Source organism: Rissa tridactyla, chromosome 1 (genome assembly GCF_028500815.1).
Source record: "Rissa tridactyla isolate bRisTri1 chromosome 1, bRisTri1.patW.cur.20221130, whole genome shotgun sequence".
Taxonomy (NCBI): Eukaryota; Metazoa; Chordata; class Aves; order Charadriiformes; family Laridae; genus Rissa; species Rissa tridactyla.
The window spans coordinates 160,302,961-160,358,310 of NC_071466.1; the positions used below are offsets into that span (position 1 = coordinate 160,302,961).

Sequence of the window (55,350 nt, forward strand, 5' to 3'; positions counted from 1 at the left end):
CAGTGTCAATAACACGGCCAAAGAAAACCAGAAGGCACTATAGAAAAGTCATGTTCAGCGAGTAAGGCAATCAGGGCCAATTTATCTCACTGGAATAAATGAACAGGGAACATCCACACACACACACACAAAAAAAAAGGAATCTTTGAAAACATTTGTCACCAGCATACTTGGCAAGGAGGCAAAACAAGATCCAAAACATTTTGAAGAGAGACTCTCGAGTGATACCAACAGGAAAGCCCTGCTGGAGTTAGCTGAGGTCAGTCACTACAGCTGAGCAAGGTCGTGGTAAGTGTCTCCAAAATAGTCTAAGCAAATATAACTTCAGTGGGTGCTCATCACTGGTAACCCTCAGCATATAGATAAATGGCTACAGGGTAAGAGGTAAATTTGTTCTAGACAAATGGGGAGCAGACAAATAGTAAGACTGCAGCTATATCTAGCTCTTATGCAAGGCTGTCTAGATGTAGATCTGGAAGCCCTATAAACACAAGATGAGCAACACTCTCCATCAACCTGAAGGTGTGCTTGTAGGTAAAAATCTGCTACAAATGCTCACTCATGTATTTCCTGCATGATTTTTACACATTTTTTTTCTACCTCGCTGTGAATATGTCCACTGACAGAGCAATGGAAAAGCTCTCCAAGTTGCCCTTGCTGGGAGAACAAACTAGAGGAGCGAAGGTAGATGTCTCTCTCCATAGATCAGTGGATTCCGTACAGTCAACGGTGAATCAGATACAGAGAGAGGTCAATCTAGGATGCTGATGAAATAAGCACAGACTGCCAAAAATATTTGTTTGTAATTTACAGCATCCTGACAAGGTGGCACCGCTCAGAAGATGTCCCAGAGCTGTCTGAAAATGTTATGACTCGGCTACCCTGATCCAAGACCCTGGAAACTCAACAGGAGCCAGCATGGTCATTTAGTCTGCTGTGCTAGAAACTGGTAGTGCTTTTCAGGAGTGAAAGGGCCACCTTTTTTTTTGTCATCAGAGTGTCCTTTCCCCTACCCACTCACATCCGCATTGCGAGATTATTCCTCTGACCCTGAGATCTGATCAGCATAGCAGGCACAGCTAGCTGGTGGGTCAGAGACCCAGCACCCACTGTGCTTGGGTGGCAGTGGGGTTCTGGAGAGGCAGATGATGGCAGGGTGGGAGAAGGGCCGTTGGTTCACTCTGGAAAGGAGATAGGGGGTGAGATGGGGGCTACCACTCTCGAAGAGTGGGATTCAAGAGGTCCAAGTAGCCTTGACCTCTTATATCACTAAAAAAAATTCTCGTTTAAGAAGCCAAGTCAAAAAGCAGGCCTGGGAAAAGGCAGGGAAGCTTACCACAGGGGCTTCAAAGGAGCAAACTTCTGTCACTGAAGTCAAATGAGCTTTTCTCACTGGATTAAGTGACTGTGTCACTTAAGACTCTGACTGTGTGAAAGTCACCTGGTGTCACACCTGTGCTTGGTTATCACCCTGGTTAGAACTTGTCCCTCCATGGTCTGAGCGTGCAGCATGCACGCAGGGTACAACCAGCACCTCTTGAGTATATGAAGGGTGTGGATAGTTGCCTCTACCAGGCCTGGCCTGAGGATGAGAATGAAGATTCAGAGCTCTAGCCTGGCACTGAGGTACAGCCCCAGAAGAAAATACCTTTGCCCAGTTGCAAACTGAGTTGAAAATTGAAGTGAACAAGAACTAAAACCCAACTCAGGAATGGATAGTATGGGTATCTGCAGAAGCTGGGTTTATTGGATACACTTCAGAGGAAAAGCACAAGAAAAGGTTGGTTTAATTGGTTTCCCTTTATTTGTCATGGCTTACACAAGAACCATTCCTCCCTAAGAAACACAGTATAGTTGAGTGCATACAAGCTGGAAAAGCCGGGATGCCCACAACCTGGCACTGGAGCAGAGCTCTGCCACTGTGCTTTTCCTGGGGAGACCAGAAACTACATACAGCCTCACACCTTGCAAATCCATGACAACCCAGACTGCTAAAAACCCATTAGCAGTTTTTTGTCTGCTTTCCAATGGAAACAAAGCTTAGACTGTGCTCTATATGTGAGACGTCCCATCTCCAAAAGCTTCTGAACCTTCGACTGATTTTCAGCCAACCCCCATGGGAAGAGAGTCTCAAAATGCAAATCAAATTTCTCAATTTTTAATTTTTTTTTTTTTTTTTTTTCAAAATAGGTGTTGGGCAGAGGGGGTGAGTCCATCTTAGGGCTTGTGGGTGATGAGCTGTGGTGCTTCATGCTGGGTCAGATTCCTGTGCTATTCAACTGCTGGAGTGCACAACCCCTGGGGGAAACACAGAAAACAGGCAGTACAGCTGCTCTGTAGCTACCTCCAGTCATAACTTGGTGTATTCATGTAAACTGAGGGGATTTGTCAAGGTCAAAACACCCATCTGTAGAGCTGGGTGGCTGAAGGCTTTGATTCATGACCACCACTGTCTTTAGTTATGACTGAAGGGGCAAATACCCCCAAAACTGTGGGTTACGGGGTGGGGAGCAGCCAGCAAGCCTGTATTTCACTCTGAGTTCCTTCACTCTTTTTCAAAAGCTTTGAACCCAGGCTTGTGGGACTCACTGTTGTTTGGGAATGATCCTGCATTTGCTGAAGCACCAAGAGTCAAGTCTATGTTACTGTAGACCTCAGGTTTTATCCATCATGTTTTTGCAGGTGCAGAAAATAAAAAGATATATTGGTATGGATGATGTTTTTTAGCCAGGCTAAAAGAAGCTTAGGAGCCCATACATCTCTCTGCCAGTTTCCCCCTTGAAGATTTTGGAGACCCCTTGGCTCACTTCAGATATGACTGGAGATAGAGGTCTCAAAGACATGAAATTCCTACACAGTCCATGAACACTGGTGGCATCAGAGTAGAAAGGCATGCCAAATTAGCCCTTACCAAAGGGAAAGCTAACACTGAATTTTCCTTTCAGTTTAATCCGCTTGATGGTCAGCCAGCCCATGGGCGCCAGCCAGCCATCAGCAGGGACACGTGCTTTGCGCTAGTATAACATGCTGCCACTAGCCCGTTCTACTGGGGCCTGGGGATGAAAATATGAGTATTTTGAGGGAGTTTTGGATTTGGGAGGGAGAAGCTGAATAAATGGACCGTGAGAGGCTAAAGGGTTGAAAATGTGGGGAAGGTAGCAGAGAATGAAGCCTGGGAGCGTATAACACAAACACAAGCCAAGCTGCGTTTGCTGTGCTGCTCAAAAACCACCTTGCTTGTCCCCATGATTTTATTTTGATGCAGTGTGGTTCTGGGCATATATAGCAGATTTTTGTGTTCCAGGGCTGTCAGCCACTGGCACTGAATCCTAACCAATCTCTTCCATCTGCACTGAGATCACAAAGAGAACAAGTAGTTACAAATAAATGGAATTTTCACGTCTTTTTATGTATTTGCTCTACTGCCAGCATTATGCTATATTAGGCTGCTCTCTAGATGTAGTTTTTTTAAATTTAAGAAGCACCGAAGAAGTCCCAGGCTCAGCTGCAGAAGGTTTATCCCAGGGGAACACTCACGTGGAGGTGATATGTGCATCCCCACACCCAGAGGCTTTAAAGCTCACTGGAATGAATAAAACTGATAATGAACTGTGTAAGGTATAAATTAAATAAGCCAGATGTACAAACACAGGAGTGTGTGTTGTGGTGTTTGTGCATGGGAAAAGAAGGAAGGATGGCAGAGAGGAGGGACAAAAGAAAGTGGGTTTGAAGCGTGGCACACTGCTTGATATCAAATCAGCTGCATGGCTGAAACAAGGGAAATATAGGAACAAATTAGATATGGCATCTTTGGGGAGGATTAATTCCTGAAAAAAAAAAAAAGACTTAAAGATAACATATTTTCAGTCAAACCCTATGGAGGTATAAAAAGGCTGTGAGATTTTGCATAGCAGAAATGCTAATGAGAGCAAGGAAAGCAGTGCCTCTCATGGACCAGGACTCGGAGCCATAGGTAGGGCTGGAGAGAGGCATGACTCCCTCCCTGGCCCCACCATCAGCCAATGTGGGTTTTCCACTGTTTAAAGTGCTTTCCTCCTTCTCCTGGCATACTACTTTTCCACGGGGAGGGAGGAGTGCTCCTGCCCCCTCACCCAAGGGCTGGCTTTGCATTTTTAGCCCAGCAGTGCCGTGAGCTTAAGGAGGACTCAGCTTTGCCTCTTGAGGCTTTGCTTACTTCAGGCATCCTTCACAAGCTTGGCCATGACCAGCTGCAATTGCTGTCTCTGTCACGAGGCAGAAATGAGAGGTGGGGCAGGCTGGGGCCGAACTACGGGATGGGCCTTAATCCTGAAGGAGCAAAACGGAATAGTGGGGACAGTAAGAGAAACCCAGCACCATGGCGAGAGCTGGGATGAGGAGTCTGGAGCACGGACAAAAGCCAAGCACAGGAGGTGTCTCTCTGAAATGAGTAGTTGCACCACTGGCACCAGTACTTTTTCCCTGCGACAGGTGAAAAGTCTGTAGCGTGAATGTCCAACCCAACACAGTAACACGTCTGTTAGAAAGAGGAATCAGAGCTGTAGGCTTGGTTGTGACAGAAAGCTTCACCAAGCTAAGGACTGTTCCCTGCTGCTAGTGTTTTTCAGAGGGTGGATATAGGTTTACATCATAGCGACAATGCCCACTTTCATTATATTTTGCCATTCTCCATTGATCCCTGTCATTTTCCTCTCCTCCCTCTTGTCTGCCCCTGTAGCTCTGGCTATTGCTATAGGTGCAAGGGTATAGGGGCATGTCCTGGCTGTGTATTTTCATAGAATCATAGAATAGTTTGAGTTGGAAGGGACCTTAAAGATCATCTAGCTACAGCCTCCCTGCCATGGGCAGGGACACCTCCCACTAGACAAGGTCCTTAAGGACAGTGGGACAGAAAAACAAGAAACAGGCTTAGCAAACAGATTTCTTAACAAAACTCTTAAAATACATAAGTTGTGTCCTTCTTGTACAGCAGCCTGATTTTCAGCATCCCTTCTTGCTGATCACACTATATGCAGCCCTGGAAGAAGATGGATGTGCCTTGCAGCAGCTGGGTGGGCAGGGCGCTGCTTAATAAGCAAAATTTAAATAAAAAAAAAAAAGCCCAACCCCTGTCAGAAAAGAAGCAGCAACATGATTTTACCATCAGCCATTGCGCAAAAATGGCTGAGACCACAGCATTTGCATGACAGCGAATCTGTCTGCCGGCACCTCAGACACACCACATTTATCTGCCTACCATCGCTTCTCGTTCATCTTCTCTCAATCATCGTTGTAAATTACCTCCAAGCATATTTCTTATCAAAGTGCTCAGCAGTTGTGAGCAGGCTGCACTCTAGTTGGGGAGCAGAGGGGATGATTACAGTGCTCAGCCCACCTGCTCTCAGGAGCAGAGCGATAAACCCAGATTACTTCGGCCTCAGGTTTTCCCTCCATTTCAACAGCAGCGTGGCCCTCCTCTTGCCTCGGTGCTGGGAACATCAGGAGATCCTGCCCCGTCTCACTGGAAAGTATCACTGGGCTGCCCCTGTACCACTTTACCAGGAGCTGGCTGCAGCCATGGCACTGCTGTGAGCTCACTGGGCTGCTCGTCCCCTGTGTGAGTGGAAGCGCCAAAGTCCCCTGTGCTCATGGAGAAATCTGCCTTTGCACATTACCCAGCTCTGGTATTGCATATGCACCTGCATATCTTATTCCATTCCATTCCATTCCATTCCCATAAATTACAGATATAGCGAGGGTGGCGGGGACAAAGAAATCTCTCTGCCAGTCTCTCATGCCAGTGATGCCACTGGCATCCTCCTTGCCATCAGCACCCTACTGCTGACTGATGCAAACCATTGCTGAAGCCAGGCAAAAAGCCATGGAAAGCCCTGCCCGGTTCCACTATCACCTCCCTCAGCGCCCCAGCCCCAGCAACACGCTCCCAACATGGCTGGGTAATGCTGCATCCCTGTTTTGGAGAGGCGATGCCCCATGCAAGGGGTGGTGGTGCGTCCCGAGGGGCTTGTTAGGACAGATCAAAGCTGAGCGCCTACAACATATCTGTGTGGCACGCTGTACAAATGCGAGGCATTCACCTCTGTTTATGTGCAGCGTGCTCCATAGTTTTGCATTTTGCCGCGCTATGAAAGCTTCAAAAGTCCCATTTACATTAACAAGCCCATAAAGCATAAGGTTATTAAATGTTGTTTATAGTACCCTGTCTGAGAAGCGCTTTCAGTTACCAGCTGGTTCGATTTTTACTAAAAGCGAGTTTCACAAGGGCGCTAAGTTGCAGCTGCGTGTGTTGGAGGAGCTTGTGTTGAAAGGACATGAAAAACAGCAGCAATGCCATCGCCACACAATGCCTGAATTACTCTGCAGTAGGGGTGGTCAGTATTTTCCTAGATGAATTAAATATGTTGGCTTTGTGATTAAAAAATATGTTGTGTTTAAACGTTTTAAAATTTATTTTCCATAAACCGTTTTTTGGCATTGGTTATTTTCTACAAGCTTTACTGTAATTTTACTGAGGTCATTGTCTTAAAGAGCACATTTCACATTTGCATCTTTGGTGAAAAAGTCACAGTTTAGGTCATTTCATCACCTAGTAATCACCAAAAAACCTAATAAAGTTATTGCATATGTGGAGTGATGGGTATTAGAAGCTGTGGCTGGGCAGGACATGGTCACGCAGAGTGAGGATGAGGTGAGAGCAACACAGCCAGTGTGGCATCATGTGGAGCAGGCGTTTATGGAGAGCAGCTGGGCAGGAATGGTTGGAAAAAAAAGAGTTTAGATTGAGTTAAAGACGATGCCTGTTGATGTGCTGGGAAAAGTTTCATCCATGTCGGCCTACTGGGAAAGTGTCACTAAAAGCACATTCACAGTCTCAGGGGCTTTTTTCCCAAGAAGTTTTAAGTGGGGTCTCTGCGCAGACCTTCCGTGGCTGAAGCACAGGGTAAGAAGAGCACCTATAAGAAAGTCACTGGTGAATTTTCTTCACTGTTCTTAATTGCAAGAGATAAAGTAAGAGTTTAGTAATCAAGTCTGGCATGCGTGCATGGGGCAAATGCCAGAGAGCACCTACTGCAGCAGGTGCCAGGGTTTGGGGAGCGTGGGGCAGGGCAGAGGGGCATCATGTTTCAGTGTCTGCTATAACGTGTCACTCAGGTGTGACAATGGCAGCAGCAACCTGTGTCCAGGAATCATCAGGATAATGTATTTTATTTTATACCTGAAATAAGTTTTACAGATAACAAAATGTTTATTCTGTAAATCATTCTGAAGGCCATTTTCAGTTCAAAAGTATACAGCTGAAAATACTGTAAAAACGTATTTGCATTGAACCATGCCAGCAAAACTGAGGCAGCTTTCATTTTATTTTTTTTCCTGAAAGCATTCCCCTCTTTTCAGCTAGTCCTAGCTTTTAATACTGAGGATAAAGTCCACAAGCTTATGCTCAAATATTGACAGTGACTTGATTGCAACGATTAGGGAAGTGACTTGGCAGATAGGAAGGTTTAAGGCATTCACACCATGAAAAGCGTGAATAGAAATCCATTGGACTTAGAATTTACTTGGAGACGTTTAAGGAAAGTCAGTTTGTAGGGCAGAGTAAAAAAGCTCAAAAGCTTTGGAGAGTTAGTGAGATCCCTGGAAGATCAGATGCTATTTTTTTCTGAGACTCCTTGGGATGAAACTCTTCGGAGAATAGGTTTTATAGAGAAATTTCGCGTACCTCTTTGTTTCAGCCAGGTTATATATATAGAAATATTACAACACAGATTTTCCAAAGGGAAAGCATGTATAAGCCAGGCTATCGGACAGCACTGGGAGTATATTCTACCTGGCACGTTATGGATGTGCACATAGGAAACAACACTTACATGGTTAAATCATATCCCTCCTTTCTTATTTTTTTAATCTGAGATTCAGTGGGACAAACTCACCCCCTCATGAAAGATCTGGCAGCTCCCTCCGAGTCCTGAACCCTATCCAAGTGATAATTATACCTGTTTGAAATCCGGGAGCTGAAAAGTAGCCTCCAGCCACTCAACAAAGGCTGCTCCAGTGCTCCTCCGAGGAAGCGGTGCCGACACTTCCCTTCTCCTTGTCTGCCTCCTGCTGAAACGCATTCGCACAGTTTCCTGAAGCCTCTAAGGCTTTTCCAGAGATCTGGTGGAACCAGACCTGGTATCTCATGAAGTATCATCGCATGCAAAGACAAAGAAACACCCCCACGGGCATAGTTAATGCAGACAAACCTTAATGGCGCTCCCCCTCCCCCCCCTCGAGTTGCAAATGTATAATTAATCTCAGTTCAAATTTACATGTTTGATCTGCTTCTTTTAGGCTTCAGGTGTCTTTGAAGGAAGGGGGAGACCCTGTGATTTGATCTGGTGTGCCCAGGCTACGCTCCGTGTTTTATGTGGACAGACCCCCCTGGTGTCCAGCGCTGGTCAGACATGGAGGCCTCCTGGCTCCATGGTGTGGGGCAGGAGGGCAGGGGCCGGGGTGAATCCCAAACCTGGCCACATGAGCCCCTTCACCCCAAGCCACCATTTTCTCCAAGGCTCCCATGAGTGGCATGGGGACCTTTGGGCCAGTGGTGGAAACCTTCTGCAGACAAGAGGAGCTAATCCTCCCACAAACAGACCCTGCGAGCCCTCACTCCGGTGCTGTAAAAGAAAATAAAGGCGGAGAGATGAAAAACGTATCCACTTCAAACAGGGAAATTTCCATTTGAAGTGCCGTCTTCGAGTCAAATCCTCCCCAGCAGCAGCACTTTTTTCCCCCCTCAGTAGTGTGTATCAATTTCTTCTGACAACAGTTTCATGGCTTGGGGATAAACAAGCCCCAGCTCCATTGGTATTATATTTTACAACTACAGACAGACCACGGAGATTAAAATTCTTTGGATGAGTCACCAAAGACGGGGAGGGAGGAGGCAGGTCTGCCGGGCCCTGTGAACGCAAAACAAACTGAATCCAGCCTTTCATCCCGGGGGGAGCCATGGAGGCCGGGCCTTCCCCGGCTGGACGCAGGCGAGGAGGGCAGAGCTGAGGGGACACCGGCGCCAGGGGCCCTGTGTGCTGTGGAGATGGCGGAGGTGGCTTCTCGCCCTCACATCGGGGCTGGCTCGGGGCTGGGGAGGCCTTGGGGCTCTTCCCACTCCTTACGGTGCAATATTTATTGCCCATTTCCCTGGCAAACACGAGTCGCCGAAGGAGAAAATCGCATCTGTTTTTTACACAAGGCTTTTGTTTTTGTTTTACTTTCCCACTGGAACCAAAAGCCTCCCTTAAATGTTTTCTTCCTCAAAGTGCAGCATTTTGGTTTGGTCTCCGGAGTTTTTTTAAGTCCTTCGTGAACTAAAGCAACACGGAACTCCGCGTGCTGACACACGTTGCTTCAAATGTTTCCTGCTGAAAACGTCAGTCAAATTGTCCCTTTCCCTGGTCCACCCTCCTTTCCCACCTTCCCGACTGAAATCCCTGATGAATTTGTTGCGAAGCCTAGATGATTCAAATATGCTTTATCAGAAAAAAAAAAAAAAAAATAATGTGCTGGAGGAAAATCACCCTGTGGCATCCCAGCTTGCCTGGGAAACTGCCTTCACTGAGATGGTAGCCGGAGGGAGCTGTTTTAGGCCACTGGTGGCAATCTTTCTGCTTAAGGCTGCCTTCTGTACAGCTTTAATCCCTTTGTGCAGAGGGAGCTGGAGCCAGGAGCTGCCACCAGAGTATTTTCTCTTGCAGTGCATATTTTTTTATTACATCAGATTATGGTTTTACACCTCAGCATCCAACCCAGCCACCAATCCTCCACGCTAGACGTTACCCTTGCAGGCCAGCGAGATGGGGGTAGTTCTGGCCTAACACTGGGACATTCAGAAGTCCCCCAAGAGCCTTTGCTAGCTGTCTGCACAACTGAAGATGTCCGAAAACTTTGTTAACTTGCTTCACACCCAGGACATGTCCAGACTCTAGATAAAGGAGGACTCAAATCCTACAGAAGTGCCCCAGCCCCTTTTCCTGGATCTCCTGCTCCAAGCGGCACTGGTCTCTGCTGAGACAGGCTTGTAGAAGTACAGTGGGAAGATCCCTAGAAGACTTCCCTGCCTCTGCAGTTGGCATTAACTCAATTACCAGCTCCCATTTCTCCCTCACTGATCCACTTGCCTCATGGCTGTTTTTTTTGGGCAGAAGCACAGCCTGGAAGCTCAGCACGGCACTTCCTTGAGTGGCCATGACTTTCCTCAGCAGCTTGCTCAGCTCCCGGGCATTGCATGGGGTGCGCTGCAGGTGGCAGAGGGCAATTCTGGTGTCCCAGGCTGCCCTCCCAGCACTTCTTGTCCATGTCTCACCCTTCTGCTAGCTTCAGCCTGCTCTCATGCTGTCCTCTCCCCTTGCAAAGAGAAATCAAGGCTGCACATAGATAGAGCCACTCAGTGGAGTTTTGCATGCCAGGAACAAGTGGTTGTGTCTTCATCCTCCTTCTGATGGAGACAGTGGGACTCAAACGTCCCCTTGAACAACCTGACACACTCTCAGCTTCTGTCCCTTAGCACATGAACACGTGCAGATGGCAAAAGTGAGGTGGCGTGTTTAGCACTTCACACCAGTCTAGGTCCTGTGTCCTCAGAGCACAGAGGAATTTAGGCACTTCACTGGCATTGAACTCAAGGTGCGGATCTGGCCCAGAGGCTCTGCTTTGTAGCCAGAGGACTACAAAAAACTTTTGAAAGTTTTGCACTGACTACTTGAAACTTTGAACAGCTTACAAGCTCTTCTGTTTTCGGTTTAGATTGTGACAGGAATGAACCCATCCCTCCAGCAGTGCCAGAAGCTGTAGGAGAAGACGGGCACGCAGGGCTGCTGCACGCCGGCAGGGCTGGTGCTGAGCTCGGGACAGCTGGGGCCGGGCTCTGCAGAGAGGTACCACCATGCCCAGCGGCGCTCATAGGTGCAGAAGGAATTGGTCCCTTAACCAGGGCTTGGTATTTAAACAGGAAAGACCAATAAAAAGTGAGAATAAAGGAAGTGATTTTTGTCCCCATTCCCAGACAGGGCACCAAGACATAGGAAGATGAAATGAATTGGTACAGGCTGGACAAGTCCATGGTGGATCAGAGCGCTGACAGCTGCTCTCTGGAGATGTACCCAAATGCCTCAACCTTACATTGAACTTTTCTCTCCAGAAACTGGTCTGTGAAGGAGGATTCACTTTCTGCCAGAGGAGCAGGGAGGAAAGGAGACAGCAATGGTGCTCTTGGCTGCTATTGATAATCATCAAATAGTTTGAATTCCTGCCTGAGAGACAAGGAAACGAATATTTGTCTCACAAACAAGGCTTCATGTTTCTCAATCAAGATAAAATTTCTGCCTCATGCACTGACCATTAATGGAAGAGCTCACGGGGTCTGGCAGGAAGAGCAGCCAGATGCCTGCATGTCTCCTGAAATAACGGGATTTTTGGAAGCTTTGTCCAGGTCATCTGCAGCCCTGGGACTGAGGTGGGGAGGGATGAGAGGAACAGGAGGGACAAACCTTCTCCAGAGTCGCACACAGCTCCCAGCACGCCACATGCCTGTGAGCAAGGGTCTCTCTCCCTCCATGCTCGGCCCTCTGTGGCCTGGCTGGCTGCCCTACAGGTGCTGCAGCCCTTTTCCCCGAGACACCCCCTTCCCTGGGGGATTTTTTGTGTTATGGAGGTGCCCACCGGTGTTGCGGGCTCGCAGCACACACAGAGCTGCCTGCACAGCCCTGCCTCCACCCAAAGGTCCCCACGTCTCGGGCTGGGCAATGAGGTTTCCACAGGTGGAGAGGTTTCCCCTCCACGCCAGGGCTCAGTCCCCCCACGACGGAGGGGCTTTGGCCCTGCAGACACACACAGGCTTATGTTGGGAAGGAGGCGGACTAAGTCCTTTCTGGGCTAGACTCACAGTACACAGATAGTCAAAATACTCAAAATGGAGAAGAAAATACGCAAAATACTCAAAAAAATCAAAATGGAGAAGAAAGTGCTTGTCACAGTCCTTTCTGTATCTGCCTGATAAAAAAACCTCCTATGAGAAGTGAATGGAGAAAAATCCCTTTAGCAGCAGCTACAATAGAAATACCCTCCAGGGAAAAAAAATAATTTACAGTGATACTTTTTTCTTCCTCATCCAAGGAGTGGTTAAGGATTTGGCAGGGAAACACTGGAGAAACTGATCAGCCTACCTATGATTTTAAAGCCTGATAACTTCTCTGTGAATATCATAAATTTATAGCCCAACAATAATAAGTGTTAGTCAAAAATAAACCAACCAGATTGCTTTTTTTTTTTTTTTTTAAGATTAAAAGCGCAAACAGGTTACAATTCTTAAAAGCTAAGAGCTGGGTAACCAGGTGATTTACCAGCAAGGCATACCCCAGCTGGGAAACCCACGTTTTCATTCTGCCTGGAATTGCAAAAGGGGTAACAAAAAGTTATGGAATTTTATTATTTTTTTGGCAGTGCATCCTGGAGCCTGCTGTCTGAGGAATGAAATAGAGATGAAGCGCAGCATTGGTACCCCAAGACGCAACTGCTGTAACCCGGAGGGCTCCTGGTTGCTTGCCACAGGGGGATGTTGCTGCCCACAGGGCCCAGGGAGGTTTTGGTGGCTGTTCTATGTCTTGCCTCTACCCTGGGAGGTGAAGAGGGACCATCTGGGGCAGAAGCGTTCTTGGTGCTTGTGCTGACATAGAAAAGCTTTACGCAGTCCCTCGTTTGCTGCAGGCTAGGCAGGGTTCAGAGATCCAGATCCTCCTCCGTTATTCCAACTACTGCATTTGGTTGCTTTTCGTCTCCCTCCTTTCCCCCTTAAATTTTGTCATAAAACCCTAACATCTTGTCCTCGAGTGTGTATATTCACAGCGCTGGCAGGCTGCTGTTCTCCCTGGGCGGCTCTTCCCTAGGAGGGTGCTCAGGTTTGATAATCTCCTGCCGCTTAATTGACTCAGGTAATAAGCTGCTGTTCTAACGCATCAGGGCTGGGACCTTATCGCACACACACCCGTCCCCACATCTTCCCCTGTGGGAGCTGCAGCCCTCCCTCCCCTTGGGCACCTGCAGGGGCCCCCTCCCCATCTATTTCTTCTTCCCCTCCTGACAGACAATAGGAGAACAGGTTCCTCGGGTTTGCAATTCACCGGGAAGATCAGAAAGCCTGATCTACCCAACTTCCCACCCCATGCTGGCTTGCTGGGGCTGAGAAGGGAGAGAGGAAGAGCCCGGGCTCCCACCTCACCTCTGTGACATGAGGCACAGCTTGCGCAGGGGGAGAAAAAGGGGTCGGTGCCTCAGTTTCCTCAGGCACCGAGGGAAGAGAGAACAAAGGAAAATGCTTCTCCCCTTCCAACTGCCTGCTGGGCAAAGCTGAGCCCGAGCGGAAAGCGGGTGCTGGCTGTAGCTCCAGCTGGGGTGGGGGAATGGGGGGAAGAGCAGTCCAGGCTGCCCCGGCACCTCCATTTAGGAACAGGCTCCATCACAAGGCTGACTCAAACACCTCTGTCTGAGGGAGGGCAGCCCAGCCCCTGCGTGTCTTCTGCTAAACTAGTAAATGTTAGATTAAGTGCTGGCAGATGACTCCATTTCCCTTTCCTGGTCCTAATCTCTGCAATTAAGGATGGTGATTATTTTGGTTTCTGAACTTTATACACAACATGAACCAAAGCAGTCTCCTGGGCTTTGGGAATGAGGGTGCAGTAAGATGGGGATGTGGTCAGTGACATGAAAGCCAGCAGCACTCCCCGCTGCTGCAGGGAATGACTCCCACCCTTCTGTTACGTATTGAAATTAAAAAATAATAAAAAAACCCCACCAGAAACCGCATAATTACTGGTGCTTTGTGGGTGCCAGGAGGTTGCCATCCTCCTCTCCCTCACACCGTGCCAAGCACCTGCCCCCGGTGTCACCCTGGCTGGAGAGCTGCAGAGCTCCCGCTTTTCTGCCGTACGCCTCCCGCTGCCATCTCTCCAGGCAGAAACCCAGAGGCGCTGGTGATCAAAAGCCCTGGCGCTAGGACAGGGCTCAAGAGAGCAAAGCAAATGCCAGGTACAGGCAGGGCCCGCTGCTTAATTGAAGCCTTCCTTCTGCGCGCAGGGGAGCGTGCTGGCACATGCTGCGGGAGGGATATTGCTTTGTCTGATCGCTTTGAAGACTGGGGGGCGGAGGGAGAGGAGAAGAGGCCAGTTAAGTGTGTTTATGTTTGAGAGGAACAAAGGAGAGCGGAGGAGAGGCCGGGGGTGCCTGCGCCAGAGATGTGTCAGAGATCACTTGTTCCTCCTGGGCCAGAACACCAGCCTGGGACCACCAGCGGAGGAGGAAGCGGTACGCAGGGAGCTGTGTTTAAAGCAGGGAGAGGAGAGACAGAGGCAGAGAAAAAAGACTCCCAAGAGGCTTAGGATGGTGATAAATGTGACACAGGTTAGACACCGGGCTCCCAACCAGCAGGGTGCACAAATACACCCCAGCAGATAGCGCTGCAGGCATGTACCTTGGCTGGGTCCTGGTTTTGCTTGGGGGAGGCTGAGTTAGGGAGCCCCAGAGTACACAAAGTTGAATCAAGTCAAAGAGAAGGAGGCCGCCAGCAGCACCCCAGCTCTGCCACCCGTTATGGCAAATGAAGCACGTGTCCCCCCATCTGCAACACTGTTGGGAGGAACTGCCTTCCTGGGGGGGGGTCCCACACAGCCCAGAGGCCGAGCACTGCGCCCTGGCAAGTGGCACCCGCCAGCACGGGGGATGCATTTAGGGGGATCTCTTTCAGTGTCATCCACCACCACCAAAAACCCGAAGTGCTTTTCTGTTTGTTATTCAATGCCATGCTAACGGTGATGGGAACAGCACCTGCACAAGCCCCTGAGCACACAGCGAACAGTCGGTTCCTGGCAAGAGAGGAAACGCTCGCTCGTGCTCCCTGTGGCTGCACAGCACCGGTCCCTGCAGCAAGCCCTGTGAGCAGAGAGAGGAGGAAGGTGCCATTGAAGCCACCACCAGAGACAATACCTTCTTGTTCCCAGAGGCGGTAGCTCTGTTTCAGCAGGTCCAATCAGTAAGTTAAAATGTCTTGTTGTCGAGCAGAGAGTAAGATAAATGCAGTGAACTGTGTGTTCTCACTAAAAAGAAGCCCGCATCCAAGGACTGGTTTTATCGCACTGGCTGAAGGCAGACTTAATGCAGACACCCGGTGCAAGCCCTGAGGACAGCAAACCTCCTGCTGCTGGTCACCATACAGATGACTGCAGAATCGGCTGCAGCTATGCAAGCAACAGCTGAGTGCCTGCAGTTGGACAGAGGTGTGAAACAGCTCCAGGGGTGTGGGGTAGATGCAGATCTCCTACCTGCGGTTTCCTACCAAAAAAGAAAAAGAAGAAAAAAGACCCTAGCAATCATTCACCAAAGCTTTTTCAGTTTTTTAGGGAAGGGAGGGAAGCACATCGTACATTAGCAGATATTTCTGAGTTCTCGGTAACCTTCTATGAAAGCAGAGATGGTCCAATAACCACACCATCTCTTTCGTGTTGCCAAAATGCTTCTGCAGATCCACCTGTACTCCAGCACAGGAATTTTAATACTGCGTGCCTACCCTACCTACCAATTTTTAAAACATAGTTTTTCAAATGCAGGTTTAAAAAAGCTAGTTGACAGCCCTATTTGGAGAAAAAAAGACAAGCTTGAATTAGAAAAACATCCAGGTTTAAAGAAAGAACTGGGAGACATCTTACATTTTTACTCTTACTTTTTTAGGTGGTTAGGAAACCATCTCCTCCATACAGCACAACATATGACCAAAAGTAGGACTAGCTTTGCAACAGGAAACCAAAACTGACAGCACTTCTTGCATTCTTGAATGCTAATGCATGAACGCTGATGATCAGAAGACTGAAAGCACACATATGAGAGCACCCCCATGGTACAGGATTTCTGCTTGTTGTAAAAAAAATTAAATTTGTCTTTTAGCGGCAACTGTGTTTGAGAAATGTTTCTTTATTTTTAAACATGAATGTTGTAAGGGTTCCCTTGCATTCCACATCAGAGAGTCTGAAATATTTATAGACAGAAAATTCTGCATGGAACATGCACTTCTGCAGAAGATTTGAGACCAACAATTTGTCTTTCAGTCACTTGAGGCTAATTCACATTGCTCAGTGAAATGATTTTTGTTTGAAATTCAGCAAGTGTGTCTCAGACCTCAAAGATGGAAATCTGGAACAATTCCACTGGAGAAAACAGGGGAAAACAAGAAACTGTCTTTAAAGTCAGACTCCCAAGGACTCACAGCAGTGACTATTACTGCATGCGCTGCCTCTGTGCCTGCAGCAAATACAGTATTTGAACTTAAGAAACCGATAAGCACAAAGTGATTAAGACAGTAAAATGCCATTGTGCGTCCTGAGATCAACAGGTTTCGGCTGAGAACCTAAACTTAAAGGGATGTTTCATCAAAAGGCACTCGAGTCCATCAATCACTATCTGCTCCTTCTACACGAGTCCCTGGCAGGGGGCCACTCTTGCTTTGAGGTTTTATTTTCCTCCGGCCGCCCTCTTGTGTCTGCACACGGGCTTACAGGCAAGCTCCATCCCCTACCCAGTAAGGTGGACCCAGCAGGCCCCGAGAAGACACACTCTTGTCGTAACCAAGTTGAGAAAACAGCACTGCGTTGCCCTTCTCTTGTATCCTGCAAGAAATGCCCTCTGCACATTTTTTTTTGCAAGATCCATCAGCTGAAGTCACAAAAGGTGGCGGGTTTCAAGCTCATATATGTTCTTAAAAGTAAACAACAGACATTTTAGCCACAGAATAAACATGACACAGACACACTGCAGTGTTCATCTTCCCATTTTATTTGTAGTCCCCCAAATGATCCTGCAGGGATGGTCAGCTTCCCCTCCAGTCTCGGTTAACGAATGGAAAAGAAACATCAGGAGTCGCATCTTACTGGGCCTGACCCTGCAATTGCACTCACTCAAATCAGAGCTGCAGGATACAGGGAGCAGTATTACCCAATCCAACTTTTACACGCTTAGGACTTTGCAACATGTTGGATTAGCAAATCTATAAGTTGTTAAGTCACAACTTTTACTGGGCAAACAAAACCTTTCAAAGCAACATTCTCAGCCCTACTAGCATTTCCACAAGACTGTGGAACACCTACTTGTACTGAGCCAAGTACACCAGGTGCTGTGTTAAATGGGAGAGGGTGGGGGAAAAGAGGAGGACTGTGCCTCAAGCCTAGCTAGACCCTCTCAACCCAAGCCGGAGACCACTCCCAACTCCATATTTCTTACCCAATTGCCACAAAACATGCAACAATATAGACTATGCATAAAGGTATCTCCAAACAGAGCAACCTCTCCCTGCCCAGAAGCACTATACCCTGCCTATCAGAGTACTTCTATATGCAGAAAGAGCTCCAGGCACTCAGGTGTGGAGACAGCAGGTCTGGTTCATACGCCGTCTTCGCTGATGGAGGTGGTCTTGCAGCACAGCAATTAGTGACAACTCGGGCAAGTCCGAAGTCCTGCCTGTAGAATCATCAGGCAAAGGGGGGGAGGGACTGCATATAAAACCCAAGACTTACTTATTTCTTTGCCCTTTCCTCACAAGAAAAGAACACCATATAACAAGGAGGAGGGAGGGGGCATTAATTATACTGAGGAGTGGTTAAAAATATGAGTATTCGCAACTGTTGTTTTTCCAGAACAGGGATGTGATATCTGAGCATCCTACAGAGTCCAAGAGGTGCGGGAAGATGGTGGTTCTAGTCAGTTTTGTGTAAGGCCTGGAGATGTCGCTGTGCTTCTGTTGCTTTGCCAGTTCCTAGCCTTTTATAACAGCAATAGGTCTCAGTTTAATGGCTTTCTTGCTGATGCCAGCTGCGTGGCAGGTGTTAACCACATCTGTCACGTTCTTATAAGACTCTGGTGCCTGGAGGGGGAAGACAGAAAAAAAAAGACAAAACTATAAACAACCTGAAGTCACAGGAAGTTAGATGTAGGCTTTTGATACCCCCTCTTCTCTTTGCAAAATAGAATCATATGAATTGAGGGTGTAGAAGTAGGTGAACATACTGAGAATGTGGCCACTGTACATATCTAAGAAATCTATGAGACACTTAGATTTCCAACTAAGCTTTCACAATATTTCAGCTAAAATACTAGCTATTGTGGTTCAGTTTTCCTTCTATTTCCAGATAATCCAGACCACCAGCATGTGAAAATGTCAAGCCTCAATATCTGGGAAGAAGTGACTCCAACTTCTTCCCTACAGATAGCCTTTAAGATTTATCTTCACTGCCCCTTAGTGACAGGAATCAGGGTTGAACTCTAGAGCTTCCCCTTCCTTCTGACAAAGAAGCTGCTCTTAAATAGAGATTTTAATGTGATCAACATGTTTGTACAACACCAACGCCTGTAACAGCATAGTTCCAAATGATTAACACACTTCTACAAGTGAGGTGGCGAACAGAAAAAGACATTCTATCATGTTAATGCAGAGGAACTGAAAGTCATAATATTCTAAGTTTTCTAGACATACAGAGTTTTCTTCTTGAGCAAATACAGGAATTCATCATAGAGAGGCAGACCTCTCATACACTGCTAATAATCTACATGACAGCTGCAGTGTAAAGTAAGTTTAGAGCGGAGAGAACATAATTTAAGAAGAGAATCCATAAAGCATAACTACTTTTGTGATGCTCACACAAAGACTTCTCAGGGTCGATAGTAATTATCCCTATTGCCAGGCAGAAGAGGAAAAAACACACCCCCCAAAACGTGTCAAACAGGCATCTCCCCTTTCAGCAGCATTTTAGACAGAGGGAAGACTTCACATTATTTCCCAAAAATTTGATAGCTGTATCAAAAATTGCATAAGCTGTATATTTAGAGTACTAGTCATCACTCAGCACTGCAAAAAGTCAAGTCAGGGAGGGTCATTCAGCCAAGGACCAAGACTCCCTTTTCCCTCTCAGATATTGAAGTATTAAACTCACTTCTTCCATGACCAGTTTGGGCGAAGCAACACGGATAGCAATGCCCATGTCAGCCAGCTTGTCCAATACATCCTGGAAGTCCAAGTTACGTCGAGATTTGGCTCGAGACAGTGCACGACCCTAGAGAGCAGTTTTGTTAGTTACACTTTTTGTAGCCACTTGGAAAAACAGAACTCTTTCTTATTAAAGAAAAACACTATTACATTATAAGTAAACACAGAATGGCTGAGAGCGCAGATCACAGTAAGCCACAAAATGGGAAATGAATTTAGACTCTAAGTGATGGGCTCCTGCAAAATCACCTATCTGGTATGATGGCTAGGAAAGTTCCGTGTGTATAACATACTAGTCTGCAAGCGTCTTTTTACCCAAACCACTTGTCAGGCAGTGTTCAGGAGTCAGTTTTACTGGGAGCTATTTATCTTCCTCAATCATCCTGTCACACACTGTAAATAACAGGGGAGGAAATACTTTCTAACTACTGAAGAGTTTTATACGGAGAGCCCCAGCACAGTTAATTCCTCTCGTTAGCTCAGAGATACCAGAATTTGGTAAAAGGAGCTTTTTCTCCACATCTTCAACCTAACATTTGCCTTGCATAAAGCAGCACCCCCCAAATTTTCAGCAGTAGCAGTCGAAAGCACTCAGTAAGGGACAAAGAGGACTTTGAGCCTGCAGTCCTCCTGGGCTGGGATTACTGTGGCAACGCAACTCTCTACTTCTATGACCAAGAGATGAATCACACACTGGACGACCCTTGAACAATATTGTTCTTTGGATGACAGTCCCGTTCCAAACCCTTCCTGAAGTGACTTTTTGACTTACAGCTCCATGGCAGGTAGTTCCAAAGGTCTCAGTCATGCCTTGCTCCGTGCCAGTAAGAACATAGCTACAGGTGCCCATGGTCCCTCCAATCAAAACAGGTTGTCCAGTCAGCTGTGGATGCAAAGTATTAGTTCACAAGAAAAAGACTAAAAACCTCATTCTTAATAAAAAGTCTGAGATGAACCATAACTCCAGGAAAGGAGGTCAGGTTCACATTCCCTCAGAGCATCCCTGCTCAGCTCAGGTGCCCGGTATCAAGGATTCTGTAGAACTAACTTCACTGAAAGGTGCAAACCAGCAGATCAAAAAATTCGTGTCCAACAGACAGACAAGGCAAATCACTGAAGCCTGCCCTAGGTACGAAACACTTCTTTCCCTTCATGATCTTCCAACCATTGTGGGTGTGGAGCGGTAGAGGGAGCTCAGCGTCCCAAGGATCTAACACACAGACAAACAGAATATTGCCATCCCACAACAGTTCCAGTGCTGTTAGGTCAAAAATGGAACTCACAACATTTGGATCTCTGTTAAGGACCCTAAAATTGCCGGATTCATCTGTAATTCTCTTCTGACTTCCTTCTCCCACAGCTAAACTTACTTGATAATCAACAGCAATAAGAGGATGGTGAGGAGGGAAGGCCCTGGTTGATCCCTTTCTGTGCACCAGCAGAGTCCGCTCCTTTCCATCCACTACATGTTGCTCCACTTTGGCAATGTTGTGAGACACATCATAGATAACATGCATATCAAGGTCATCTGGGGTTGTGTTGAAGACTTTGGCAAAGGCCTAAGAAGAGAGCAAATCAGGATGTGAAGTACAAGAAGATAACTGCTGCGTAATGTGGAAGATTTACAATCTTTTTAGGAATTAAAAGGAACAAATTTGCTTGAAAGTGTTTCTTACTGGTAAGTCAGTGACCTAAACACTTGGCATGGCAGGTAAGAAACTTCAAATTCAGTCACAGTGGAATTGAATACAACGGTGCTGGGTGTGACAGAATTGGACTGTCTAGATTGTTTATCTGCCCATTGTCAGCTTTAATGCTGGAATCCAGTCAGGTATCAACTAGACTAATTCTTGCAACTAGACTAATTCTTGCAAGTCTTGAAAGACGGCTTCAGCACTGTAAAAACAATTTTCTTGTATCCCCTTTTTCCAATTCAAGGCATTTTGAAAAACATTGCTTGAGTGGCTTCTGCAAGTACAATCCAGTGATGTTGAGAGGTTTCGGATGGATTGCCATGACTGCAGCTTTGTGCAAGTCTCTCCAGAAAACAGTTTAAGAAGCACAAAATGAAAAGGATGTTAAATACTGCAGCTACTCTGTGTTCCGTATGTCTGGGATAAAGCAGATGTGTACCAAAATATTTACATCAGAGACAACTCTGCTCCTACCTGTCTTGTTAGAAAAGTCATAGAAGAGCGGTTGACCCATGCATAGTTTCCAGCAGCTGCCATTCCCTTCAAGTAATCCTGTCCCTCTGTGGAAGCAATCCTGGCACACGCCAGCTGGCGATCATTCACTATGATTTTGTCCCGTTTCATAGCCTTTTCCATAGCCACCAATGCATCTGGGAAATAAACACAGGAAGTCTAAGTCACTTCTTAATTCTGTTTCAATCTGTGAGATTAACATGGGTGTCTACAATTTATATTCTAAAACTGAACTAATCTGTCCCATGGTCAAACCTACCGCTTCTTCTCAAACACAAAAGCAAACCTGCGGCAGAGCATTATCAACTGTTTGCAAACAGACAACCCCCTGTCAAGGCAACTCAGAATAGACTCAGCAGTTACACTGTAAGAAATGCTCTTTGGTGCTTGAATTTACTGTTAATGACAACACCATGCTGAAGAGTTTGCTTCACTTCAGGTATCTACGCCAGTCAGATCGTACCTGTGGCAACCTGGTGGCCCAGGCCTCTGCTGCCACTGTGGATCATCACGCACACCTGCCCTTTGTGGTCGATGCCCATCTTCCTGGCAGCATATTCGTTGTAAATGTCATCCACGACCTGGATCTCGGCGTAATGATTTCCGGCTCCCAGGGTTCCCAGCTGCCAATCACAACACACGGATCAGACAGTGCTCGTCAACCAGCCTCTGGGAGCACAGGGGAAAGCTACGGAAATATGCGCAATAGGGAAAATTGCTACAGCAAGGTTTTGGTTTTAGAAAAGCTTTTCCAGGGGGAAAAAAAAAACCCCAACCATATAAACTGAAAGGAAGTAGAACACAGTAGCATCATCACTGTCCTCTTTGTTCAGATTTATAACTATTTTTACTGTTGGAAAAACAGTACAATTGAAAAAAAGGATTAGGATCCACAGACCATGCTGCCACTTTTTTCCAACTTACTTAGGCCTAGTTGAAAGATGGGAAGAGTACAGAGTACTTAGAATTCACCTTCAATTTGTATAGGCAACGCAGACATATAGTTATGGTTGTAACTCCACAAGGAAGTTACAACATCCTGTTAATTAGGTACTTACAACCTTTCAGTAGATTAAAGCACAATATTTTATTTCCAAGCCCAAATTTTTTCAACTCTGTAACAGATGATCACTTATTTGCAAGGTGAATGTGAAAATTGAGGACCTAAGATTATTTTGAGGTTAAACTGCTATAATCTTGCAGCACCACAATTCGTAAAACTCAAGAAGTCATATAAAAGAAAGCCTTACACAGGGTAGCATTAGTATAGCCATCTCAAAGGTGTTCCACCCGCAGCGCAATGAGATACTACGCATAGAAATGAAATCCAACTCTTGAAGTGCAATTCAAAGTTATGAGCTAGTTCTATTTATTATGATATCCTTCCTTGCCTTGCTATTAATTTGCTGAGCAAACAAGGAGAAAAGTTGCAGAGTAACTTGTTCCCCTTGTTTGTTTTTAAAACAAAACTGTGTCTGGATGGGGAAATGCCACCAAACATGAATTCCAGTACCAGTTGTTAACTGATGAAAAACTGATGGCCCCAGGGACCTTGAGCATGCCCCATATTGTTTCCCCCTTTTACAGTTCTGTCAAGAATTAATCAGAAACGGCCCCACCATCTCACTTTTCCCCCTGCCCACAAATGCCAGTCAGTTTCAAGAAAAGACACAAAATTAGAGAACTACCCGCTAACTTTTACATTTGAACCCTGGGAGCACTCACAGCCCTCCTGAAACATGTCATTACCTGAGGCAGGCCCCTCTTCTTTGCTCTTGAGGAGACCTTGTTGGGGTCAGCCTGCAGCATTCTTCCATATTCCTCACAGTGCTCCTTGTCCTCTGCCCAGGCATAGCCTTCCCGGAGAGACCAGTCCACACCCATCTCTAGTGCCTCTTCCAAATCCCTGCAATTATCAAACACCTACATAAGGTAGTTATCCTTGGATATACTCAAAATTCCACTGGATATGGCCCTGAGCAACCTGATGTAACTTTGTTAGACCTACCTTCAGTGTTAGTCCCCTTTCGTACAAGTCGTTGGATAAGATGACCTCAAGGTATCCCATCAAACCTAAATTATTCTGTGATTTTATGATCAGCCCCCAATTCCCCTAACAAGAAGTCCAACTTGTTAATACTTCATTAAAATCTAACTCTAGAAATATATTAACTTTAGACAGGTCATTACTTTTTCCTCTTTGTTGTGTGGGGAATATCCTATTTTCTCTCTCATCCCTTTCAAAAAAGTACCTTTACGTTCATGGAGGTTTTATGTCAGAAGAAAGGAGAACCTTTCAAGAACTTTTAGTTATTTCAGGGTTTTAAATGGGGGAAGAAACAGATGACTCCGTGCATTGATGATTATGCCAGTTCTCCTGGGGAAGCACATATGCAGAAAGAATGGAAAGAGTTTTAGAATTACTTTTTCTTTCTTAAAGTCTCCCACTGACAAATCTTTCATCAAAATAAACACCAGAGATGTCCCCCCTAGTGATGTGTGCACAAAGTCATTCTCTCACTTGGCATTCATGGGGATGACACCTTTGGAGCCGACACCAACAGGAATGTGGTCAAACATAGCCTGGGCAAGCTGTTCCTTCACAGGCTGCACATCATTTTCATCCAAATTTGTACGCAGTAAGCGGACACCACAGTTGATGTCAAATCCGACACCACCTAAAAGTGTAGAAAAAGCCATGGAGTTAATGAAAAAAGTGTGCTGATGGCGAGCACTTCCTGAATATTCATCTTAAGTCACTGTCTCTGCTGACAGGGAGTATGTACTGAACGCTGTGATCTTACGCCTTCTTTCTGACACAATACTGGGAAAAGAGCAGAACTGCATTAAGCTTCATTGTAATAGATTTACATGAAGTCTCAGATTTCAGGACAGACAAAAATGTAGCCTTGCAGAGAAAAACTTGAAAACTCTTTAAGAAAACCCAGTTTTTCAGTCTCAAGCATATGCTCTACAGACACAGCTGTACAATTGCCTACACAGCTCTGTGTTAACAAAGTTGCTCCAGCAAGCAGACACCGAGAAGTAGACACAACTATAAAATATACTGTCCACAGAAAGTAGAGAAGATGCTCCTGTTCTTCTGCCTAGGGTCAGCAGAAAAGTGACAGATCTTAGCATGGCTCCCTGACACAAGATGTTCTCAAAAGCAAGTCCCTGAAACAAAGTCCTTTTCGAATCCACACTGGAATAAATAACAACTAGTTATAACAAGTGATAACTACTTACAAATAATATTAAACTTCACACTTAGTGTTTTGCTTAACTCTAAGTATTTAATAAAAATAAATACTGCAGGGCAAGGCCTAGCACGAAACACCAATCATGCCACCTTTACTAGTGAAGGTTCTGGTATTAACTAGTGTCAGAGAGGGGATACCAGACCAAAAGATCTTGGGTTTGAGTCAATCAGGAACACTGGAACTGCCTACAGTGAACTTGAAACACGAGTAACAGGTACAACCACAAAAGCTTCTCCACACCACCAGTAAGTACAGACCCAGGTGTTTATTAAAGAGACAGAAATGTTTTAAGGTCACATTTTTAATAAAGTGTAGAAATAGTCTCAAATGTTCAAAGAAGAGAGTCAATTCTTTATCACCTCAGTGAAACCCAAGTTCAAACTCTTGCGCTCTCCCATCAAAACTGAGGGATATCACAAGCCCAAGCCAAAAACACAAGGGCTATTCTCTCTGTACTGTTTAGATATTTTCAGTGTAACCACCTGCTCCATAGAGAATAAAGAATCTCAGCGCAAGAATTAAGCGCCTTTTAACTCCCTAAAATTCACACCTTTTTTGCTTTGGTTCTGCATATGAAGTACTATAAAGACCTGCCATATGAAAAAGTGTTTTTATGCTACCCCAGACATTTCTCAGTCATAAAGTATCCTTACCTGGTGACACCACTGCTTCAGGATCATTCATATCAAAGGCAGCCATGTTGCCAATGGCAAACCCATAACCAGAATGGACATCTGGAAGGCCTATTGATCTCTGAAAGAGAATGAAGGACACTTTAAAGTTTTATGAAACTCTGTGCTGCACAGCGTCACCTTGGTTATGCTTTGCCTTGGCAAAGTGGCAGTGGTTGTCGCATTTACAAACAAATATACCAAAAAAAGAATGGATGTTCCGATGAAGATGTAGTACGCCCATCAATTCAGGTCAGGTATCTGACGTCCTACAGTTACTGGAGTGACAGTCAAAGAAAGCAGAGAAGCAGTGGATCTCACTCTGAAGGAAACATCCAGTGGCTAGTCAGCCAAGTAGCCCCCTTGTCTCAACTGATCAGACCTCAGGAAAACTTAAAAGAAGCTGAAACACCTAAATGTAGGAATTGTGATCTCAAACAGAATTCTAACCTAGCTATTTCTTGCACTCAAGAGTCATTGCATTCAAAACTTATGCAGGCAACAGCCTATGAATAGTGTAAAGCTCAGACATAAGAGTGAAAATGAGTTCGTCTTGGTACCAAGTTCCATTTAGGGACATTTGCAATATTTAAACACTCTAAATTTAACAAGGGAAGATCTTAATGCTACGGAAAGGAATCATAACAGTCAGCATTTTCACTTCTTAGCTGTGTCATCGAACACTGACCAAAGACTGCACGCTGTAGGCAGGAAAAAGTCATCCTTTTAGGATGATATCATGATAGGATAGCAGCTGTGTCACTTTAATTCCTAAAAGAACACCTTTTATTGAACATTTTTATATTGCTACTAATTAAAGAAAGTAAGCACGTGCTTCTACACAACTCCACAAGCTCAATGTATATTTAGCCTAGCAGGTTTAGATTAGGACATCACAATTAGAACTCCAGAATGTATTTAAACAACCGAAAAAACAAGCCCCAAACACCCAGAAAACTGTCAGGAATTGGAACTTTTCAGTGTGCGTAAAACTGTTATCATGCATTAAGAAGAACAGTATTTTTCAGTGGGATTGTGTGCTGCTTCTGCCTCCCCTTGCCATCACCAAGAAATCTCTTGGTTTTGGTTTGGAAAAAAAAGTAGTGAAGATTTTAATAGATAGGTGATCATAACATCTCTCCTATGAACTACTAGCCAAAATTCCCATTTTGACAGGTTGCTACTATTCTGCCTTACTCCCTTTTTGGTTGATCACTAACGCATTTTAACAGCATGATGGGCTACCTTTTACTGTAGCCAGAAATTCATCACTCTTGCCAAGTCACCAAGACAAACAATTAAAAAAAGACAATTCTGTTATTTGTTACTTATTAAGATATGCAATATTAAACATGAAAAAAGATCATTTCCACATTGTACTTTAAACTTCTTGAAAAGTGACCCAGTCTAGTATTTCCCTCCTGCATCATCATATCTGATGCCTCGCTTCCAGAAATGCATAGGGCAAGAGAAAGGAGTTTTAAGTGCATGGGAAGGCTCACTAGCAACAGTAGAGCAATAACAATAATACAGACAACCGTATCACCTCCTGCTCTCTCCTCACTTCTCTGTACGTTCCAGGTCAGCAGAGGCAACTCAAAAACCAACAAACAGACAATATGAGTAGTTGGGGAAAGGTGGCTCATGCAAACCAAAACAGCACAAAGCAATGCTAAAAAAAGCCTCATGTCAAAAGGCAAACAAATGAAGTAAGTGGATGCTTCCCTTTCTGACAACTTTGTTTTACAGCCTGTAACTTTGGTCCATATCCCTTCTCACAACGGAGTTCCCATTTGGATGTTCCCATTTGGATGGCAATAATCACTGGCAAACAGGAAGTGAGAAAGAGCAATTCCTTATAGGAGTTACTCACATGAACAATGCCAGGTAACGCAGCCACATTTCCAATCTGTTTCATAGCAGGCAAAAAGCCACCTGCACCTGAAAAAGAGAAAAAAAAAATATAAAATTAATCTGGTAATTTACCATGGTAATCACAATGAAGCCCTTTCTAAAGAGGTTGCTCAAAACACTGGCAAATCAGAACGCAGCCAACAACAAGTATTCCAAACTGGGATAAAGCGCCTAGCGTTATGCATGATCTGCAGTTTCATTAAATTAAATATTATACTGAAGTCCTTCTTCTGTGTTAGTACCAATGCAGACCGATCTGTGCTATCAGAAGTGTGTTACCACCAGCCCAGCTGTCAGATCTGGATCCAGCCCTGCATTCCAGCCCCACACGGAACAGACCGGCCTAAGATACAGCCCGCACCAAAGCAAACCCTGAGGGCAGGCATTCAGGGAATGGCACAGAGGGCAGCCGGGTAAGGCTGTGCCCACAGGACATGCTACAGCTGCAGGTGGCAGCCCCAGGCTCCTCACCGGGCCTCAGTAGCTGGAAGGCCAGAAAACTCATTCCTGTTTGCTGCCTCTTCAAACCCACCAGCTGGGACACGCACCAGGCCTGCCCCGCTATACCCTGGTCTCTTCGGGGCCCACGAACAGTATGGCACGAACACAGGCGCTCAGCGAGGGCTCCGAGGCCAGGGAAAGGAGCGTGTGAAGATACCCTCGCCCGCGGTCGGAGGGCCGAGCGCCGCTTCCTCCCACCCCCTCCCCCCGCCGGACGTACCTCCGCCGCGGCAGGCATTGCGCAGCTCCTCGAACATCAGCTTCTCCAGGGGGTCGTTCACGTAGAAAACGCCTTCCACCTGCGGGGAGGGCTGTCAGGGCGGCCGGGGCTGCGGCCGCCACCGGGCCGGGCCGGGCCACCCCCTCAGGTGGGCCCCCCCCCCACACCCAAGGGCACCCGATTGACCCCAGCCCCCCCTGCCGCCCCCACGCACATGCATGTTGGGCACGAAGCCCTTCTTGATCCGCCAGCAGTTCTTGTCGATCTTGTCCAGGTACTGCAGCTCATCGTTGTAGCTGCGGCTCATGGCGGCGGCAGCGCTCCGGATCGGCAGCTCCGCCTCAGCGCGGCCGCCAGCACCCGGCAGAACGGCAGGAACCGACGGCGGCCGCTGAGGGTCAGATCACGCCGCCTCAGACGTGGCGGAAAGCGGCCAGGAGCCGCCGAGGGTCAAAATTCCTGCGGGAGGGAGGGTGGAGCTGCCGGCTGCTAGCGCCCCGCCGCGGCGGGGAGGCCTGTAGCCGGCAGAGGCGATGCCGCAGGCGGACGCGTCCTGGATGGGGCGTCGGAGGGGAGGCCGCTCTCTTCCTTCACCTCCGAGGCCGGTCGGAGGCCTCCCTTCTGTTCCCACCCGGCTTGCTCACACCCTGCCGCTCGCTCACCCCAGCCGCAGGCCGGGCAGGATGCGCCCCCATGAGGCCTGGAGGAGCTCCAGCCCGGGTCGAGTCCTCCGGCTGGTCCCCCCGTGCCACAGCCACCTCCCACGGCGGTGGAGCGGCTGGGGCAGCCCAGGGGAGACATCCGGTGCCCGTGGGGCGAGGGCATGAAGGGGAGCGCAGGCTGCGATGGGGTGAAGGGAACTCGGGTTCGTGCTTGGCGACCTCCTCCTTCACACCGCGCACCACTTTTGGGCTGACTCTGCGGAAGGAGCAAGTGTTTTTTCAGGTGCCTGCGGATAACTCAAGCTCCCTGCCTGCCCGCCATCCCCCTGGGGCAGGGCAGTTTTGGCCTGCAGGGTATTTAGGTACCACTCAACTGCCGTTGGGATGGCTAGGGTTTAGGCAGCAGGCCAGGCGGATGGTACTTTGTTGCAGGGAGGGTCTGGGGCTCACAAAAGCAGCAGAACAGAGCAGGCTGTGATGTCCCGGCCATTGTTTCTCCTCTATTGGTGCTAGTTTAGGAGGCCTGAGCTGGATTCCCATCCAGATTTGGCCAAAGCATGAGCACCGAAGCACTGCAGGGCAGGCATAGCCCTCTGCAGAACTGTGTTCAGAGCTGCGTGATAATATAGTATTGAAAAAGAAGGGGGAGAAAGAAAGAAGGCAAGACAACACAGAAAGAGTGGTCAACCACTGGAATAGGCTGCCCAGGGAGGTGGTTGAGTCACCAACCCTGAATGTGTTTAAGAGTCATTCAGCAGCGGTGTTGGGGGATATGGTGTAGGGGAGAACTTAGTAGAGTGGGGTTGATGGTTGGACTCGATGATCCCAAGGGTCTTTTCCAACCTGAATGATTCTATACCAAAATGAAGTAAGAAGTAAAGTAACTATTTCAATCCAGAGAAACAATGACAAAAATGTTGGAGGATGTCTAAGACATCTTGGATGTCTCCAACTTAAGATTGCAAGACTTACACAGAAACATTCAAGGAGTTAAACGTATCTAACCTGGCTAAGCAATGCTAATCAGGAGACATGACAGACACAAGGATTTGAAGAGTCACAGGGGGAGAGGGACTATCAAAGACGGGAGTAGTGCCACTGGCTCTCTTCCTGAACTGCTCCTGCATCTTTGTTAAGATTTACGTCAATGGTTTAGTTAGGACACTGCAAAGATTTTAGTTCCTACTGTAACTAGGACAGTTCCCAGGCTGATGTGGTTCTGCAGGGGGCTCACTTCATTCTTAGTACGTCATGTTCAAAATGAAGTTAAGATCATTACAGTAGAAAGAGATTAGCAGGCATACCTGCCCAAGTGGCATTTTGACAATGTACTTTTCCATCTTTTGAGAGACTACAGCACCTTTCTGGAAGTGTATAGACAAGACTGTATTTCAAGAGAGGCATTAATCTTAAAAACATTTTTGCATCAGTTAAACTCCAGAATAAATAAAAGTCAAGGATGTGTCATATGTTCTCCTCCATTGTACAGCCTAACTGTTCCACCAGCTTTCTTTTTTCAGGATGACATCGCCCTTGTCAGAGCTCAAGTTACACATTTCAGCAGAACTGGACAGTGTTTAGCCTTCAGAGTCACATTATTGATTTGAAGTTCATGGTTAACAAATGGTCTCTCTTCTCCCTCAGTGTTTGTAGTGGACATCAGTAGAAATCAACATGTATCCCTGTGGGGAGAAGAACAGTCATTGAAATACTATGAATTACAAAATGATTGTAATTTTGTTTGTTCGAACAAAATTTTGTTTGTTCGGTTTTGTTGTGGGTTTTTTTTTGGTTTGTGGGTTGGGTTTTTTTGTATTTTTTTTTTAATTTCAAGTTGATCCTGGTGTTGAAGGTCAGAAAAATCTACTGAAAACAGCTGAGCCTTGGAAATAACAAGTTTCACTAAACTCTGTCCTTTGAACTTTGCAAAAGAGCCCCATCTTTCTCTGGGTGCTATCCCTTTGCACCATCTAAAGATCATACAGCCTACACAGGAAGGTTCATCTGAGCCGTGAGGCCACTAGGCAATCATCACAAGGTGGGATTATTTTTTACTTAATTTGAGCCACTTAAGAATTAGCCATCTAATCTAAATTTAGCCTTAGGTTTCTCCCATTGTCAGTGCATACAGAGCAAGGAACCTGCAGAGAGCAGCCCATCGCAGTCTAATATGGTTCTTTAAAAAAACTGGGAAGAATTGTCTGTCTTACTATTGACCATAGCCAAGAAACTGGGACTGGAAGTGGAGACTATAAAAATAGGTTTTAAATAGGAATCCCATCCACCTTGATAGGGTATAGCAATTCTCCTGTGTTCCCTTTAATTCCTATTTACTGATGAGGAGACTGATTAGAGAAAGTGAGGTGGGGGAAATGCGCCCATCATTCATAATTAACCTATAAGGTCGTTGGCAGCTAGTGCTACCGAACACAGTCTCCAAGCAATTATATTTTGTAGGGACTGCATAGCTGGCTGCTGCCAGGTATGTGGAATGCAAAGATAGATTAAAAAAACACAAAAAACACACCTTTGTGTTTCTTTCCCGAGTTGTGTTTTGTGCTTAACCACAAACAAGGATTCGATACTCTCTCTGCAGGGCTGAAAATCACTGAGAAGTTGGTAAACAAGTGGAGAAATGTAACTGGCTTACCCATTTTCTGGCAGTTCATTTGTCAGCAATGCCTTTGCACTGATTGATTGTCTAGCAAAATTCTGTATGTTCAAGCTAAGGGCTAGAGTGTGTTGTGAGAAGCACAGTGTGATTTGGAAGAGAATAACCAGAAGGCAAAGAATATTTTCTGAGAGCTCACTAACTACTTTTGACTAATAGCCTTACCCATTATCACCAATTATGAACAAAATCCAGTCATCCTAGGTGTACAAAACTGAATTCACCTCCCTCTCATATTTCAACTCTTCCTGTTAAATTCAGCAGGACTGTATGGAGAGTGATACCTCTGATTTGATGTGATTGGCCAAACCCGAATGAATTGTTAAAGGTAAACCTGTTTTCACACTCAACTGCGACATGAAATGCTGAGCAAGCTGTGCATTTGATCACTGCTTGGTTAGGTATTTAGTCTTCTTTCCTCTCAAAGAAAGATAAATTTGTTTCTAGTAGGATTTTATCATTATTACAGATCTCATTTAAAACCCAGAGCATTTTGCTGCTTAACTAGCTCAAATCTAGCAGGTTTGTTGTACAGACAGAAGGTGAATAAATGCCTGCACCCACCCCCTGGCCAAAAGAAAAAAAAAAAAAAAGAGAGGAATAACCTTTTCATGGGAGTGTCAAAATCTCACCTGTACAAGCGTAATGTGAGGTCTCGTCAAGGTAACATTGGCCAGATTGGGAAGAGGGAATCCTTTTGACAGTTTAGCTTAAAAAAGAGACAAACAATGATTTAGGTATGCATTGGAAAGATAATAAATACCTGCCCTTCAACAACCCTGTTTGTCCAGAGATTTCTAGGTCATTTACAACAATGAACCTCTCAATCTTTACAAGCAACCCTGGCAGGCAGATGTGATGCTTATTTACCAATGGGGAAAAAGAATTACAGACGCTTTTTCTCTTGGCAGAGTGTTGTAGCCAAACCAAGGCACTTCGTGTTCAACACATTACATACTCAGTGATTTGTCCCTAGTGACGGGGGAGGGGACTGTTAATACAGCTCTAGCATCATTAGAACCTGTTCCCATTTGTCTCCATTGATTAAGGAAGGTGAAGTTCATCCCGGTACAGAGGGCTGGCATAAAGCTGTATCTCCCTCCAGGGCCTTAAATAAGATTTGAGAGGCAAAAGCCCTGTGCTAACAGAGAGGAATACATTTCACACAGTGGCCCCAGGCAGGTGTGCAGGCTGGAGAGACATGCTGCTCACTGATGCATCAGGGCCACTTTGGGTGAGGCGAAGGCAGATGAATTACGAGTTTCCAAGCCCTTTTTGCAGAGCAGTGCCAGTGAGAGGCCATACAAATCAATCTCCCCCTTCCACTGCCTACTGGCTGATGGTCATTTTCCACTCAAGTTAATGGGAACTGGAAACCTAAGCAGAAAGTCAGTAGAAGTTCATAGAATCGCCCACTCTGCTGGAAGCTTTTAGCTTAGAAATACAGCCTTACCGTTAGCTGATGGAATGACTTCAGCCTGTAAAATGTAAGACAGGATATTCTCCAGAAGTGAGATCTGCCACAGACAAGAAAACTGAGTTAGCCATCACTTCCCGGTAGTGATAGAACTCTCATGCCCTAATCCTGGGTGGAGTTCGTAGGCTCATGTTCAACTTTCAGCTCTTCTTTGACCCAAAAGAGTCATAACCTAAAGTGACCTTTGTATCTTAAATCTTTGGAATAATGCAAAGGAAGTGAGATGCAAAATGCATCTCCAAATGTCCAAGCTTTCATCATGCTTGGACAAAATTTTCATCTAAACCCATCTGTTTCCTTTATTTGTTGAGATAATTTATCACCAACAGCAAAGCAGGACCAGGACAGTTTTAATCCTTTCTCCTCAGCTACTCAGAACTGATTGATTGTACTCAGAATTAAATGACTCTCCACGGAAGGCTACAACTGCACTATTTCAGGCATCTGAGAGGAGTATTTTGGCTCCAATTCCCCACTGTAATTCTGAGCATCTGTGATGAGCACCAGGGCACCACACGGCGTGCCTCTGCCCCAGTTGTGCGTGTGATCGCTTAGACAGCGCACCGCTCCGGCTGTTGCTATGGTTCAACTTAGCACTGTGCGTTTCACCGTTACAATTCGAGAGATCTCTCTGCTACCGATGAAATATGAAGTCAGGGAAACTACAGAATATCTCATTTTCAGAGCACTAACTTGCCCCAAAGAATATACTTTTAAGTCCACAGCAGAGAGGTGGCTGCCAGAAGACAGGAAAAAAAGCCATCCAGGAACAAAGCCAAACAATTTAGAAATACAAATAAAACTTAGCAGCTTACTCTCTAGCCTTGATATCACCGATATTCCTGGTTTGCATTTCCTATGTGCTTAAACTGTCTGCTTACCTCAAAATAGCCAACATTGGAGTGGGCTAGGGAGAACTGGAGCCTGAGGGAAAGAAGTGAAACAAGATGAGTCACTAGACAGGATGAACACACGTTATTCTAGTCATGTGCAGTCACTGCTGTAGAGTGACAGAAGAAACATCTGTAAAGAGACTTTGGAAACAATATATTTTACACAATGCATACTGCCTCCTAGAGAAAGCTGTGGCTTGCTTAGAGCATTGCAAAAGAGGAAGCTAGAAGGGCTGTAGCCAGCAATGCGAGCGCGCTTCTCCCTGTATGCTGTGTTTTGGAAATCCCACCGACAATTGACTTTACCGGAGCTACTATTGAGGACTTGGCGGCTCTCACATATTTTGCAAGGATTTTGGTACATCTCTATAATGCCTTGATGTGAGCCTTACTGGAGTGTGAAGAAAAATTCCATTCATCGCATGGTAGTGCTGCTGATGGCTGTGTTGCTAATGTCTCCGTTTCCAAATTCATATACTTTTTCAGTATCAGTATGCAAGTATCCAAACATGTACTCAAAACTGAGTTTCCACAGAACAAGCATCTCAGCTCTCAGCACACTCTAGACTTTTCCCTCTGAATGTGCCTGCAAAAAAATGCCAATGGCACTATCCTCCTTAAATTCTTAACATCTCTGTGCCCTGACGAAGTCTGCGTATTCTTAACCCTATAACTGTCTTCCCAAGGGACTTTTGTGAAATCAGGGTCCCAATTCCCAGCTGTGAGGTGTTGGTATACAGAGCTTCTCTCTATAAAATGTGAGATGTTAGATGTCTAAATGCTTAAGCTGCTGGTCTCCAGGTTTCTGGCCCTTGGGTGTTGCGGTGTCTTAGCTGGAGAATCTCTGCTATAAGAATATCAGCGTAGGGGAACTGCAGGGGTCCAGATTCTTTACTGTGTCCTGGACTCCTTTGCACTTTTTTTAGTGGCACAGGTGGGCTAGAAAGCAGTTGTGTCTTGCCAGCTGGAAGGGGATGAGGGAAGCTCTCAGGTGATTCATGGTCATCATAATTGCCTTGCACGCTTCATTCAGCTAGCTCAGAGGGGAGAGGAGATGTCAGGAGCAGACAAGTCCAATGAGACCACTGCCCTGCCGCAATCCACAGCCGATGGGCAGTCCACTGGGGGCTGTGGAGGTTCTCTCAGAGAAGCTTCCTGACTCATCTGAACTGTCACGTAGAGAATTAGAGAATCTAATGCCGATGAACTCACCAGGGAAACACATTTATTCAATTATGGTTATCTGATCATGTGCCTGAACTGCTGACGTTGGGATTGCTAACACTTCCAAATGGCTGGAAACCCTTTCCATCCCAGGTTGAATTACCTGTTCAAACATAGTGAGCCCACCAATTTCTGGTCAAATATATTCAGAGCAAGGCTGGTGTTGGCTGCCTGCAGAAGAAAGAAACCATGGGTTACCAGACACAAAAAATCCAGGACCCTTGCTCTGAACTAGTCACAAATACAGAAATACCATCTTCCCAGTTATGTACAGAATCTGTTTCATGTAGATGCAACTTTCTCCCCAGCCCATGGCCCATGCGGGGCTGCACACAGTAGGTGTCTCCTTGTCTGAATGGCACTGACAAGAGCTGAAATGTGGGTAATGATGTTTCGCTAATCAAAGACATTTTCAGTTAAATGAACAAGTTGCCAAGAGACATGACTCATGCCTGCAGAACTATCATTGCAGAGAACAAAACTTTGGTTAATCAGTGTCGCTATATGTTTGGATTTTTGTCCACCCATAGGAAAAGGTTCTTCAGCATAGAAATATCCTGTAGGCTAAGTGGGGCCACATAGGCACTACCTGTGACTGAGGGGAATTTGGATGTTCCAGTACCAGAAATCTGGTACTTGTTTCTTGTACAAGAGTTTTAACAGGAGGAAGGAAGGAACAAGTGTATTTAACCCTGAGTTAAACGTCACCTTTTTCATTGTACTTACTATGTTCATTGTGAACAATGACTGGGTGGTTGAGTCTGGCAGAACAGCAAACACCTCCATGGAGCCCTGAATCTCTACCGTGAAGGAATCCTGCTCTAAGCTGATGGTAGGTATTTCAGTAGCCGTTAGCTTCAACATCACTGGGTAGGGTGTAACTGAGTATTTGGCTACCTGTAAGGTTCCAAGACAAAAAAAAAAAAAAAGAAAAAAAGAGACAGAAAAACCTTTTCTTGTAGAACAGATCACAATACTACATTTTCTCATTCTCACAGTGTTTTGAAGTAGTTCCTTATGAGGAGGTTAAGGACGGCTGCTAACATAAGATTCTTTCAAGCAGTCAAGATGTAGAAGTTTTCTATGGTGATAAACAGTCTTGGCCACATCAGGAACGCAGCAGAAAGTTCTTTCCACTCTAGGAATACAATTTCTTCTATATCACTTTGAGAGAAATTAAATACTTGTTTGTGAACAGAGGAAAGGAATGGAACATGAATGTGACATTTAGGTCACACAGTGAAAGAGCTCAGGAGTCATTCACTTGGAGATTAACCATCTCATGAGACAGATTCCTGCTCTGGACTGTCCTCAGAGGAGCCTCACTCTGGCCATTGCCTGAAGAGTGAGTAGGTTCACCAAGTTCATTACTTAGGACAGAGGGAGTGGAATATCAGCATCAATGCTCATGGAATTTTGTGGAGAGGACCGTATTATGACTGCCCTTGGAGCATTCTTAGATTTCTGAGGAAGGAACTTAATATCATCTGGGAAGCAAACAAGGATGTGAAATTCTTCGAACCATGATTTCATCCATCATTGGCATTCATGGCCTAGGGTCTCTTATGATCATTTTTGTTTTCTTATTCTGTCTGAGAAGGCTGGTGGAAGCCATGCATGCTTATATTCTCGGTCCTGTTATATTCATCTCCTCCACCTAAAATAAATGGAAATCCTGTGCATCTGCCTTGTCTGTTCTATAGATGTAATGTTTCCTGCCCATCTGTTAGCTTGGTTTCCTGCATGTGGCCACTATAGTCCCTTCCCAGATCTTTGCTTCACTGCTAGCCTGTGACTGTCTAGCAGAAAGGAATTCAGTAAAGACAATTAAGCATGCATGGGCAGGAGAAAGGAGTTATTTCTGAGCTGAAGCCCTCTCAGAAGTCCCTCAAAGCAGGACTCATGACTGGAAGCTTTTTCCTGCCCAGACCTGGTTTTAGGTGGGAACAGCTGCAGCTTTGGCGCGGTGCCCAGAGGAAAGATTGATGTGCAAGATTTTGGGCCAAGTTTGGTAACAATGCAAATTGTCCAACTCATTGTGGGTGTGGGTAGCAACAAGACCCATCTGCTCTGCTGCTATGAGGCATACAGATGCCCGCTTCTCCAGTGCGAGAGCCTTGCTCGCCCTACAAGCCTTTGGAATACACCAGTAGTGAGGTGTCTGACACCCACACCAGGTGGTTTCCTAAGAGTTTGTGGAAGTAAAGATACTCACCTCAGGGATGATACTGCCAAATATCTCTGTGCTTATATTAAAATAGCTGCAAGTCTGGAGAAAAAAAAAAAGGCATGGGAGGAAGAAAGAGAAAGGAGTTTATCAGATTTGATTTTCATGGCTTTTGTTTAAATACGTTATTACTGTCATTTCAATGACTTTTTGATTCTGTATCTTTTGTTTTCAGAAATATTGTTAAGGGACTAAACATACTAAAAGCCAATTCCCAATAATATATGCCGAAATACTTCCTGGGAAAGAAAATGCTTAATATCATTATAGTTTGGTCTACAATCGAAAGATTTTGGGGCTTATGCTATGGACCTCCTGGAGCCAGGCTAGCCAAGTCTGCTAGCCTCCAATCCACAGCTACTGTGCTTTGACATATGCTTTTCTTCCATGGCCCCTGTAGTACTTTCAGTCTGTGAAGACTCCTCAGAAAACAGCCACTGAGGCTGCTAAATTCCCCAGAGTAGATACTTTGTCCACATCAGAAAAATCTATGCCTCAGGTCTACAAACCCCTTCTTTTTTGTAGCAAAGTTGCCAGTATTTGGTACCTTGCTCAGTGGAAATTGGCACCCTGGCGGTGGCCTGAGGCACCTATATACAGCATAACTAAGAGAGCATAACGATACCTTGCTATTTATGATCTACTGTCTCAGGACTTTGCAGGACAATTAGCAGCTTTATACGGCCACATAATGACAACTGGCAGGTCAAAGCCCCATCTTGGATGACCTGAGCCACTCTGACCCCATTGCTTTGTGTCCTACTCACCTCCTCTGCAATGGTGATGTTGAAGGCCCCTGCAGTGTAGTAAGCAAATGAGGAGGTCTGAAAGAAATACTCAGAGAAGGCAAGGTAGAGCATGGAATCGCTTTGGTCTGGGATAGTGAAGGGAGCTGCCACATAAGGAGAGCCAGTATAGTTTCCAGCTGGATAAACTATCCCCTGAAAGGTATTGGCGGAAAAAAAAAAATCAGAGTCAAAATGCAACGTTGATGTGACTGCAGACAATTAATGCTACTTCCCTTTCCCTTGCTCAGGCTATTCATTTAGTGTATCCCCATTCAGTCCTCACTTACTGGGTTTAAGAGTCACTCGCTATGTTGCGTCTTATGTGGGAGAGAAGCTTTTGTACCCAGCCATGACATTACCTTTTTAGTCTACCTCAAGGCCCTGCTTAAAAATCTAGTTTCTACAATACCCAGAAGAGCTCAAGAACAGCTGCAGAGCTGGTGTGCCAAGACCAGTGTCTGCTCTACTGACGGATACTAGCTTTTTGTTCCTTTGTGTTCCCACCTCTCTTATTTCTCTGTGGTTTCTTGTCAATACTTAATTTATAAAAATCTTTGTGACAAGACTGTCTACGATGAAGATAACTACCCTCAACCAAATCACCTTACACAGAATGGCAATCAAGTCATTCTAGAATTAGGAACTAGTCTGATTTTAGCTTCAATACATAAGGAGATTTTTTCCTTTATTTGAAAGAAGCTTTCGTGTCTTCAAACTCAGCAGCAGTCCTTGGGCTCCCATGCTTTTTCAAGGGTCTTCTGTCTTCCCATTCAAGGTGCCAGAGGCTTAATTTTTTCTCCTATAGGCTTGTTCTTTCTTTTGCTCTCTTATCTGACAGCAGACACATCTAGTTAGTGCAACATGTAGAAATCTTCCCCTGACTGACTGAACAAAGAAGTCCCAGATATTAATCAACAGCGAGAGAAGGATGAAGTTGAATATGTTTCCCTTTCAGTTCTTTCCCTTTCTCTTTTTTCCTCTGACTTGCTCAGTCAACTCTTACTGCTCTTTATTTGCTATAGCCAACTCAACAGCAATTAAAAAAAAGGATGTGGCTTTTGAATAATTAATTTGTTGTAACAGCATAGTAAGTGTTGTAACAGGATTAATTGTTGTAAAAGGATAATAATTCATGTTGTAACAGGATTGTTAAAAATTATTACAATAACAAATGCAATAGTACTTTGAAATGTCTGGATTCTCAGATACCGAGTCTTAATGTTCAGAACAGTAATTATGTTCATCTTTGAAAGTGGATTATACAATAATAAAACGCACAAAACCCAATCTTGGCAAATAGAACTACAGGCAATTACCTTTAAGTCCAGGTCAATGAACTGTCGAAATACTGCTGGCAAGCTGTTTAAAGAATAGTCTACTTCGGCCAAATCATCAATCGGCATTAGAACTGTAAGGGTGGTAGATAAGGCAAAATACCCAATATTACAAAAAGCACAGAAAGAATTTTATGTATACATAAAATTCTAAGTCAGTTCCTGAGGAACAGAAGTTGTTCCAAAGAGTAGGGAAAACACAACCAGGGACCTCCTAACGTGCATTCTGATCGAAGGCTTGATGTTTCCACTGGAACCTTCTTTAAAGCACCTTCTTTAGTTTGTCTAATGTTTTCTCATCGTGAAAAAGTAAATTTGGTCTAACCAAAAAAAGGAAATGGCTATACCAGTGCTTCAGGGCATAAGGAGGTGTTGGGATTTCTTGTCAAGCAGTTCTGAGGGCATCCAGAGTGCCTCTAACTTGCAAATACTTTCCCAGAAAGGTGTGTGCCTTTTCTGCTTATGTACAACACTGAGTGTCTTAAACACAAATCTAACCCAAAATGGTTAAAGTGAGAAGCGTTTTTACAAAGGAGCTCTTTCATTTTGCCTTCGTCAAGTCTGATAAATAGACAAGTAAAACTTAAATTTCCAGGCAAGCTAGGAGAGCAGGCTTCAGCTTGTGAAGTGCTATGTGCACAGGAGGACTCAGAGCATGGGAGGGAAGGAAAAACTGCCTTAGCGTCAGTGCTGAGGCACTTGTGGCATTTGTAGCTTTAGTGGCATTGCTGACAACAGAAGTCCGCACTGCCACATTTACAAGTTGAGAATCACTCCCAAGTCCTCTGCTTCTCAGCAATATAATTTTCTTCTCCAAGTACAACTCCCTTTATTTAACTGTGGTCCTGTAAGCAAGGGAGCAAACAGATCAGAGGGTCTGATACTGCTCCTGGAGGCTTTACTGACCAGCTGCTCTTAAGGAAGCCACAGAATTTCACTGAACAGGAGAAAGAAGGCAGAAGGAAAAGATATCACTAATGACTCACCATTCAGTGATCGGAGGTCTTCATCTAGCAAGTGGATCCCAGATCTGATGTTGGGACATGACTGTATAAAAGCACATTCAAGTTATGGCCTGCTTAGTGTGGACCTGTAAGTACCTCTCACCTGTGTGCTAGCAAATATGTCTGCTTATGTGACACACAATACAGCATTTGTTTGCCAGAACACCTAAATTAGTTTTTCTTCAACTAACTGGTTCCCCAACGTTCCTACTTGGCGCAAGGTAACTCTGTCCTATGTCAGAGCTGCCTTCTGGCAACAAAGTGAGAAGTTGCCAAAGGCAGCCGGACGGGGGTGACAAAACCCCAGCTTTAAATAGTGCAAGAAGGAGACAGAGATCTCACATTGGTCTCACAGGAGAGGTGCCTGTCCTGGGGTAGAATCACAGCCATCTCAAGCTCTGTCTCCTCTCAGAGGCCCTGGGCAGGATTGTCAGGAGAACTAGGCACCTCTTCAATATGATGAAGTTTAAATATGTCATACTATCAGGTGATGTACTACAACTTCTCTATGCATCACCCAGTATATGTTTTGTCTGCTGAGTATAAAAATTACCGAAACCCAAGGATGCCTATAGGCAGAGACTTATTCTGCATTGGAATGGGAAAATAACTACATTTTCTGGCCCAGCTGCTGGCTTGGTTGAACCTAGCTGTGGACTAGTTAATATCTTGGCCATGAAGTTGGCACTTTATCTGGAAGCATTTCTGGCTGGCAAAGTGGTGACTCTGCTGATCAGACCAGAATAGAGCTATACTATTTTTCTAGTTCTTCCTTTGCCAAGTTCATAGCACTGACTTGTGAGAGTCATATTCCTTAAACCCCTCCCCTACGCGATTTGAGAGGCTTACATTAGTCACCAAGGTCCTGTGAATGGGTTTCTTCAGATACTTGATAAAGAAGTTATGCAGGAAACTAGAGGAAAGGAAGAAAGCAATTCATGGGTCAAGTACTATGGTCGGTAACAGGAAATCAGATACCTCAAAAAAAATTAATTTAATGGCCTCTGAGGATGTTATTCTAGTACACAAGGGAGCTTTCTGAAATGTAACAGTTATCAGAGAGCCACCACTTAAAGGAGATAATTTCACCAGTAGGCATCTCAGCAATTAGTCTGGGTAGAGTCACCTTTCTGTGTAAGGAATTCTTCATATTACCACCATCTCGTATGTACAAACACAGAATGAATAAATAGTCTCTGCACTAGAAGCTTCCAATACAAGTAAAAACAAGCAAATAAACACAAAGCCAAACCTAAAACCAGGTGGCAAGAGCTGTATTCAGTCAGTGAGAGAAGCGCAAGAAAACAGTGAAATAATGTTGCAGAGGGTTGCAACCAGAGGCAGGACAGACATTGCTCTGGTTCAGTTCAGTTTAGATAGCACCGTGACTAGGAGTACGTAAAGCATAGTGCAAACACGTAGGTTCTACCTAGAAGATTAGAGTGGTATTTGGAAAGAAGTGAGTGCTCGAGAAGCACAAGGGACTGTTTGATCTGACCAGAGCTACTGTATTTATCCTCTACTGAAGGGACAGTGTGCACAAATACAAGAATAATGGTCAAATTTGGCTATTTTTACACTGTTTTAAGGCCCTGATTCTCACTTGTGGTGCCTATAGACACCAAAATAGGTGCCCTATTTTGTGAAATTGTCTTTGTGCCGTTCGTTGACAGTTGTTTTCTCCCAGAGCATATACAGATCTCTTCCACTTACCCACTTTTTCCATTCAACTTGATGTCTATATCACCAGAAGTTGTCCGGCAGCTGGTAAGTGATATTGATGTATGACCTATATTATCCGGGGGTGTTGAAAAGATTGCAGTAACAAACACCTTTGAAATGTACACTGTGCTTCTTCCGGTGTCTTTGCTGAATAAAGTGAAAATAAAGAAATAACTGGAAAAACTATGGTTTAATGAACATTCAAGAATCAATTAATTCTTAAATGGATTATTTTCCGTTCACTGAAGATGAAGCTGTTTATCTGAATACTTTTTATTTCATTGCTCATAATGAAAATAGATTCTAATATATCTGCAAAGAATCAAGATTGCCAGCTAGGAGTTTTGGAAAGTGATGGATTTAGGAAAGTAGATAATCCACTTTTGTGAAGTATTTTGTTCCAGTTACCAAACCTGCACTCACAGCAGAGGAAACTGGAATATGCCTGGTATAAGATAGGGCAAGAGAGCTGTACTGGGATCTAATCTACTGGTGTCTGAGGAGGGTTCATACAAACCTATATCAGGGCCTGGAGTGCCCCAAAGGACTCTGTGCCCTCTTCCCCACCCCTCCCAGGGGTTTGGCAGCCCATGCTCAAGACCACCTGCAATACGGTGGAGCTGTGTTATTTTGGATCAAGTTGTTTATAACTTGGTTGTGAGAAAAAGCTGTGGAAAGCCTCATCGGGGGTCTCTACCCTTGGTTTATGAGCTGCATTGGAGCTCAGGTCTTCGCTTGCGCCATGTTGTAGGTACACCTGTGTGTGACCTTGTACTTAGTTAATCCTGACGGTGCTTTACTGGCTTGACTTTCTGACTTCGACTCAGACCTGACTCTTCACTATGGACATGCCTGGCAGTCTGTTCCTGGTCACTGTCACTAACCTGCTCTGCTTGCCTGTCTTGGGTACTCACCAGTGCGGGCGCTGCCCCTCCTCCAGTGCCATCTCCCTCAGTTCCCCTCACACTCAGATCCTCCCACCTTGCAAGCAGCCAGCTCTCGCTGTCCCTGGCAGCGGAACCCCGAGACTGCCGTAATTCAGCCAGTTTAGCAATATGGGTAGTGTGGGGAAGAGGAGGGATTTCTTTCCTCTGAAACAGCCTGGGACTAGGAAGGTGCAGAGACTGCTTGATGGATATTGCCGTCTGCTCATCCATTTTCCATCAGCGTTTGAACTGTATCTCTTGGAGGCATAGCACAGGGTTTCTAACAGGGTAGCTCCACTGGGAGGGTTTATTATACTGGACTGTGATCCACCATCCTACAATTTTTCTAAACGTGTCATTAGCTGGCAGGCTGGACAAGGACAGCATTCAGCTAGAGCATCAACCCTTTACTATTCAGAGGTGCTTCTCAGCCACGGGGTCTTTATCAGTGATCACGGCTGAGCGGGCAGGGGCTGCCTCCCACGGGCAAACCTGTTGAGAAAGACCACTCTGTACTCCTGTGTTACTGGTACTAGCCGTTAAAGGGCACCTTGGCCATGAAGGGGTCACAAGAAAAATTAAACTTTGCATTTTTATCTTTATATTCGCCATCAAGAAAAATCCCAGTACACATGAGGCTGTACATACAACATCCAGGTCCTTATGTTCCAGCTCATATCGATGGTTAGAGAAGCATTTCCAATCACCAGTTTTATCCCAGTCCCAGGTATGAGGGAGATGGAAGCACTGGGGAATTCAACAGCAGTGACGTGTATTCTAGAGCATGAAAGAGATAAGGGGAAGAAAAAGAAAAGAAGTTTGTATTTCATGAGGCAGGGTGAACACAAAACAAGATTCAAATTTCAAATACAAATTGCCGTCAGAGACAATACTTACCTTGAGATGTTGTACTTGACATTACCGAGCCCGTATTTCTCATAGCCACTCAAATCAGGGAAACGCTCCTTCTCCATATTCTGCTTCAGGATTTCCAGCCCAACCTCCTTGGCTGCAGGAAAACAGTGATCAGTTCAGTTGCCTTTGATACTGCCTGGGAGTTTACAGTTCTGTGCTTCCGGCTTAGGAGATGGGATGGACACAGAGTCAGAAGGAAGAGGGTGTCTCATTTGAAACCCAGCAGTCCTATTTCAGATCTCACTCCTAGTCATGGCAAGAGTTGAACTTACCGCTTCAATATCTGAAATCAAATGAACCTCGATATGATTTACAATGCTGCCAAGTAGTTTACTCTATCTGCTCTATTGTACTCTTAAACTTCCCTTTTCTTTATAGCGTTTGATCAAGTTCCTTCCACTGCCCTTGCTTCCCAAGGTGTCTGTCACACCAGGATTCAATGCAATACCACCACCAGATCCTGAAAACATCACACATACCGTATTCCAAGCCCTTCTGGGTGATCCTCACTTTGAGACCAGGGTTGGCATTGAGTTGCCCACTGAGCAAACTTAAGAGGAGGAGAGAACAGCAAGTCTTCGCCATCTTCCTTGATTTTTTACAGGACCTGTTAATAAATATTTATAATAATAGAAGTAGTTCGTGCTGTCACTTGGTGGCTGTATTCCCTTTTCCATGCCTGGGGGGAGCTGTTCTGACGCCAGCTTTCCCTCCAGAATGGATAAAGTGGAAAGCCCAGCAACTGTGGAAGAGAGGAACTGTTCTGCGCAGACTGTTAGAGAAAGGGCAGAGGAGAAGTCAGCCTATTCACTGACACAGGGAGTGGAGAAAGCACTTGGGATAAATCCTCCCGGACAAACCCTGTTGAAAGGGAAGTGACATTGAAGTTTTAGACTGTAGTTGCTTTTTTTCCTCCAGTTAGTGAAATAAGTATCTTATTTTTCCCAAAATGGATGGAGCTCTCAGTGCCTCCTGGTGATTCAACCGTTGTTGAATCAGGAAAACCTGATCAACTCACTTAGTTATAGACATAGACACCCTCACTTTAGGAAGCACTTAAGATCTTAGCCACGACCTTGAGAAGCCCTCTATGTTCCCTCCCAACATTCAACAAAAGAAAATAATTTTGTGCCAGCAGATGATGTTTTCATATCCCCTAGCCTGCATGTTAATAAATGCATGAAGTTTTATCCAAAAACTTTCCTTGCCAACTTCATGGTCAAATGGATGTTCATTTTTACTTTTTTAATTCCCATTAAACCACAGTTTTCATTAGCATTAAACCACTTTTTTTCCTCCAATGGAGAACCATAGCCTGGTTTTCCATTCACAGATAGGGATTTGAATGTTCAAAGTATTTTATAAGAACAAATTAATAAAGGCAACATAATTGCTTTTACTAATAATTTACATATTATTGCTAGTGTCTTGTTCCCCTTAACTTGTTTGGGCTTATCAGCAATGGACTCTGCTGTTTATTCATCTCCTCTCAGAAAATTTTAAGGGGATGCTTATAGCCTGGGACAGTGACTTAATGTCCATGACAAAAAAAATAAAATCATTTATCATTCACAGAAGGTTGCCCTTCCCAACGTACTTGGGTGGAACTGTTTTTATTTCATTAAAGCCTTTCAAAAGTTAGGTCTCTCATCTAAGACAGTCATCTTTGTAGTGGAGAGGGATACACCTATCTTAAAATCACTGATCTTAAACCAAATTGCCCTGTAGGGAGTGCTCATCTTCCTCCTGTAACTACAGGATTCTATGTCTACCTCTGAGGTGGGTCAAGGAAGGTAAGCTGAACCTACATCAGTTATATATATATATATATATATTATGTGCCAGTGGTGACCAATCACTGTGTGGTTGTGGGGTGATCCTTCAATTAATGTGGGAGCCCCACACCTCCTGGTCATTCTTCAAGCAGAGAACCTACTCGTAAAGACACAGATGCCTTCTGAAAGACACCCATCTTCTGGACGATACCAACAAATAACTTCTCAATAACCAGAGACAATTTACTTTCTGATAGTAAGTTCTGCTAATGGCAGCTTTTCTATAACACTGTGAGCTAGACCTGTCACTCTCTTTGGTGGCATGAAAAAAAACCCCAGCATGCACACTCCCTCCACCTCCCCCCCCAAAAAAACAACCCCAAAACCCAAGCAGAAACCCACAATAAAGAAAAGGTATGGGTGGCACCACTGGCCAGCTATGCAGTGGATGATCACTTGGCTCTCCCTACCTTCTCATGCACATCACACAGGAGTCCTCGGGGGCTCTACAGGATTTACCACAGGGGTAGTGAACAAGTGAAGCAAATTCCCATCCCAGGGCCTTCTGTGAGTGGGTTTAAATTGAGACGGAGCTATGCTGTATGAACCATGGGCTGCATGAAGTGTGAAAGTCAGAAGTTGTTGCTGCCAGCAAGGTGTCCCAGGGAGAGTGGGAGAAGCCAACTTGATGGAGAATTTTAAAACCAAACTGGGCAAAATCAGAGAACAGTTTTGCGTTTCCCCCAGAGCTGGGAACAGTGCTGCTCTCTAGAGCTATCTGTCATCTGAGGTTCACAGCAAGAATGGCAAACAGGTCACATTGTGATGGTTTTCCTTATTCCCTACTACTATACTGCATTATGGACAGCTGAAAATACATAAGAGTGTCTTTTCTAGCATTACGTTTATGTAAAAAAATTCTTTAGTTACCACAGGGCTGTTGCAGAGCTGGGATGAAACCATCTATAAGCCGACAACTGCCTCTCCCCTAATACCTGAAAATTTATTTTGATGTTGCTGCATCTTTCACTAGCCATTTTATTATCAGAAGTAACAATATATCTCAAACATCTAAAATCTTTTCAGTCATGACCACAATTACAGCAAACTGCAAAATTGATAACAATGATAACATTGACGTAATTTTTATGTAATAGACAGTTTCAAGTAATCTCACAGAACACCTTTGCCTTTTAGTACAACTAATATTTTCTTTTTAATTTTAACTGACAGAAATTGAGAGGTGAAAGAAACATGCTTCACATGTAGAACAAAAACAAAATACTGGAAGGAAACATGTGTTTAATGTAGGCATAGTTCTCATAACTTAAAAGCTCAAAATTTAGCCAGATTTATCCCTTCCCAACAAAGCCACTCCACAATGAAGAGTAATCACAAAATGTATTTGTTACCATACCTCTCCTCCAAAGGCTAAGGAGAGGACCCTTGCTGCACCAGACCACAGGGCTGAGGAAGCTGCTGGGAAGACCCTCTGCAGCCACGATGCCGTCTTTTAAAGGAAAGAGCTGGGAGCTTGAAGAGAGCCAATTGCTGCCACCTTCAGCAGTATCACGTGAGGAGTGGCGTCTTTGGTAATCATGTCTCAAACTATTTTGGCTATCCCAGGTTAAATCTATCGCACTAATTTAATTTAGGGACTACGCAGAAGGCTGTGTAAACTGTTGGGTGGGGGGGCTCAGCCACTGGGATGCTGAGCTCGGAGTGACATGCTGCCTTTGTGGCACACCATTTCAACACTGACTTTTTAGATGGACCTGAGGAAACCCCGATGGAGACTCTATTCCAGTAGTTCCACAGGAATGATACTGATACCCACGTCTGTATTGTGAAAGAAATGAATGAATGTGCCACTGCTAGGAAGAACAGATGGAAAACAACTATCTAGGCCCATCTGTTCTAAAATTGCTCAGGATATAGAAAATCATAAATTATATATTATTTAATATTATAGTGTATATATATAAAATAGTATATATATGTGGTGCAAATATATAGTATCAAGTCCTCACAGTCAATATTTTCTATTTCTTCTGCTTGCTTATCCAGCTAACCAGTACTTTAGCTAATCAGTACTACTTGGCTTGTCAAAGAGGTGATTTAATCAATTAACTTGCAAATTGATTAAACCAAGCAAATTCCTTCAGGCAGGGAGCACTCTGCTGGACAATCTGAGTCACTTCATTGTGCAATCCATGAATAGAAAAGGGTAGAGACATTTGTCAGTCAGTCAACAAATACTCATGCTTTACACAGATTTAACATTCACGGCAGGGAGTCACATGCATAATAATTTCATTATTTATATCTCTGGCAACCGAGGGTGAATAAAAATCACACCCTCTATTACATAAACCTCTGCTGTAAATTTTCTCCACAAGTTCTGCAGTTCCTTCAAAGCAAGGGAAAAGCTCCACTGTTTCCATCCATGTAGATCTCCAAGATTTACAAACAACTGAATTGTCTGGAAACTATCTCATCTTATCCTCATCATATCCTTTTAACATTTTATGGTTCTTCTAATGAAGTACCACCCAGTTCAGTTAAAACTTTCAGCAAAAGTTAACAAAGACAGACTAAGGCTTCCAGAACAGTTTCATCATTTCTTTGTACCAATATAGTAGTAAAAGCCAAATATCTGCTTGCAGACCCCTTCAGATAGCACATTTAAATACACTATAAATAGTTTCTACACTCAAACATTTCACCTTTCAAGGTGTTACAAGGAGCCTCTAAAAGAAATGTTTTGTTTCAGTTTTCTCTGTTGAGCCACCAAGCATTTACTTCAATCTATATGCTAAAGCGGGTATAGATTGCGATCTTTTTTACCCAGTATACAAGAAACCTAATGAGCTTATCAGTATGGTAATCAGTGGAGACTTGTTGCTGCATGTCTGCAAATCACTGTGGCTTTGCATGATTCTAGTTGTTGCCTCTGGCTCAGCGCTCTAGTGGTCCCCTTTCCCTGCCTCTCCCAGTTCTCCCCTTTCGACATGCGGTCTAGTCTGCGGCACACTGAGGGACGTGCATCATTTCCATTGTTCTGTCAGTCGGGAAACGATACCAGATCAAAAATGGTATACTGACCAGTAGGTAAGTATAGGATGATACAGGGGAACAGCTGGTGTATGCAGCATCCTCTTTAGTCCTAGGAGGAACGATTGCTTTGTTTGTGAGCAACAGCCAGAGGACTAGAACTTAAGGGTCAGTGTCATGCTAAGCCATGGCTCTGCTTCGAAAAGACCCACTAAACCATGGCACTCCTTGGTTGGTCAGCTGGAGGAGAGAAGAGATGGACACCAGAGCTTTAGTTCTCTTTTTTCCCATCTCATGAATTCTCCCCAAATAGGCAGAAGAAAGTGCCTGGAGTGTTATCAATGAGGGACACCAAACTGTTTAAAAATCTCCATTTCTTTTGAGTTCTTCCTCTTTCATTCTTTTTCTAGTCACTCTTCACCTACGACAGAATACAATGACTTGGAAGCCCTTCTGTGATTTACTGCTGTTTGGTTTCAGGATGCTTTTTTCAGTAAAAAACTGTAGCAGCCAGCTAGATAAAAAAATTTGATTCAGCTAAAAATCAAATGCAAGCTACATTTCTGTCCCAGTCTGGAACTGAACTTTCCATAGTGTGATGACTGTAGGTGAGTTTTCCTTTCCATACACTTTTAATATCTCCTGGTTGGATGCCTCTGGTGATGGTGACATACGAAAAAAGAAAGCTTCCAGTTCCATTTTACAAATATGAGAGGTACAGAATTATTTGGAGATTGATACCCTCGACAAGCTGCAGCTACTCACAAACAAAGAAGAACTGCTGGATGATGTAGAGGCCAAGGGCAGCCTTGGCTACAGTGAGCATGAAACTGTGGAGTTTCAGATCCTGGGAGGAGCGAGCAAGACAAAGAACAGAATTACAACCATAGACTTCAGATGAGCAGATTTCAGGGACCTGCTTGGCAGGATCTGTGGGAAATTGCCCTGGAGAGCAGAGGCCCAGAAGGGCTGGCTAATCTTCAAGGGCAACCGCCTCAGAGCATAAGAACGGTCCATTACAACGTTCAGACTGTTGAGCAACTGTGGCAGAAGGCCAGCCTGAATGAACATGGAACTCCTGAGTGAACTCAAACACAAAAAGGAAGCATACAGAAGATGGAAACTGAGACCAGCTACTTGGAAGGAACACAAAGATATTGCTTGCACATGTAGGAATGAAGTTAGGAAAGCAAAAGTTCAGTTGGAGCTGAAATTAGTTTGGGAGGTGAAAGGCAAGAGGGAAGGTTTCTGTAAGTACATTGATAGCAAAAAGAAGGCTAAAGAGAATGTGGGATTATTGCTTAGTGGGCCAGGACACTAGTGACAAGAGAGATAGAAAAGGCCGTTTTTACTAGCAAGACTTATCCTCTGGCCTCCCAGGTCCTGAGCTCCTAGCAGAGTCTGTGGGGGTGAGGCAGCACCCACAGCGGAGGAAGACAGAGTTCAGGATCACTTAATCCACGTGGACATACACAGATCCGTGGGACCGGACAGGATGCAACTGGAGCTGATGAAGGTTCTGCCTGGATGATTTTATTGTGAAACTGCTGTCTATCACCTTCAAAAAGTCATGGCACTTGAGAGAGGTTCCTCAAGACTGGAAAAAGGCAGACATCACACCTGTCTTCAAGAAAGTCAAGGAGATGATCCAGAGAAGTCAGTCTCACCTCAGTCCCTGGGAAGGTTATGGAGCAAAATGTCTTAGAAGCCATTTCTAAAACACATGAAGCATAAGAAGGTGACTGGAAACAGCCGGCATAGGTTTTCCAAGGGCAGACCATCCCTGACCAACCTCATTGCTTTCTGTGATGAGCTGACTGGTACTGTGGACAAGAGGAAGGCAGTGGATGTTCTGTACTTTGATTTCAGCAAGGCCTTTGACAGAGTCTCCCTTAGTCTCATCACCAAGTTGGTGACACACGGACTGGAGAAGGTAGGTGGAAAATTGGCTGGACTTCCAGAATCAGCTGTGATCAGCAAAGTCCAGCTGTTGACCAGTAACTAGTGGAGTCCCACAGGAATCAGTAGTGTGACCAGTACTGTTTAATACCACCTGGATGATGGGACAGGGTGCACTCTCGGCAAGTTTGTGAACAACACTGAATTGTGGGGAGCAGTCAACAGGCTGGAGGGCAGGGCTTCCATTCAGAGAAACCTGGACAAGCTGGAGAAGTGAGCTGACAGGAACCACAGAAAGTTAACAGCAGCAAGTGTCAAGTCTTGCATCTAGGAGGGAGTAACTCCCTGCAGCAGTACAGGCTGGTGGCTGTTTAGAAAGCAGCTGTGCAGGAAAGGATCTGGGAGTCCTAGTGGACAACAAGTTGAACATAAGTCTGCAGGTCCAGGTCAGTGATCCTTCCCCTCTATTTGACACTTGTAGTGTCCACATTTGGAGTACTGTGTCCAGATGGGCTCCCCAGTACAAGAAGGATATTGACATCCTGGATCAAGTCCAGCAGGTGCCACCAAGGGGGCTGGAGAACATGACCTACAAGGAGAGTCTGAGAGATCAGGCCTGTTCAGCTTGGAGAAGAGAGGGCTTGAACGACCTTTTTGTTGTCTACAACTTTTTGATTCAAAAACATAGAGCAAATGGCGCCAGACTCTTATTGGAAGTGTGTGATGATAGCACAAAAGGCAACAGAACAAGTTGGAACATGGGAAATATTGATTAGCTGTTAGGAAAAAAAAATTTACTCTGAAGGTAGTTAAATAGTGGAACAGGTTGCTCGGGGAGATTGTGGAATCTCCATCCTTGGGGGGGGTTCAAGACTTGACTGGACACAGCCCTCAGCAACCTGATCTAGTTAGTCCTGTTTTGAGCCAGGGTCTGTATTAGATGATACGATTCTATAATTCTATGATAATTCATTGGATTTTATAAACCTGTTCCCACTCTTGGTATCCAGTTACAAAGGGACAAGTGAAATTCTTGCAAAGAACAAGGTCTTACTCCATACACAAAGTTTGGCTAACACTAATGGAGATAAACTGAATAATGCACGAACTGGTTCCTAAAATTAATAAAATGTGGTGTCTATAACTCTAGTGAAAAGAACCTGTCACTCCTTCTCATCAGTCTGCAACAAGTTTTCTAAAGCATCAATAATAGTCAGCTCCACTCACTGTACTAAAACCAAACAGATTCAGTTTGTGAAAAGTGATTAAGAAGTTTTACTAAAACATTAAAAATAGTGATGAAAAGCCATGCTTCTAATGTTATAGCATCTACTCCCTACAAGCCAACAGAAGGAAGGCTACATTTTTCTCTTGCTATTGTTTAAAAGTAAAAGGACGTTAGGAGTCACTGTGAAGGTCCTCATCTCCCCCTTCCTCAGGTCTGTAGTGAACATCAGTGGAAATCACCAGATGACCCTGAGGAAAGAAGCATGTGTAAAATTACTTTAAATTTTGGACGATTCAGAGTCAGTACTCTGGCACTAGATCCCATGGTAAGGCCCTCAGCAGGGCAGGAGACAAGAAAACTTTAATTAACTTTAGGGTAGGAATGGACTCTGATGTAAGTTAATACAACCCTCCAAAAAGCTAAATAATACTTACCACAGAGACACTCAGGTTGCCTATGAGCCTTCCTAGAGAACAACCAGAGCAGTGAGGACTCAAGCACCCAATGCTCCTAAGTTCTGCTGGGGATAGCAGAGCTGTCCTTGTGTTGTCCCCATGCTGGCACACCCCAAAGGGCTAGTGGACCCTTTATAACCTACAACTGCTAGGGGTGGGGGGTGGAGTTTGGATTTTATATCTAGTATATAGTTAAAGCTTTACTATTAGCAACATTTAGGTCTACCCGACACGGGAACACACACAAATGCACAGGCCTGAAAAAGAAGCAATATTCTTTAACAAGAAATCACGCTTCTCACCTTTTTAATTTTTATTACAGGTCCAGTCAGGGTAGTGTGGGCCAAGTTAAGAAGAGGAAATCCTTTTCCCAGTTTATCTTCAGAAAGGACAAATATAAATACATTTTAATGTAATAATAAAATGCACTTTAGAAGCATCTTTCTCAAGGAACTCAATTTGTTTTGCAATTTCCCTTTAATCAGCTGTCTTTGTGCCTCTCAAGGGAGCTATTAGTCATACTTGCTAAAAGCCAGAAAATCCTGTGAAAAAGTTGCATACAAACCTCTTACAATCTCTCAGCTGTCTGACACTGGGATCTGACTGCCTTTGCTCCTCTCCAGATATCCACCCCACAAGATCTGGTTTCTGCTGTTTCCCACTCTGACTTACTCTCCATCTTCCTTTCATTTTCTTCTCTACCTGATCTTCTAATCTTGTCAGTCCCTCTCATTCTCATCTATCCCTACTTTCCTGGATCAAGCCCCAGCTCTATTACTATTTGCTTTTCCAAACATCTGACTTCTGCATCCCTCCTCTCCATTCTCTTTCCTTTCTCCTCATCAATAGCTCACTTCCTCAGCAGCCTCCTCCCCTCTGTTTACCTCATAGGCACCTTCTGTACTGGTCCACCTGCTTCTTTCCACCTTCACCTCTTTCTTCATCATCCGTCACTCTCTGCATCCCACTGAGCTGATTTTCTACTTTGTCCTGCCTGTGGCAGCAGGTGAAGCACAAAGGCAGAGGGAGGCGGTAATGTCAAAGCCCCAGGATGCAAGCGTGCTTCTGCGCTTCCCCAGTCTGGGCCATTCTCTGGTTATGGCTGGGCTCTGTGCCAGGATGAGACTCAAGCATGTCTCACCTCTGCTGCCACTTTGCATCCAGTGAAAAGGAAACCCAAGCCCAGTGCTTGGAAGGGAGCCAAGACTTGCTCTGTCCCCTAATCCAGGTGACTGAGAGACCAGGACTGAAGTCCAGCACAGAGCAGACCTAGGTCCGGGTGCAGCCAAATGGGCAGAAAACCTCCCATAACACAGTCTTTAAAGCTGGGCACTCCCTTTTATGGTTTCACCCTTGCTTTCCTGCCAGCTGTGCTCAGGGACTGGCCACAATCCTTACCATTGATTACTGGGATCACTGCACTCTGCAAAGCATAAGACAGAAAATTCTCCACCGGTGACATCTGCTGAGGGGGAAAACACATTTGGTGATTACTGCTGGATGCCTATGGGATTGCAGCTTCACGGGGGACATGGAGGGTTAGAAATGGACTGACATGCCAAAAGATCAGAACAGAGCTTGGCACAGAAAATCATAGGTAAAAAAGATCTTTTCTGGTTTAAGTTGCAGCTGAACAATGTAAAATACACATGCCAAAGAGGTGTCCATTTTTCTTGCAATAAGTTAAATTGAAGTCTTTTTTTTTCCTCTATGTTAAGCATTTGGGTTGAATCTTAACTTTAGGCATGAAATCTGTTCAAACCCATTTCAGCTGCCAGGACTCAGTTCTCAGAACTGAACAGTTCTCTGGGTGGCAAGAACCGCCCTGTCCTGGTGCTCTCTCTTATGCCGTTGGCATTAATGTCCTCCTCCCTTCACTTAAATATGTAGGTTGGGCTGAGCTGCTGCAGGGTCGCATTGACCATTTCTCAGTCTACAGTGAGTGAGCTAAGCAGTGGCATGGTGTTTCTTTTATTCCCTGTTTTAGACTCTCCTCTTCATGATATTTGGTTGATTCAAGATAATTCCTGAAACTGAGTTTAAGACCGACATTGTATTCACTCCAACTGCTACACCTACTCAATCCGGCTGTGAATTCAGGCTGGCTGTCAGAAACAGCTAGAAGAGGTTCTAGCCCCATGCCCCATGCCTGCCTTTGTGCTGCTGGATACAAAAGTGAGCAGAATCAACAATGGTGACTTGCTAGGTCAATTAACGTTACATGGTAACAACTCCATAACATTTGCAGCCTCTGATGAGGAAAAAAAAAAACCTCAACACTCCATGAGGTATTTCCTCTTACTGGAAAGCAAAAGAAAAGCAGAGAATATACTATTTCAAAGCAGACAAAGCAGTGGCAGATGGTGTCCCCAAGACAGACCGAGAATTGTCCAGCAACAAGTTCAGATGAATTTCTTTTATCTCTGAAGGGTTCAGCTACCTTTCCTAGGCACTGAAACCCCAACTTACCTCAGAGGAGCCAAGAGTGGAGTGAAGCAGGGAGAACTGGAGCCTGAGGAAAAGAAGTAAAAGAGGAGGATTGAAGGCACAGAAAGGATGAAGGCACAAGTCATGCACACTGCTTGAAGATTCATTTGTGGAATTTCATACTGATTTCATGCTGATTCACACATTTAACTTTCCCAAAGAGTCTTTGATTCCCAAGAGCTTTTAATCAAAACTAGGATGACTACAAATGAGTTCTAGAATCACTGCGATCTTTCTGATACTAATCTTCTCCTACAGTCATGTGTAGTCCTGGGCTGTGACTATAAGATGTAGGAAATCAAATTTTTCTGAATTGCTATTTCCTGCAATGGCTAAACTACACATTCCTAAAATGTTCATTATAATTCAAATAAACTCATATCCATTCCTAACCATTATGATTTCATAACTTTTTCCATTGATGCGTGTCATGCATCCTCAGATCACTGTAAATATAATCCTGGGGAAAAAAAACATTTTGAAGAACACACAAACACATTCTTGTGTCAAAAGCTCCAAGTGAGTGGCACCACTACTTCTTAAACTTATACTGACAGGCTCTGATAACCCTAAGTCCTCTTTTCCTATTAAAAAGGTTCAGTGACCAAAACTAAGAAAAGGCTACTCATATTTTTCTTTAATGAAAATGTAATAGGTTAAAAAATATCATATATTCTGGAATTCTGACCCCACTTGAAGGATAGAGCTAAAAAGAAGAAACACCAATGTGGGCTCCTTGCCTGAAAGTCTGTGCTTCTACCCACCTGGTGCAT

At 44.8% G+C, this 55,350-nt stretch overlaps 3 protein-coding genes across 4 annotated transcripts in view; all 3 read right to left on the reverse strand.

Moving 5' to 3' along the window:
- Positions 1–16,841: 16,841 nt before the first annotated feature.
- Positions 16,842–28,346, reverse strand: RTCB (RNA 2',3'-cyclic phosphate and 5'-OH ligase). 2 transcript variants are annotated; one of them, XM_054219897.1, is made up of 12 exons: positions 28,051–28,346; positions 27,837–27,915; positions 27,075–27,142; positions 25,184–25,283; positions 23,789–23,945; positions 23,017–23,173; positions 21,731–21,890; positions 21,229–21,404; positions 20,431–20,619; positions 19,833–19,943; positions 19,008–19,127; positions 16,842–17,941 (listed from the first exon to the last, which is right to left on the reverse strand). In XM_054219897.1, the coding sequence occupies exons 1-12, from the start codon at positions 28,141–28,143 to the stop codon at positions 17,834–17,836; spliced, it is 1,518 nt and encodes a 505-aa protein (XP_054075872.1). In that variant the 5' UTR covers positions 28,144–28,346; the 3' UTR covers positions 16,842–17,833. The 2 variants fall into 2 exon arrangements, with proteins under 2 accessions (XP_054075872.1, XP_054075949.1); XM_054219974.1 differs by lacking the exon at positions 27,837–27,915 and having other exon boundaries at positions 28,051–28,329.
- Positions 28,347–30,138: 1,792 nt separating this feature from the next.
- BPIFC (BPI fold containing family C) lies at positions 30,139–44,264 on the reverse strand. Its single transcript, XM_054220325.1, has 15 exons — positions 44,159–44,264; positions 43,662–43,773; positions 43,413–43,541; positions 41,830–41,985; positions 40,966–41,029; positions 40,099–40,159; positions 39,095–39,186; positions 37,758–37,931; positions 36,979–37,032; positions 35,490–35,660; positions 34,867–34,934; positions 33,528–33,570; positions 32,623–32,686; positions 31,802–31,878; positions 30,139–30,180 (listed from the first exon to the last, which is right to left on the reverse strand). Exons 1-15 carry the CDS (start codon positions 44,262–44,264, stop codon positions 30,139–30,141), a joined length of 1,413 nt encoding a protein of 470 aa, XP_054076300.1.
- Positions 44,265–51,805: 7,541 nt separating this feature from the next.
- Positions 51,806–55,350, reverse strand: part of LOC128908405 (BPI fold-containing family C protein-like) — a 21,168-nt gene continuing 17,623 nt past the window's right edge. The window contains 4 exon segments of the mRNA XM_054198570.1: positions 51,806–51,883; positions 52,393–52,469; positions 53,489–53,555; positions 54,560–54,602. Coding sequence (XP_054054545.1) covers positions 51,806–51,883; positions 52,393–52,469; positions 53,489–53,555; positions 54,560–54,602 — 265 coding nt within the window.

Bases quoted from the DNA above. Each gene is read 5' to 3' on its own strand.
- RTCB (XM_054219897.1), bottom strand. From the start codon at position 28,143: ATGAGCCGCAGCTACAACGATGAGCTGCAGTACCTGGACAAGATCGAC. The intron at 23,946-25,183 runs GTAAGGATACTT...CTACACTTTTAG, and splicing joins TGAAGCAGTGGTGTCACCAG to GTGGTGTCGGATTTGACATC. The intron at 19,944-20,430 runs GTAAGTTTAGCT...TTGCATCCACAG, and splicing joins TTATTGCTGTTGATTATCAA to CTGACTGGACAACCTGTTTT.
- BPIFC (XM_054220325.1), bottom strand. From the start codon at position 44,264: ATGGCGAAGACTTGCTGTTCTCTCCTCCTCTTAAGTTTGCTCAGTGGG. The intron at 37,033-37,757 runs GTGAGTAGGACA...TTTTTTCTCCAG, and splicing joins ACATCACCATTGCAGAGGAG to ACTTGCAGCTATTTTAATAT. The intron at 32,687-33,527 runs GTAAGCAGACAG...TGTCTGTGGCAG, and splicing joins CCAATGTTGGCTATTTTGAG to ATCTCACTTCTGGAGAATAT.